Below are 58,732 nucleotides of genomic sequence, written 5' to 3'. Positions count from 1 at the left end.
CCTGACGTGGGGGGACACGGAGGGACTGGCCATCACAGCCCCGGCTCTGTGCAGTCCCTCCCCGGGAACAAGATGTTCTTCAACACTCTAGCCCAGCATGTTATGGTTCCCCCAAAGTACTAAACCCTGGGTGGGCTGTCTTCACAGCCCCGCAGCTGCAGTACAAGCAGGGCATGTGCAGCTAAGATTCCATCCGCCCCAGGCAGCCTTCTGTTGTCCATTGCTGCCTATGCGTTTGGGTGGGAGTTTCCCAACTCTTATTCCTCCCTCAAACTGAGATTGAATGCCTACCTGCTACAAGTAAAAATGCAGCTTCATAGATTTGTTGGGTGTCGGCCTGTTGTGTCGCACCAGATCCAGACAGGCTGATAACAGGCCTGTGGTGAACCTGCTTCACAGTTACAACCTTGGACTTGCGACTGGTCTCTGACATGGGGGCATTCTTGTGGGACTGAGCCCTTAAGTTGTGGGATCTGGCGCTGTCTCCAGGCAGATGGTGTCAGATGGGACTGCATTAGAGGATGCTCAGGGGGCGTGCACTGGAGAATTGGTGTGTGGGAAAAGCCCACATCTGGTGTCAGAGGTGAAGTACTAAGGTTGAGGGAGCGTGGAGAGGAATAACAGTTGGGTTTTTAAATTCGCGAGTTTTAGACTGGTCTAGGGAAGAGAAAAGAGATGGACCCTTTGCAGAAAAATGCTAGGTAGATGGAGTTTGCTGAACACTTCTGAGATGCCAGGTACTGGATCGGATTTGTATTAGAGGCTGGGGAGGACCTTGAGCCAGAAGGCATTTAATCTCAGTTTGAAAGAGGAATAAGATTTGGAAACTCCCACCCAAACAGCCCGTGTGTGATGACGACTGTAGAGGCTGAAAGAGCCTAGAGACCAGGCTTGATGCTGTCCCTGGATGTGTCAGCCAAGGCGTCCGCACCACTATCTGGGGACATTGCTGGGAGCCTGGGCCTGAGGTTGTGGTTCTGACTCTGCCCTGGAAGCAGGGTGACTATCTGACACTGCCCACAAGGGGGCACCAGAGACTCGCTGCCAAATGGGCGCCCTTCGCCAGAATGAGGACCCTGCAATTAGAAACCAGGACAAGCCCAGACAGGGATTTCAAACACTGCTGTGGGTGAGAAGGCAGTACTGCTTGGCACCTAAAGACTCAGACTCTAGATCCAGGCTGCGCAGCTTCATATTCCAGCATTGTGACCAGGGCTGGCTGGTTTCCTGGGCCTGAGGCCTGTGCAGTCACAGGGCCCTGCTGTCAGGAGGGCTGTCTGTGGCTTTAATGCTGTGCTCCTGCTGTCCTGAAATTCTTCAGAATTGTTAGAATGAGCATCCTGTGTTGTTTTTGTGTGTTTGTTTGCCCAGCAAATTCCACAGCAGGTCCTGTCTGTCACTTTCCAGCCCAGTTTTCTTGGGCCTCATGGTGACGTTCACGTGGTTGATACCAAGTGAACTGCTCGTAGGGTTTCTGTGAAGACTCTCTGAGTTATAATGGAGAGTATTTTATCATCAAACACGTAGTAACTATGCAGTGAGTTTTACTTACTGACTTTTACTTCTATTACAGCTATTATTTTTTCTTTCCTTCCTTCCTTCCTTCCTTCCTTCCTTCCTTCCTTCCTTCCTTCCTTTTCCTTTGTGATGGAGTTTTGCTCTTGTTGCCCAGGCTGGAGTGCAGTGGCGGAATCTTGGCTCACTGCCACCTCCACCTCCCCAGTTCATGTGATTCTCCTGCCTCAGCCTCCCGACTAGCTGGGATTACAGGCACCTGTCACCACACCTGGCTAACTTTTGTATTTTTAGTAGACATGGGGATTCAGCATGTTGGCCAGGTTGGTCTCGAACTCCTGACCTCAGGTGATCCGCCCACCTCAGCCTCCCAAGGTGTGGGATTACAGGTGTGAGCCACCGCTCCTGGCCTATTACTGCTATTATTATAGAGTTCAAGGGTACCATGGACTGTTCAACAAAGGCCAATGTGCACTTCCCTGGGTACAGATCCATCTGCTGGGCAGCTCTCAGTCCATCCACCAGGTCGCATTGCCCAGCACTTCTTGGGGAGCCCCAAAATGAGTTTGACCTTGGTCCTGACCCAAGGATCCCACAGTCTGACAGGTGAGGCCTCTGGGCTGCAGCTTACCGACCCCTGCTCTGTAGCATATCCCCCTCTCTCTGGACCAGAAGGAAAAAATATGCTGTTTCTTCCCCGTGCTGAGGCTCAAGGAGCTCTGGGACGCCGTCTCGGACAGGACCACCAGGTGTGGTATGAAGATTCTGCACTGGGTCTGTGGTCAGCTTTCTCATGGTAAGCTTTGAATTTTCCTCCAGTGACAAAGGAGGAAGCACCCAGGCTTTCTTATCAGCTTTCCAGGTGTCAGCAAGAAGGGACAAGGGAAAGCTGAGACATAAAAGCCACCAGGAGTCAAACACTGAAAAGTGAGTTTGGACTCACTATGACACAGCATTAGGTTGGGCTTTGTGTTTTCTTTAATCTAATCTGAAAATCATTTTTAATTGGTGTGTTTACATCATTTTTGTTTAATATAATTATTGATATGATTGGATTAAAATCTGTCATTTCAGGGGTACTTTTTCATTTGTTCCTGTGTCTTTGTTCTTCTCTCTGCTTGTTTGTGTAGCGAGTATTTATGATTTCATGTTATCTCCACTATTGTGTTATTATTCTTATCTCTTTTTAAAATTATTGATTGGTTTTTTCCTGGGTATACAATATACATATTTGGTTAATCACCTTATACCTTCAGACAAGACCAATTACACGAAGTGTAAGAATCTTACAATAGTGTACTTCAAATACCTATTTTTATCATATATTTTATTCTTACATATGATCAAAATGCACAGCTCATTGGTGCTATTTTTGTTTTAAACAGTAATTAAATAAGAGGAAAAATAGCTTACATTACCTTTATTTTTAAGTTCTATGTAGAGCTTCACTTCTTTGATGAATATCCAAGTTTTCTTGCTGTATCATATAACTTCTCCATAAAGAATTTCCTTTTATATTTTTGGTAGCACAAGTATGTAATTACACATTTTCTCCACTGTTCATCTGAAAAAATTTTTCCTTTTATTTTTTGAGCAGTGGTTTTGCTGGAGCTTGGAGCCTGCATCGGTGTGGGCAGGCGCATAGATGTTCAGGTACAGGCAGTCTTCTGACACGCCGATATTGGGGTAATGCACCTTGAGCATGTGTTGATCTAAGCGCAGCCACTCTGAGTTCTGGAGGCACCTTGGAGAAGGAGAGGAGAAAACCCTCAGAAAAAGTTATCAGCAAACTTGCCTGGGAAGGACCAGTTCTTCTGAGAGTAGGGAGGCCTGGCTGTCTCCTCTGCCTGAGCAGAAGAGGCAGCTACTGGTACAATGTCCAATCATGCCAATGGACATTTGCGTTGTTTCCGCCTTTCGGCTATTGTGCAATGAACAATTGGCTATTGGCTACAATTGGCTATTGACTATAATGCTGCAGTTAACGCAGTTGTAGAAATATCTGTTCAAGTCCCTGTTTTCAGTTATCTGGGGTATATGCCAGAGGTAGAATTGCTGGATCATATGTAATTCTAAGTTTAATTTTTTTGAAGAACTGTCATGGTGTTTTCCACTGTGTGTGAACCATTTTACATTCCTACCAGCAATGCACAAGGGTTGCAATTTCTGGACATCTTGACCAACATTTGTTATCTTCTGTTGCTGTTTTTTAAATAATGACTATTCTAATGGGTTTGAAGTAGTATCTCATTATGGTTTTCATTTGCATTTTCCCAATTATTAGAGATGTTGAGCATCTTTTCATGTGCTTATTGGATGTTTGTGTATATGTTTTTGGAGAAATGTTTGTTTAAGACCGTTGCCCACTTTTGAATTAAGTGGTTTTTTGTTGTTGAGTTTTAAGAGTTCCTTACTCGGCCGGGTGCGGTGGCTCAAGCCTGTAATCCCAGCACTTTGGGAGGCCGAGACGGGCGGATCACGAGGTCAGGAGATCGAGACCATCCTGGCTAACACGGTGAAACCCCGTCTCTACTAAAAACACAAAAAACTAGCCAGGCGAGGTGGTGGGCGCCTGTAGTCCCGGCTACTCGGGAGGCTGAGGCAGGAGAATGGCGTAAACCCGGGAGGCGGAGCTTGCAGTGAGCTGAGATCCGGCCACTGCACTCCAGCCCGGGCGACAGAGCAAGACTCCGTCTCAAAAAAAAAAAAAAAAAGAGTTCCTTACTCTTAAATATATATATGTGTGTGTGTGTGTGTATATATATATATAGTAGAAATTAATCCCTTATGAGATATATGACTTGCAAATATTTTCTCCCATTCTGTGGATTGCCTTCTTACTCTGTTGATAATGCACCAAAGTTGCACAGTAGTTTTTAATTTTGATGAAATATAATTCATCCACTTTTTTTGTTGATTGTGCTTTTGGTGTCATATCTAAGAATCCACTGCCAAATTCAAGGGTTTGGAAATTAACCTCTATATTTTCTTATAAAGGTTTACAATTTTAGTTTTAAATTTAGGTCTTTGATCCATTTTGAGTTAGGTTTTCTATATAGTATGAGGGAAGAATCTACCTTTATTCTTTTGCATGTGTTATATACTAGGGTGGCTATGATTTTTTTAAATAAAGAAAAGAATAAGAACAAGTGTGAAGGATATAGAGAAACCAAAACTCTCAACTACTGTTGGAAACATAAAACAGTGCAGCCACTGTGGAAAAATGTTGTGGCTATTCCTCAAAAAGTTAAACATAGTTTCCATATAACCTAGCAAATCCAGTCCTAGGGGTACACTCAAGATAACTGAAAACTGATATTCAAACAAATATTGTATGTGAATGTTCATAGCACCCTTGTTCATTATAGGCCAAAATGGTAACAACCCAAGTGTTCATCAACTGATGAATCAATAAACAAAATTCAGTATATACTTACAATGGATTATCAGTTTGCCATAAAAAGAAATGAAATACGAATGCATGCTACAATACAGATGAGGCTTGTAAACATTACGCTAAGTGAAAGAAATCAGGCACAAAGGGCCACATGTTGTATGATCCCACTTATACGAAATGTTCAGATTAGGCAAATCCATAGAGACTGAAAGTAGAATTGTGTTTTCCAGAGGCTGAGAAGTGGGGCCAATGGGGAGTGACTGCTAAATGGGTCTGAGGTTTCTGTTTGGGATGATGAAAATGTTCTGGACCTAAATAGTGGTGATAGTTGCACAACATCCTAAATGTACTAAAAACCGCTGAATTATATACTTTCAAATAGTTGAAGTGGCAGATTTCACTTATGTACATTTACCTTAAAAATATTGTTAAGAAGATGAGAAGGCAGACCACAGACTGGGAGAAAATATTCATAATACAATTATTTGACAAAATCATCATATCCAGAATGGAAGAACCTTTACAGTTCAGTAATGAAAAGAAAGTATTTTCCCAGAAAGGGTTAAAGACTTGAACTTTGAGAGAAAGTCCCAACGAGGTAGATCTTGGTTGAATATGGAGGACGTTTTTTGAGAAGTAGAACTTCTGCCTTCTCAGACGTGAGCTCTTCATCACCAGGGATATAAGCACTGCTGTAACAGGAAATTCCAGCCTCAGATGAGGAAGGGGGAAGTGAGGCTGGCTTAGGTAACCTCTTGTTTCTGAGCTGTCCCACCCCTCGGTCTACACATCCAAGACTAGATAGATGGGGACACAGAGCCAGCCCCCTGCTCCACGCTGCATGCATGCCTGACCTTCCCTGACCTTTGTTCAGATGCTGGTGCACCTGTCTACTTCTATGAGTTTCGGCACCGGCCCCAGTGCTTTGAAGACACGAAGCCAGCTTTTGTCAAAGCCAACCACGCTGATGAAGTCCGCTCTGTGTTCAGTGGTGCCTTCCTGAAGGGTGACATTGTTATGTTCGGTAAGGGACTGGCCACTCCCCACAGTTCACATGAAGCCCCCTGCTTACCCCACCACTATGCAAGAGCCCGGAGGACTTCGGGGTTGGCATTTAATCACCTCTGTGGTTTACAGGCAAACATAACCTTTCTCTGGAAAATGCCCTCACTTCCATTTTTAGAAGCCAAGATGAAAAAGCACCGTGACAGTTGCTTGATGAGGGCTTCTCTTTGTACTGAAACCTACAGGTGTGGCCACTTCGGAGCACTCAAGCAATCTAAATAATTTTTTAAAAAAATATATTAGAACCATTTTCTTCCTTTTCTTTGACCACGGGTCTTACCCTCCCTCCCCTTCCCAGAAACCCCATGAGGCCACAATCTGAGGCTTTAAGAGGCAAGGACCATGTTTTTCATAATTCCAGCTCCAAGTGGTCTGCACCCAGATGAGCTCATGTAAAGGCTTGTGAACTGTTACTTGTGATGTTAGCTCATTTATTCTTAAATTTATGACATATTTGGTGCCTAAAATAAACCAATCAGATGAGGTTATCAATAGAAAAAATTTGCAGGGAAAATTACACACAGGAGCTATCACTAAACTATTTAGTTAGAAACATTACACAATGCAGGCTCTTAACTTATTCACATTGACCTCCTGACAAAGAGACAGAACATTCCATATAGAGTGTGTTTGTGCACTGTGGTTTATTCATTATTTCAGTTTTTCATCCTCATCTTACAACACAGATAATAAAGAACTTCCTCTTAGGTTGTCATAAGGACTAAATAAAATAAGCCCCATAAAGTAAGAGTGAATAGCTAATAAATGTCACTGTTATTTCTCAGCAACCATTCCTGAGCCCATACTATGTAATGGCACAGGGACTCCCTAAACTGGAAAAAGTGAACAACATATGTATCAAAAGGTGAAATTCCTTGATGTCTAAGGAGCTCCTAAAATTTGTAAGAAAAGAATAACCTAATTGAAAACTGGGTAACAGATACAAACAGTTCGTGGAAAAGAAAACATAAGTGCCTTCTAGACATATGAACATCCTCCCTCATAACAAGAAAACTGCAGACCATCCTTCTTAGCAAGGAATTATTTTTCATCAATCAAGGTTGAAAAAAACAAAACACTTAAAATAATGTATTCTAGCAGGTGTGAGAAACAATTTTATACATTAATAGAGAAGTCTATCAACATTTAAAATGCATGTAAGGCCGGGCGTGGTGGCTCACGCCTGTAATCCCAGCACTTTGGGAGTCTGAAGCAGGAGGATTGCTTGAATCCAGGAGTTCCAGAACAGTTTGGGCAGCATAGTAAGACCCTCTGTCTACAAAAAAAAAATTAATAAACAAAATTAGCCAGGCATGGTGGCACACACCTGTAGTCCCAGCTACTTACGAGGCTGAGGTAGGAGGATCACTTGAGCCCAAGGGTTTGAGGTTACAGTGGGCTATGATCATGGCCCTGAACTCTAGTCTGGGCAACAGCATGAGACTCCTGTCTCAAAAATTGTTTTCATTTTTATAAAATAAAAAAGAAATGTGTGTAGTCTTAGCCAGGTGTGCTGGCTCATGCCTGTAATGCCATCACTTTGGGAGGCTGAGGCAGGAAGAATTGCTTGAGCCCAGGAGTTGGAAGCTGCAGTGAGCTATGATCGTGCCACTGCACTCCAGCCTGGGTGACAGAGTGAGACCCCATCTTTATAAAAATAAATAATGTAGATTGAAATGCATGTAGTTTTTAGCCTGGCAATTCTACTTCTAGATTTTTTGTGAAAGTATACTTCCACATGTGCAAAATTATATATGCGCACTAAAATACTGCTTTTACCAGCAAAAGATCGGAAACATGACACATATATTATATATTTATATATAATTGCATATAAACATGTATTTATATATTACATATATATAATTGTTGTTCATAGAACAACAAATGGTAGTTTGATAAGTGACAAGTCCTATATATGAGATCAATTTTAATAAAAAGAGCAATATGTAGAATATGTGTCCAGTGTCCTGCCAGATGTGTAGAAAGGTGTCCATTTACGCCCTGGTACCTGCAAAGCCTGTCTTTGGGAAGGTGCCTCTGAGGCTCGTCACTGTGTGTCTGCAGGGAAGAGATGAAAGGGAAACATTTTCATTGGATATTAGATGCTCTTTCTGCATTTTGGATTTTCTACTTTTTAAATAAAGAAATACAAAAATTAATTGTAAAAATGTGTGTGAGAGGATAGAGGCAGAGGGAGAGAGAGAAGGAAAAGATAGAGGAGAGAGAGAGAAGCAAGAGAGAGGGAAGACAGGGAGAGAAGGAACAGAGAGACAGGGAAGAAAGACAGAAGGGTGAGATAGAGGGAGAGAGAAGGAAGAGAGAGAGGGAAGAAAGAGAGGGGAGAGAGAGGGAGAGACAGAAGAAAAAGAAGGAAGAGAGATGGAAGACAGAGATGGGGAGAGAGAAGGAAGAGAGGATGGAGAGAAGGAAGAGAGAGAGGTGGGGAAAACAGAGACAGAGAGAGGGAGCAAACTGGTCTGTATCCCCAGGAATCCTGCAGCATCATGGACTGGCTGCAGGAACACAGGGTGGACAGGTAAGATGTGTGTTCAGTTTCCACCATTCGGAAGTCACAATTCCTTGGACAGGTGCCCGTTGCTCTGAGCTTTAGTATCTACATGTGTAAAATGGGTACTGTGACTTGGTAGGCTTGTAAGGTTCCAGTGGGAGGAGGGGTGTGAAAGGGATTCATCAAATACAAGGCACTCCGGGCTTCCCGAGCCTCACCCAGAGCAGCAGCATTTTGTGATTATCTCCTTCAGAAGGAGCCACGGAGGAGGAGAAGTTGCTGAGCCGGAAGATGGTGAAATACTGGGCTACCTTTGCTCGAACCAGGTCAGTGAATCTCCCGGTCTCCCCCATGCCAAGGCCTGGAGTGTGAGGAGGAAAATCTCACCCCTGTTTCTGCTCTCCCTTCCAGGAATCCCAATGGGGACGACCTGCCTCTGAGGTCAGCCTATAATCTGACCGAGCAGTACCTGCAGCTGGACTTGAACATGAACCTCGGACAGAGACTCAAAGAACCGCGGGTGGAGTTTGGGACCAGCACCATCCCCGTGATCCTGTCTGCCTCCGACACACTCCACAGTCCTCTTTCCTCCTTAATTTTCCTCTCTCTCCTCCAGCCTTTCTTTTTTTCTTGTGTTCCTTGGGAAGTTATCTTTCTGTGATTTTGGTTTCCCTTCTCCTAGATTTTTCCCCCGCAATCTTTAGCTTCTTTCTGAGTTCAGCTGCTTTCTATGGGGATCTTTGCAGAACAAGCTGCTTTCGATGATATTTTATGGACTTAGGAATGACCCTTATGGAATTCTTTTCAACATCAAAAAGTGAAAATTGTCTTGAAAGGCAACAAGATTTCTTCAATAAATTTGGAGGAGGGCTGATTTTATAACCATATGAAATAAAATCAGAATGTAAAATATAGATAAGGGGGCAGAATTTAATTATGTGATGATAACACTCCCACTGCCCCTAGCACCCACTTTCTATCAGAGAAGATGTCTGTGTATGTTACCCAAAATGTGAGTCCACCACCCCAACCCATCGGGGCTTCAGCTGCAAGCCAAGTATGGATGTCTTGTACATCATGGGTTTGAGCTGGGTCTCTTCTCTGGCTCAGAGAGATGTGTGGGTGATGGGGTATCCTCAGCTATGGAAAGCTGACGTCATCCAAAATAAAAAATTGAAATCAAATTCTAGGTATCAAGGATTAGATCAGCAGTGCCAAGAAGAAATGAAGCTTCTGTGATGGGGTCGAGATGAATCTATCATTCAATAAATCCGCACTGGCTGGGTGTGGTGGCTCACGGCTATAATCCCAGCACTTTGGGAGGCAGAGGTGGATGGATCACTTAAGGTCAGGCGTTCAAGACCAGCTTGGCCAACATGGTGAAACCCCATCTCTACTAAAAAACACAAAAATTAGCCGGGCGTGGTGGTCTGTGCCTATAGTCCCAGCTACTTGGGAGGCTAAGGTGGGAGAATCACTTGAACCTGGGAGGTGGAGGTTGCAGTGAGCCGAGGCCGTACCACTGCACTCCAGACTGGGTGACAGAGCAAGAATCCTTCTCAAAAAAAAAAAAAAAAAAAAAAAAGATAAGGTAATAATAATAAAACATAAATAAATAAATCTACACTGAGCGTCTGATATATACCAGGCATATCCCCACCGGATACAGCAGTGAACAAAACCTGGCTGCTACCCAAGAGTGAGCAAACAGACATTAAGCAAACATTCACACAAGTGGGTATCTCATACTGTAACTTTGATAGGTGTCACTCAGGAGAATAAGGTGTTTTCAAGAAAGTGTAACAGAGGCAACCTAAGTGAGATTAAAGTCCTAGGAGGCTCTCTCTGGAGAAATAGCATTTACATAAGAAAGGACAAATCAAAATTAGTCACAGGGTAGGGAGAATGTTAAATACCGTCATTCAAAGGATTCACTCTTACTTTGTATAGTCACATAATCCATATTATATCCATATAATTCACCAGGGTCATTATTTTTTCTTTGCAATTGCTTCAAGATTACATAGGATGCATAGAATAGGAGGGTTTCTGACATGCCAGTAACTCATCTGGGTGAAAGATCTCCAACTCAGAGCCTGAATCTGACCCCTTGAAGTGTTTTGTTTGGCTCACACAACGTTAAACATGTTTTGGAATTTGTTGCCAGCAAATTTTAAATTAGGGAAATTTCACATTAAATGCCATATTTCCAGCTTCTTCAGGAAACAACAATAACAAGAAATCCCAGATTATACTATTACAGAGCTGCCTTCCCACATGATAACCAGCACTTCTGGAGGTCCATATTACACCTTTTATGCAAATTACAAGGTGCTCCTTCCTCAAAACCTTCTACAGACATCTTCAGAAACTGCCATGGATAAATATCTGCATCTATGATGCAAATGACACCTTCTGTAAAGAGTTACCCTTCTGCAGTGCACTCCCTGTGCAACTGTCCTTAGCAAAAATAGAGTAATCTACAGGAACTGAGTGGTGGCTGCCCCCTTTACAGAGGCATAAGTTCTCCACTTTCCCCAGTCTGCACCATTCCACTTTGTGCTGTGCCTGGTCCATTTTACTCACTGATATTACCCAACTTCTAAAAGTGATTATGTTTGGACCCTTGACCTCTCATTTCATAGTGAACCTCAGAGAAGTGAAAGGATTCACCCAAGATCACTCAGCAAGTATGTGGTGTCAGCAAGTTAGCAGTAAGTCAAAACTAGGCCTTAAGGCTTTTGTCACTTCAGAGCAGGACTCTTACTGCCATGCAGCTACCTCTCTCACCAGATGGTCCAAGGCATTCGGTTGTCTCTGGATTAGATGGTTGTGGGAGGGGTGGATCAGAGATGCTCTGGGCCACTTAATGCCTCTAGGCCACGTGAAAGCAAGCTGGAAACAGAATTGCCTCTGCAGCTGCAGAAAACTAATTTCTATATTGATATTTGGAAAAACTGAGAGCTAGAAAACACCACTCAACTCTTTTTAAAAAATACAATCATATTAGATGACATTACATGCATCATTTATATATTGCTTGCAGTGCCAGCATCCTCAAATATGGTTCTAATTTTGGTAGATATCTTGCTAGGGGGAGCACATTACTAAGTTATCCAGATATAGGGCCCTCTTTCCTTCTCTTTCTGTCCACATGCAATCAGATGCTTTGTGGAATTAAAGTTGACATTTATTTAAGTGCCACTTGGTGTCTTTTTTTCCCCCTTTAATTTTGAGTTTTCTATCTGGGGTGTAAGTAAAAGAATCACTTGGAGGGCTTTTCCAAAATACCAATGGCCAGACCACTAGCCAGTCAATTGGAAGCAAAATCTCCTTGGATGGGACCTAGAAGTCTTTTTCAGTTTTCCGGCATTTTAATGAACACCCCTGATTAAGAACCACTGGGTCTTGGATGCTTCGTTCATTTCTTTTTACTCGTTTTTCTCCAAGAAATATGGAATTATGTGAAAAGACCAAATCTATGTCTGATTGGTGTGCCTGAAAATGACTGGGAGAATGGAACCAAGTTGGAAAACACTCTTCAGGATATCATCCAGGAGAACTTCCCCAACCTAGTAAGGCAGGCCAACATTCAAATTCAGGAAATACAGAGAACGCCACAAAGATACTCCTCGAGAAGAGCAACTCCAAGACACATAATTGTCAGATTCACCAAAGTTGAAATGAAGGAAAAAATGTTAAGCGCAGCCAGAGAGAAAGGTCGGGTTACCCACAAAGGGAAGCCCATCAGACTAACAGCAGATCTCTCTGCAGAAACTCTGCAACCCAGAAGAGAGTGGGGACCAATATTCAACATTCTTAAAGAAAAGAATTTTCAACCCAGAATTTCATATCCAGCCGAACTAAGTTTCATAAGTGAAGGAGAAATAAAATCCTTTACAGACAAGCAAATGCTTAGAGATTTTGTCACCATCAGGCCTGCCCTACAACAGATCCTACAGGAAGCACTAAACATGGAAAGGAACAACCGGTACCAGCCACTGCAAAAACATGCCAAAACATAAAGACCATCGATGATAGGAAGAAACTGCATCAACTAATGAGCAAAATAACCAGCTAATATCATAATGACAGGATCTAGTCCACACATAACAATATCAACCTTAAATGTAAATGGGTTAAATGCACCAATTAAAAGACACAGACTTGCAAATTGGATAAAGAGTCAAGACCCATCAGTTTGCTGTGTTCAGGAGACCCATCTCACGTGCAGAGACACACATGGGCTCAAAATAAAGGGATGGAGGAATATCTACCAAGCAAATGGAAAACAAAAAAAAAGCAGGGATTGCAATCCTAGTCTCTGATAAAACAGACTTTAAACCATTAAAGATCAAAAGAGACAAGGCCACTACATAATGGTAAAGGGATCAATTCATCAGGAAGAGCTAACTATCCTAAATATATATGCACCCAATACAGGATTACCCAGATTCATAAAGCAAGTTCTTAGAGACTTACTAATGGACTTAGACTCCAATACAATAATAATGGGAGAGTTTAACACACCACTGTCAACATTAGACAGATCAACGAGACAGAAAGTTAACAAGGATATCCAGGAATTGAACTCAACTCTGCACCAAGCAGAACTAATAGACAACTACAGAACTCTCCACCCCAAATCAACAGAATATACAGTCTTCTCAGCACCACACCACACTTATTCTAAAATTAACCACATAGTTGGAAGTAAAACACTCCTCAGCAAATGTAAAAGAACAGAAATCACAACAAACTGTCTCTCAGACCACAGTGCAATCAAACGAGAACTCAGGACTAAGAAACTCAATCAAAACCGCTCAACTACATGGAAACTGAACAACCTGTTCCTGAATGACTACTGGGTACATAATGAAATGAAGGCAGAGATAAACATGTTCTTTGAAACCAATGAGAACAAAGATACAACATACCAGAATCTCTGGGACACATTTAAAGCAGTGTATAGAGGGAAATTTATAGCACTAAATGCCCACAAGAGAAAGCAAGAAAGATCTAAAATTGACACCCTAACATCATGATTAAAAGAACTAGAGAAGCAAGAGCAAACACAATCAAAAGCTAGTGGAAGGCAAGAAATAACTAAGATCAGAGCAGAACTGAAGGAGTTAGAGACACAAAAAAACCTCCAAAAAAATAAATGAATCCAGGACCTGGTTTCTTTGAAAAGATCAACAAAATTGATAGACCACTAGCAAGACTAATAAAGAAGAAAAGAGAGAAGAATCAAAGAGATGCAATAAAAAATGATAAATGGGGATATCACCACTGACCCCACAGAAATACAAACTACCATCAGAGAATACTATAAACACCTCTATGCAAATAAACTAGAAAACTTAGAAGAAGTGGATAAATTCCTGGACACACACACTCTCCCAAGACTAAACCAGGAAGAACTTGAATCCCTGAATAGACCAATAGCAGGCTCTGAAATTGAGGCAATAATTAATAGCCTACCAATCAAAAAAAGTCCAGGACCAGACGGATTCACAGCTGAATTCTACCAGAGGTACAAGGAGAAGCTAGTATCATTGCTTCTGGAACTATTCCAATCAATAGAAAAAGAAGGAATCCTCCCAAACTCATTTTATGAGGCCAACATCATCCTGATACCAAAGCCTGGCAGAGACACAACAAAAAAAGAGACTTTTAGACCAATATCCCTGATGAACATCGACGCAAAAATCCTCAACAAAATACTGGCAAATCGAATCCAGCAGCACATCAAAAAGCTTATCCACCATGATGAAGTGGGTTTCATCCCTGGGTTGCAAGGTTGGTTCAACATATGCAAATCAATAAACATAATCCAGCATATAAACAGATCCAAAGACAAAAACCACATGATTATCTCAATAGATGCAGAAAAGGCCCTTGTCAAAATTCAACAGCCCTTCATGCTAAACCTCTCAATAAATTCGGTGTTGATGGAACGTATCTCAAAATAATAAGAGCTATTTATGACAAACCCACAGCCAATATCATAATGAATGGACAAAAACTGGAACCAAATCATGAATGAACTCTCATTCATAATAGCTTCAAAGAGAACGAAATACCTAGGAGTCCAACATACAAGGGATGTAAAGGACCTCTTCAAGGAGAACTACAAACCACTGCTCAGTGAAATAAAAGAGGACACAAACAAATGGAAGAACATTCCATGCTCATGGATAGGAAGAATCTATATCGTGAAAATGGCCATACTGCCCAAGGTAATTTAGAGATTCAATGCCATCCCCATCAAGCTACCAATGAGTTTCTTCACAGAATTGGAAAAAACTGCTTTAAAGTTCATATGGAACCAAAAAAGACCCCGCATTTCCAAGACAATCCTAAGCCGAAAGAACAAGGCTGGAGGCATCACGCTACCTGACTTCAAACTATACCACAAGGCTACAGTAGCCAAAACAGCATGGTACTGGTACCAAAACAGAGATATAGACCAATGGAACAGAAAAGAGCCCTCAGAAATAATACCACACATCTACAGCCATCTAATCTTTGACAAACCTGACAAAAACAAGAAATGGGGAAAGGATTCCCTATTTAATAAATGGTGCTGGGAAAATTGGCTAGCCATAAGTAGAGAGCTGAAATTGGATCCTTTCCTTCCTCCTTATACAAAAATTAATTCAAGATGGATTAGTGACTTAAATGTTAGTCCTAAAACCATAAAAACCCTAGAAGAAAACCTAGGCAATAGCATTCAGGATATAGGCATAGGCAAGGACTTCATGTCTAAAACACCCAAAGCAATGGCAACAAAAGCCAAAATTGACAAATGGGATCTAATTAAACTAAAGAGCTTCTGCACAGCAAAAGAAACTACCATCAGAGTGAACAGGCAACCTACAGAATGGGAGACAATTTTTGCAATCTACTCATCTGACAAAGGGCTAATATCCAGAACCTACAAAGAACTCAAACAAATTTACAAGGAAAAAACAACCCCATCAAAAAGTGGGCAAAGGATATGAACAGACACTTCTCAAAAGAAGACATTCATACAGCCAACAGACACATGAAAAAATGCTCATCATCACTCGCCATCAGGGAAATGCAAATCAAAACCACAATGAGATACCATCTCACCCCAGTTAGAACGGCAATCATTACAAATCGGGAAGCAACAGGTGCTGGAGAGGATGTGGAGAAATAGGAACACTTTCACGCTGTTTGTGGGACTGTAAACTAGTTCAACCATTGTGGAAAACAGTGTGGCAATTCCTCAAGGATCTAGAACTAGAAATACCATTTGACCTAGTCATCCCATTACTGGGTATATATGCAAAGGATTATAAATGATGCTGCTATAAAGACACATGCACATGTATGTTTAGTGCTGTACTATTCACAATGGCAAAGACTTGGAATCAACCCAAATGTCCATCAGGGACAGACTGGATTAAGAAAATGTGGCACATATACACCATGGAATTCTATGCAGCGATAAAACAGGATGAGTTGGTGTCCTTTGTAGGGACATGGAAGCAGCTGGAAACCATCATTCTCAGCAAACTATCACAGGAACAGAAAACCAAACACCGCATGTTCTCACTCATAGGTCGGAATTGAATAATGAGACCACTTGGACACAGGAAGGGTAACATCACACACCGGGGCCTGTTGTGGGGAGGGGGTGGGGAGAGGGACCACATTAGGAGATATACCTAAGGTAAATGACGAGTTAATGGGTGTAGCACACCAACATGGCACATGTATACATATGTAACAAACCTGCACATTGTGCACATGTACCCTATAACTTAAAGTATTAAGGAAGGAGACCACTACTACTCCTCCTCCCCCCATCTTGCCTAGTTCACAAGACAGAGAGAAACAAAAGATAAATAGCCAGACAACCTTGGCACCACCACCCAGTCCTAGGAGTTAAACAAAGTAATAATAATAACATCAACCCCTGGCCTAAACTACTTGTGTTATCTGTAAATTCCAGACACTGTATGAAAAAAGCATTGTAAAACTTTCTGTTCTGTTAGCTGATGCATGTAGCCCCCAGTCATGTTTCCCACACTTGCTTGATTTATCACAACCCTTTCATGTGGACCCCTAAAAGTTGTAAGCCTTTAAAAAGGCCAAGTATTTCTTTATTGGGGAGCTCGGCTCTTAAGACGCTAGTCTGCTGATGATCCCGGCCGAATAAAAAACCTCTTCCTTCTTTAATCTGGTGTCTGAGGAGTTTTTTCTGTGGCTCGTCCTGCTACATTTCTTGGTTCCCTGACCAGGAAGTGAGGTGATTAACAGATGGTCGAGGCAGCCCCTTAGGCAGCTTATGCCTGCCCTGTAGAGCATCCCTTTGGGGGACTCTGACCAGCTTGAGTGATGCGGATCCTGAGAGTGCTCCTGGGTAGGCATTTGCCCCAGTGGAACGCCTCATCAGAGCAGTGCATTGCAGGCCCCTGTGGAGGATCAACACAGTGGCTGAACACCGGGAAGGAACTGGCACTTTCAGTCTGGACATCTGAAACTTGGCAAGACTAGTCTTTGGAACTTGCCCACTCCATTTGAGTGGAAGCATGGCGTGATTACCCACGGCATGCCTGTACCAGCACTTTGGTTTTTGTTTTTGACTTGAATTGATTGCTTGATACTTTGGTTTTTGTTTTTGACTTGACTTGAATTGTTTGATACTTTGGTTTTGGTTTTGACCTGGCTCGGATTTCTGGGTACTCTGATTTTGGTTTTGATTCTGGTTTGGTATAAACTGAAAAGGTGTGTGTGAGCCCTTTTTACCCATTCTTTGTTTTGTAGTGTGTGTGTGGTGTGAGTGTAGTGTTTTGTCTTGAGGAAACATGGGTCAGACACAAAGTAAGCCCACTCCGCTAGGAACTATGTTGAAAAATTTTAAGAAGAGATTTAATGGAGACTATGGGGTTACTATGACATCAGGAAAACTTAGAACTTTGTGTGAAATAGATTGGCCAACATTAGAAGTGGGTTGGCCATCAGAAGGAAGCCTGGACAGGTTCCTTGTTTCTAAGGTATGGCACAAGGTAACTGGTAAGTCAGGACACTCAGATCAGTTCCCATAAATAGACACTTGGTTACAACTGGTGCTAGACCCCCCACATTGGCTAAGAGGGCAGACAGCAGCAGTGCTAGTAGCAAGGGGAGAGACAGCCAAGGAAGGATCCCACTCCACTCGCCAAGGGAAATCAACTCCTGAAGTTCTGTTCAACCCAACATCAGAAGATCCATTGCAGGAGATGGCACCAGTGATCCCAGTTGTGCCCTCCTCTTACCAGGGAGAGAGGCTCCCCACTCTTGAGCCCACAGTGCTTGCACTTCCGCAAGACAAACATATCCCTAGGCCACCCAGAGTCGACAAGAGAGGAGGTGAAGCCTCGGGAGAAACCCCTCCCTTGGCGCTGGTTTATGACCCAAAACTGGGGTGAAAATGCCCCTGAGAGTAACCAGTGTGCTTATTGTAAGGACATGGGACATTGGAAGAACAAATGCCCTCAGCTAAAAGGAAAACAAGGAAAGACATTGATTTTCTTGTAGATACCGGTGCTGAACATTCTGTAGTAACCACCCCAGTTGCCCTCTTATCCAAAAAGACTATTGACATAATTGGAGCCATGGAGGTTTCAGCAAAGCAAGCTTTCTGCTTGCCTCAGACTTGTACTGTAGGAGGACATAAAGTGATTCACCAGTTTTTGTACATGCTTGACTGTTCCTTGCCCTTGTTGGGAAGGGACTTGCTTAGCAAGCTGAGAGCTACTATCTCTTTTACAGAGCACAGCTCTTTGCTGCTAAACTGACCTGGAACGGGAGTCATTATGACCCTTAAGGTACCCCGAGAGGAAGAATGGAGACTTTTCTTAACTGAGCTGAGCCAAGAGATAAGACCAGCTCTGGCTAAGTAGTGGCCAAAAGTGTGGGGAGAAGACAACCTTCCAGGGTTGGCAGTCAACCAAGCCCCCATACTTATAGAAGTTAAGCCTGGGCATAGCCGGTTAGGCAAAAACAGTACTCAGTCCCCAGAGAAGCTCTTGAAGGTATCCAGGTCCATCTCAAGCACCTAAGAACCTTTGGAATTATAGTTTCTTGTCAGTCTCCATGGAATACTCCCCTCCTGCCGGTTCCCAAGCCAGGGACCAAGGACTACAGGCCAGTACAGGATTTGCACTTGGTTAATCAAGCTACAGTGACTTTACATCCAACAGTACCTAACCCGTACACATTGTTGGGGTTGCTGCCAGCTGAGGACACCTGGTTCACCTGCTTGGACCTGAAAGATGCTTTCTTTAGCATCAGATTAGCCCCTGAGAGGCAGAAGCTGTTTGTCGTTCAGTGGGAAGATCCGGAGTCAGGTGTCACTACTCAGTACACTTGGACCTGGCTTCCCCAAGGGTTCAAGAACTCCCCCAACATCTTCAGGGAGGCATTGGCTCGAGACCTCCAGAAGTTTCCCACCAGAGACCTAGGCTGCGTGTTGCTCCAGTACATCGATGACCTTCTGCTGGGACACCCCACGGCAGTCGGGTGCACTAAGGGAACGGATGCCCTACTTCGGCACCTGAAGGACTGTGGGTATAAAGTGTCCGAGAAAAAAAGCTCAGATCTGCCGACAACAGGTACGTCACCTGGGATTTACTATCCAACAGGGGGAGTGCAGCCTGGAATCAGAAAGAAAGCAGGTCGTTTGCAATCTACCGGAGCCTAACAGCAGAAGGCAAGTGAGAGAATTCTTAGGAGCTGTGAGGTTTTGCAGACTGTGGATCCCAAACTTTGCAATATTAGCCAAGCCTTTGTATGAGGTCACAAAGTGGGGGACCAGGAACCTTTTGAATGGGGATCCCAACAACAGCAAGCCTTTTGTAAGTTAAAGAAAAAAACTTCTGTCAGCCCCAGCCTTGGGGCTACCCGATCTGACAAAGCCTTTTACATTGTATGTGTCAGAGAGAGAAAAGATGGCAGTTGTAGTTTTAACCCAAACCGTGGGGCCCTGGCCGAGGTTGTGGCCTACCTCTCTAAACAACTAGACTGGGTTTCTAAAGGATGGCCTCCATGTTTGAGGGCGTTGGCAGCAACCGCCCTGCTAGTACAAGAAGCAGGTAAGCTGACTCTTAGGCAAAACTTGAACATAAAGGCCCCCCATGCTGTGGTGACTTTAATGAATACTAAAGGACATCATTGGTTAACGAATGCTAGACTCACCAAGTACCAAAGTTTGCTCTGTGAAAATCCCCATATAACCATTGAAGTTTGTAACACCCTGAACCCACCACCTCGCTCCCGGTATCAGAGAGCCCTGTCAAGCATGACTGTGTAAAAGTGTTGGACTCAGTTTACTCTAGCAGACCTGACCTCTGGGACCAGCTTTGGGCATCAGTAAACTGGAAAAGAGCAAAAAGAAAAAGAAAGACTAAGAGTAAGTGTAAAAAAAGAGAAATTAGTAAATGTGAAAGAAGTCAAGTTAGGCAAGGATTCAAGAGCCAGACAAGGCTAGAGAGAGATTAATGTGCGAGATGCAAAAAGAAAGGACACTAGAAAGATAAATGTTCAGAAAGGCAATAAAGGAAATGGCCAAGGTCTGCCGCACCTTGAAGGAACCAAATACTGATCTGATCAGACTGACAGGAGCTGAAGAATGTGAAGACTAGGGCAGACCCAGCATCTTCTCATTAGGCTCCCAGGAGCCCATGGTCACATTAGAAGTTAAAAGCAGCAAGATTCTGCCGTATCTGGATTCCAGTTTCTCACTGAAGGCTAAGCCACCAAATAGAGTTACAAAGTGGGGGTGGTGGGGAGAAGAACCCCTCCTCTAAGAAACTTAAAGAGTAAAAAGAGCTGTACCTTGTGAAAACTTGCTTATAGACTTTACAGAACTGCCCCATGCTGGAGACTATTGTACATGCTAGTGCTTGTTTGCTCATTTAAGATAAAATTAGGTTTTTGCCCATGGTCCTCCTCCGAGTCAGGTGCACCCCCACCAAACAAACTAGGTATTTGCCCTATAAGATTTTGTTCCGTCGACCACCCCCAAATTATAGGTCAAATTAAAGGTGACCTCCAGAAACTAAAGAAATTAACCTTAAGAAAGCAAACGCAGGCTTTAAAAAAAGCCATACAAAGTGTTCACAATTAAATAAATGAAAATGCCTATAAGCCTGACACCCCTTTAAATCTAGTGACTCTGTAAAATCTAATTTTTCTAGGACCTATATAGGATGGGCTCTATACTGTAACCTTGTCCACTCCCACTGCTGTTAAAGTTGCAGGTGTTGTGTCTTAGATCCACCACAGTCAGCTAACACCGGCAGCTCAGGACAAGTGGACCAGCCAGCAGGACGCAGATCATCCAACCCGGCTGCTCCTAAGACGAGACCAAGCTGCTGCTGAGGACACCAGCCCTGCTCTGGTCACTCTGGAGGCTGACCAGTCTACGCATGGCTGAAGTTTGAGGAGACAATAAGCCCTGTTCTAGTCACACACCGGCAGCTGACTAGTCTATGCACGGCCGAAGCTTGAGGACTCGTCAAGCAAGTAAATATAGTTAAAAATCTTAAGACTAATAGTTTTCCTGTAATGCTGTTTTCCTAATATTCTGTCGCTGTCTTCAACCTTTTCCCCAAGTAAGGACCTCTTTTGCCCTTGCTGGATATGAATATGCTGTACATTGTTTTGTTGTTACTACCCCCCATAACCACGCTAGAAGAAACACCTATATAAGGTGTCCCCACTGTACATTTACTACTCAGGAAACCCAGACCTGTCCAGCCCAGCAACAATTCCGGGTCTTACAGTCATTCTTTAAACATACAAACCAGAAGTTACCAGAACTTCCTTTAGTGAAAACAGAAAAAGCCTATTTGCTCAGTTGGCTGAAAACATTGCTGGCAGCCTAGATGTTTCTTCATGTTATGTTTATTAAAAGGCTAACATAAGAGACCAATGGCCTTGAGAAGCAAAAGAGTTAATGCCTCAAGATAACTTAACTTTAACTCTTTCCCCAAACAGATGCCCTGAGCAAGCATCTGGCTCTTAAAAACTTCTGTTATTTAAAAAAACTGTGTTACTCGCTAATCTGCTTAGGACATGATAAAGTTGATACATGTGCCTGTACAAGTTTAACACAAGTTTGATCCTAGGTCTTCATTTAGAAAACAGTTTCCAGCTATAAAAATTTAAAACCCTCATTATAAGTATATTACTAGTAATAGAAAGTTGCTTGCTGCTCCCCTGTATATTACACTTGTTCCTTCAAATGACAAAAGGTTTTGTAGCTACCATGGTTCATCAGAAAACTTCAGCACAAGTATATGACATAAAACACTATCGTTCTGTCTTGTAAAGAGACTCAGAAAGTAAAAATAAAAGTGAGAACTACCACTAATTAGTGAAAATTCTCAAAGCAGGGGATAAGGAAGGAGACCACTACTACTCCTGCTGCCATCCTCCCCCACCTGGCCTAGTTCACAAGACAGAGAGAAACAAAAGTAAGATAAATAGCCAGACAACCTTGGCACCACCACCCAGTCCTAGCAGTTAAACAAAGTAATAATAATAACATCAACCCCTGGCCTAAACTACTTGTATTATCCAGACACTGTATGAAAAAAGCATTGTAAAACTTTCTATTCTATTAGCTGATGCATGTAGCCCCCAGTCACGTTTCCCACACTTGCTCGATTTATCACGACCCTTTCATATGGACCCCTAGAAGTTGTAAGCCTTTAAAAAGGCCAAGTATTTCTTTCTCGGGGAGCTCGGCTCTTAAGACGCGAGTCTGCCGATGCTCCCGGCCAAATAAAAAACCTCTTCCTTCTTTAATCCGGTGTCTGAGGAGTTTTGTCTGCGGCTCGTCCTGCTACAGTATAATAAAAAATTTTTTTTAAAAAGCAAAGGTATGTGGTTAAAACCAAAAAAAAAAAAAGATGCTGAACCATGTCTTGAATTGGCCTTTGTATCCATTATACGTGGCCAGGTGCCAGGTATTTTGGTTAATGTTCACAGAATGGGTGCGTACATGGATGGATGGATGATTAGAGCAGGGACTATGAGCAGATGAAGTTCATTTTTTACATTATGTCCAAAAATTCCTGCTTTGAAAAGTTCTCTGACACTGATGGTGTGTGACAGGAGGCTGGGCCAGTTGGCAGGACACTGTGAAGGTAATTCGGGCCTCAGAAAGGGGACTAGATGAAATTTAAAATCATTTCCAAGCTTGATAGCCTGGAACGCTATGAAACACAAGCTCTGGGAACTGAGATATGTCCTAACTTACCCAGCTGAGCTGTGAGGTGTCAGTGGCTCTAACATTTTTCAGTTTTTTTCTGAGGACCTCAAATTAAAGCTCCCCTTTGCCTAAAAGTATCTGCCTGCTGGTGCGGGCCTTTGGGGGCCCTCACAGTGCACTGAGGTTAGAGTCCTGCAAGGGAGAAACCCTTATCTAACAAGTAGTTGGGCGAGTTTACAGCTCTCTGTAATCTGAGAGTATAGTCCAGAGTGGTTTGATGAAAGAGAGTAAACTGTGGGTGGGCGTGGCTTGAGGTCCCAATAGAAGCCCAGGGAAATCTGGGGAAAGGGAGGGCTTTTCTGCTATCTCCCAATTAGAGGATTAGGCAATTGGCAGCTCAGGGTGGTAACTCAGGGCGGGGCTGGGCTCCAGGGCTGGACAGGGCAGTCCCTCTGAGCTGCACGGAGACCTCTCAGGCCCCGGGAACTGTCGCCCTTCCACGATGTGGCTCCGTGCTCTTGTCCTGGCCACTCTCGCTGCTTTCACGGCTTGGGGTGAGTCCTTCTGAAATCAAATATGCGGGGCACTTTTTGAAATCCTTGTTCTGGGCCGAGGTTGACGCAGATGCATAGAAAGGCAAACACACAACAGGTCCGGCTCCGTGACTGCGCGTCCTCACTACTTGGACTTGGACTTGGAGCTGCTGAGCCGGGCCAGACCAGTTCGCGGGGAGATGCAGGGAGGGTGAACATCCTGAGACCGCCCTGCACTGCTCCCCCCATGCAGGCCGGCAGCTGGCCGACCTCAGGCCTCACACAGGAGAAATTTAGGCAGCTCAGTTTACTGTCCCTTAATTAGCCCTGTTTTGGCTGGATCACGGAGAGCGGCTCAGCAGAATATTCAGAGCATCCTCTCTGTACCAGAGTGCGTGGGTTTGATTTCCCGCTGGGCGCTTCATAGCTGTGTGTCCTTAGGCAAAGGACTGAGCCTTTCCGTGCTTTGGTTACCCCCTCTCTGAAATAGAACTGGCAATGCTACCTACCTCATTGGGTTGTAGTGAAGTACCTACCTCATTGCTACCTCATTCCTACCTCATTCCTACCTCAATGCTACCTCATCCCTACCTCAATGCTACCTCATTCCTACCTCAATGCTACCTCATTCCTACCTCAATGCTACCTACCTCAACGCTACCTACCTCAATTGCTACCTCATTCCTACCTCAATGCTACCTACCTCATTGTGTTGTAGTGTAATGAGTCGTTGTTTTTAAAGCACTCTTGGCAGCACCTGGTATGTAGAAAGCACGAAAAAGGGGTAGATAAATATAAAAGCCTTGTTTAAAAATGTAGTGTATGAATGGAAAATTTGAGCTGTGATCACTCCACTATATCAGGACCTCTTGCCATTAAAAAGACAGTTGCTTACTCATGTTCTCAACAGGAGGAGGACACCAGTGGGCGGGGCACAAGGGGAAGCAGCAGAGCATGGGGAGGGGACAGGGTGGATCTCAGGCCAGGGGGCTTTTACTGTGGCTTCCAAGGATAGAAGAGGAAAGACACGACAGGCAGGCTGAAGATTGGAGAGTTGGGATAATTCAAGGGGCTCTGGGGCACAGGGGCTGTTCCTGGTTATCTGTACCTAACCCTGGCGTGATTAGGACAGGTGGGTAGTGGCCAGGGCGTGGCCACCTGATCAAAGAGGCGGTTGGGATGTGGGCTCCGGGTTGGGTGGACTCTGGGAGGGACAGTTTCTCCAAGGTCAACAAGGCCTCAGATGCCAGAGCATCAGAATACAGAAAGCAAAAGACATGGTACATACAGGGGTGCAGCGAGGGGCCTCGAAATGCCCCCGTGCCATTTTGTAGACGGAGAATCAGAGACTCACACAGGGAAATGTACTTGCCCAAGGTCAACCCGAAAATCATGCCTGGGTCTGTCTGTGGGTCCTGAATCCTGACAGCCCAGGCCCCGTCTGCATCCTGTCTTCCTTCTGGCAGCCTGACAGTGTGAGAGCTCTGGAACTGTGGGGAAGGGCAGAGGAAGAGAGGAACCCTATTTGAAACTGAATGTTCCTTTACCTCTGGTTACTCCTGGCAATGCCATCCATTTCCTTCTTTAGGAAGACCATACAGGCTGCCTCCACTTCCTCAGTTTCCTCCTCTGTATAATGGGCATGTTGATGTCTACCCAGCAAGGCCTTTTTGAAGATTAATTTAAATGAACTTGAATGCATGCCTGGCCCATAGTAGGTGCCCACCATGTTCATGTTTCGTATAACATCAGTGGCAACTGCTCTTGTTCTCATACTTGTTTCTGCTTCCCCCCATTCACCCGCTTTTTCACCCTTGGCATTCTGGCTGCCATCCTCCTCATCCTGTTAAATGAATCCCTGAGCTGAGAAAGGCCAGTGGTTTCTTCTCTGCCTTGACCTTCCTCCACCTCCCTGAAGCCCTCAGCACTCTTAGCTGGTTCCTCACCCTCTTCCTTCCTGGGCTTCCAGGACACCGGAATGTTCTCTCCTCCCTACACTGATGGATCTTCTGTCTTGGCTATAGTAGTCCCTGTGTTTGATCATTGTTTTTTTCCCTTGCCTCTCACACTGGAATCTTTGATGAAGCCATACACATCCATGGTATGTACCCCTCATAGTCTAGAAGAAGATTCTGCCCTGCTCTCCCACAAGGCTTCCTTCCAGCCTTGAAGTGTGCTCGTCCAGTGGCGTCATCTTGCTAGGATATCCCACTGACATCTCCACTGAGCCTATGTAACCAGTGATCCAGCATCACAGGCCAGTTCTTTGGTTTTCTTTCTCTTCCATTTCCCCCACCTCTGTTCAGGGACCAAGTCTTTTTCTTTTCTTTTCTTTCTCTTCCTCCCTTCCTCCCTCTTGCTTTCCTTCCTTCCTTCCTTCCTTCCTTCCTTCCTTCCTTCCTTCCTTCCTTCCTTCCTTCCTTCCTTCCCTTCCTTCCTTCCTTTCCTTCCTTTCCTTCTTCTCTCTTCTTTCTTTCTCTTTCTTTCTTTCTCTCTCTCTCTCCTTCCCTCCCTCCCTTCTTTCCTTCCTTCCGTCCTTCCGTCCTTCCTCCTTTCCTCCTTTCCATCTTTCCTTCTTCTTTCTTTCTTTCTTTCTTTATTTCTTTCTTTCTTTCTTTCTTTCTTTCTTTCTTTCCTTCCTTCCTTCCTTCCTTCCTTCCTTCCTTCCTTCCTTCCTTCCTTCCTTCCTTCTTTCTTTCTTTCTTTCTTTCTTTCTTTCTTTCTTTCTTTCTTTCTTTCTTTCTTTCTTTCTTTCTTTCTTTCTTTCCCCTCCCTCCCTCCCTTCTTTCCTTCCTTCCTTCCTTCCTTCTTGCTCTTTCACCCAGACTGGAATTGCAGTTGTGCAATCTCGGCTCACTGCAACCGCTGACTCCTGGGTTCAAGTGATTCTCCTGCCTCAGCCTCCCGAGAAGCCAGGATTACAGGCACACACTACCATGCCCAGCGAATTTTTGTATTTTCAGTAGAGAGGGGTTTTCACTATGTTGGCCAGGCTGGTCTTGAACTCCTGACCTCAAGCGATCTGCCTGCCTTGGCCTCCCAAAGTGCTGAGATTACAGGTGAGCCACTGTGCCTGGTCTCCAAGTCTTTCGAAATACCTTTTAGACATCATCATATTTCTTCATATTTTTTTCTTTTTTTATTTAAAATTTTAAAATAATTAAGATGGGGTGGGAGGATTTCAGGTGAAGATCAGAAATCCCATACAGTGCAGAAAACATGGAAATCACCAAGAAAACAAGCCACCTGTAATGCCACCACCCATTGCTGTGCCAATACACATGCTTTCAAGGATGTTCATCTCAGTATTATTTGTAATTAGCAACAAAAACAAAAAAAATGAAGCTAAATATTGACATTACAGGGTTGACTATTGATAAGATGACACATGGATGCTGTTGTGTAGCTGGGCTTTGCATAAGGGGTTTCCATTGTGATTGAATATTCCCCTTTAAGACCAAATCCGAATTGTTCTGTTCTGTTCTAGCTCCACGCTTTGAGGGAGGTGTTGACGTCTTGTCTGTATCCAAAGCATAGCAGCTGGGAGGACAAGAGTCTGGAAATGATTTCCTAGGAGGGAAGCTTAGATCAACTGAGGTCACTGGAGCCAGATAGGACCTGAGGGGTGGGCAGCAAGATCAAGTGTCTGAAAGGCCACAGGCTGCAGGTCAGATCAGGCCAGTATAGTCCCATGACAGGTAGAACCAGGACTGATGCAGAGGCTGTGGAAAATGAATTTCAGCTCAGCGAGGAAGCATTGTCCATGCTGCAAGAACGGAGCAGACCTGCCCAGGGCCACCAGAAGAATCTTCCTTGACCTGATCACATCCTTTATCTGGAACGGTTCCTGCTGCTTATTTGTCCACTAAAGAAAACTCAAGCAATTAGCCTGGCATTCTAGGCCCTCCCTGACTTGTGCTCTGTCATAACAGGAATATTTTCCACTTTCCCCAGACTCCACCTGGTGCATGTGGGCCATGCCTCCTTCCCCAGGCAGGCTCTGTGCCTCAGCAAATTCCCTTCTTTCTGCTGGGTACCACTCTCTGCATCTCATCTCCCCTTATTCAATCCTCCCCTATTGCAAGTCCCAGCTCCTCCATGATGCCTGCAATGAGAAGGCCTTGCTCCCTCTTCTAATTCCTAGACTGCCTTATGGGTACCTCTCCCAGGACACGGCCACTTCCTTCCCAGCTGTAGGCCCAGGTGTGTATGTGACCCTTCCCTACAAGGGTCAGTGCATCTGAGAATTCGGGGCACCTCTTGTTCATTCTCTCATCTGGCATGCGGCTCAGTGCCAGGATTGTAATGGATAAATGTTTCCAGAGGCTTCTAAGGGGGAAGCTAAATGTCTTGTTCTTTCCTAGTAGCTCTCCTTCTTGCATTTATTTTTGGCTGGATGTTTTTATGCCTCCAATTCTAATTTGTTCCTTAAACCAGCTTGATGAGTTAGGAAGGACGTTGATCCTCATCCCTATTGTACATCAAGAGAAACTGAGGCCTAGACGGTTTAGGTGACTTTTTAAAGATCACTCACTTGGAAAGTGGCAAACCCCACCTTGAATTCGGGTCCAGCCTTTTGCCTCTGATGAATCCTGATTTCTTCTCCATGTCCAGCAGGGCACCCGTCCTCGCCACCTGTGGTGGACACCGTGCATGGCAAAGTGCTGGGGAAGTTCATCAGCTTAGAAGGATTTGCACAGCCTGTGGCTGTTTTCCTGGGAATCCCTTTTGCCAAGCCTCCTCTTGGACCCCTGAGGTTTACTCCACCGCAGCCTGCAGAGCCATGGAGCTTCGTGAAGAATGCCACCTCTTACCCTCCTATGTAAGCCAGGGGTGGCTGTGGCATGTGTCTATGGGGGATGTTCGCCTCAAAGTGATGCAGGAAGGAGTCAAGGCAGTTCCCCTGATGAGCTGATCCTTTGCTCTGGAATCCTTAAGATCATTGTAGACCCTTAAGAACATTCCAGAAGTCTCACAGCATTCTGGAGTCCATTGTTTAACACATGTTTATTGAGCTCCTACTGTGTGCCAAACATGTTTCTGGGTTCTTGGGATCCATTAGTGAACAAAGCAAAGATCCCTAGGTTCATGGAGCATGCATTCTAGCAGCGGGAGACAGAGAACAACAACATGCAAATTACTCCATGGATTATGTGATCTGTTAGAACGGGATAAGTGCCTTGGAAACAAAGAAGCAGTTAAGCAGGTGAGGGAGATCAGAAAGAAGGATCCCATGAATTCCACGGTCTTGAATTTTGACATAGTTGGGTAGAGGGGTGGGCCAGGAGGTGTGTGGGTGGCAAGTGCACTGAGGTGTCTGCTCGGCAAGTGCTTAACTCTCAAGTATGTCCAGCACCCAATTCCTGAGAATACACAATGGCAGGTGTGTCCTTTCACCCTCTCCAAGGTGGGAAGAAAAGCCCAAAGGTTCTAATTGGCCTCACTGGCACTCCCTAGGGTACCAAGGACCCTATAGGCATCAGAGCAGACCCCACTCATCTCGGCAGCCAGGCATTCGGAGGCTTTCCAACAGTCCACCTGTGGCTACCTTCTTTACTTTGCTTTTTTTTTTTTTTTTTTTTTTAATATTTTCTGCTTTTATTTTGTGACTGCAAATGTAATATATACTTATTACAGAAAATTTAGGAAATTCAAAGAAGATAATGTAAGAATATTAAAATCACATGCAATATCCCACCTCCCAGAGAGAACAACTGTCACTATTTTAGACGGTAAAGTATTATGATCTAATATGTTGTTTGCATTCCAGTTTTTTGCCTGTTGCTATACTTTCTTCCTTTAAAATGGAATGCTACATTGAGATAATTTGGATATCTGCTTTGCTCATTTATAAGTATGTCATGAGCATCATTCCATACCATGAAATAGCACAGCCTGATGTTAACAGCTGCATTACATTGAGTATTGAACCATAATTAATTTCCCCCAAGTTTGTATTTGGGTTCATTAAGTTACATATGATGTTTTTAATAACATAACACCATGAAAGTGAAACTTTTATGCACATTTATGAATATTTTTGGATAACTTCCCAGAAATGACATTTCTGAGTGAAAGAGTATATATCTCTTGTTTGATTTCTCTCCCAAAATATTCCAACTACACTCCTACTATTGATGTATGAAAATCTCCATTTGGCGCACTCTGGGCAATGCTTGGGATTATTAAAAAATGTTTTTGGCTATTGGGTAGGCAAAATAATAATAACAAAACAGCAATATTATTTTCCTGTTCAATTTGCATTTATCTGATGACCAGTGCAGTTAAGTTCTTTTTCCCTTTCTACACATTGGAATGTCTTTTGATTATTATTATTGTTATGCCACTTGTACTGGGTGTTCTGTAGGAAAATCTCCCAGGATGGAAATCAAGAAGTCATCTTTGCTGGCTCTGATTCTGTCACTTGACAGTTGTGTCATCCCAGAGCCTGAGTGCCTCAGTTTCCTCATGTACCTACTGGGGGCGGTGACGCCTGCCTTCTGGTGCTTTGAGATCTGGGACTGTGGCTTATAATATACTTGTGTATAAGAGCCACATGGCATGAATCTTCCTGGCTATATGACATTGGTCAGGTTCTCTAACCTCTCTGGGTTTCAGTTTTCTCATTTGTAAAATGAAGATAATAGAACCTATGTAATGGGACTGATCTGAGGCTTAAATGAGTTAATATACAAAAGGTCCTTAAAACAGTGCCTGGAACACTGGGAGGACTCAATAACTATTACCAATGTTCATCTATGTTGTATCCTTGATTGTTCATCAGGACAATGCAACAGCACTTTCCGGGAAGAGCCAGATGGTAGAATCTTGGCGTGTCAGGGCTGCAAGACCCATGTAGAAATCACTGCTCTCACTTAGACCTGGTAGATTTGGGACCCAGAATGTGAAAAGAATTCACTCAAAGTCACCCTGCAAATAAGTGGCAGAGAGAGGACTAGAGCACAGTTCTTCTGATGTTGTCCCACAAAGATTTTACCCCTGAGCTACTGCGGGAAATGTCACCTCCCAGGGAGGATCGGTGTATTTGCTGTCTCCCTCCTTGATGCTGGGAGTCCCAAAGGCTCCGGGAAGGAAAGAGGTGTGAAGCCCTTCTCCTTCTGCTTGGTTTTAGGAGACCTTAGTGAGTCCCAGCGCTCCCACCTGAAGCCCCTGATAGCCTCCTACCCACTACAATGTCGTGAGTCTGTAAATATCAAGTCCATTTTCAGGCTTAAACCTCTCAGTCCAAGGCCCTGCCAAAGAAGACACCTGGCTTAGATCCGGCTGAACTTCAGGGGTTCTTTTCTCCCCCTCCTCAGGTGTTCCCAAGATGCCAAGGCAGGGCAGTCTCTCTCAGACCTATTGACCAACCGAAAAGAGAACATTCCTCTCAAGGTTTCCGAAGACTGTCTTTACCTCAATATTTACACTCCTGCTGACTTGACCAAGAAAAGCAGGCTTCCGGTAAGCCATGGGATCCCCTGGTCAAGGCGTGTCAGTTCCAAGACCGCGGATCTTCTGGGGCAGACCGGAAGGGGATGAAGGCAGCTTGAGGGGGGAGCTGCACAGGCCAGGACCTCAGGGCCTCCACAGGAAACACAAGCTTTTCATACCTCAGTTTCCCCTCATGACACGGGGACTCTGGGGGAGTTTGCTGTGCATCTTTAATGAACATCTTAATTGTTCCAAGTTCCCTCATGCTAATAGAAAGATGAGAATGATTACTTTTAGTTACTAGATGAACAATCTGATACCCAGAGTGGGTAAGACATGATTTCCAATAATGTTAGTGGTGGAAGGAACTTAGAGAAAAGCCTACACCCCAACTCTTCTTTTTTAAATGGAGAAACTGAGGCCCAGACAGGGAAGGAGAGGTCACCCAGCAGGGTAGTTTTGGCTCAAGTCTTCTGATCTTCAAACCAGTGCTCTTGACATGGAGTAGGGCATTGAGCTTGTATGTGGCCTTTCTCTAGCACACCAATATTCACCTGGGGTAACTTTCACTGTCCGGGTACAGGCTTTAAGGGAAAAATGTGGGACAAACCCAGAAGCACTTCCTTTTGCCTTTGGCCAAATATCTGGATTTTTCTGTACCAATTTTCCCTCCCTAATTGTCTAGGCAAAGGCTGATGACCCTGTGAGTCAGCATTTCCCAAATAAATGAAGGGCAGGAGGTGGGGCAGGCTGACAGCTACGGGTTGCAGGGTGGGTAGGATCTTCTGGCAAAGGAGGCCACTCCAGGGTATAAAAAGAAGGGGTGTTGTGTCCAACCAGTCTCCCAGGGGCACCGTGGCATGGTGCCCAGGAGTGGGGGAGCAGGTTTGCAAATGTGGGACTAGAAATTGGCTCTACATATGCTTTGTAAGACACAGGAAGTGGGAGAAAGCTTTACTCATTCATTCATTCATTCATTCATTCATTCTTCTATTGTGTACTCAGTGCCCCATATACACAGTTAGACCTGGGGCTTCAGGAAAAAGAAGAACATGAACCCACTCCACGCAGCCCCTGCCTTCAAGGATCTTGCCATCTGGGCTGTAGACATATTCTCTCTTCAGTATGTTATTGCAGGCCAGCTTTTGGGCTCAGCCTTCACACAAAGATGAATGCACACTCAGTCCCTCCCCAGGAGGCAGGCAGGGATTAGAGGTGTGGGAGAAACAGGGTCTCTGAGAACCTGGAGGCAGGAGAACCTCCAGGAATGGCCACAGGTTCTAGAACTACATGGTCTAGGTTTAAATCCTGGTTCTGCCCTTGACTAGCTGGACATTTCTTAACTTTTTTAAGCCTCTGTTTCCTCAAAATGAGAGTTACCACATATGATCAGTCAAGGGTGATCACTAAGCTTGATCTCAGTCCCTGGCTAAATAGGCAGAGGCAGGCTCATACCCCTACCCTAACAGTGGACCCACTGCACTGTGGCCGGCGCCTGCAGTATGCGGGGCAGCTCAGCATGTGGACTCTGGAGCCAGACAGCCTGGGTTAAAGTCCTGCTGCTACCACTTTCAAGTTGTAGGACCTTGGGCAGTTTAAGTGCCTCCATTTTCCCACCTGGAGAAGCGGACAGTATTAGTATCTACCCAATGGATAGTTTATTTTACTGTGCTTAGAACCGCACTTGGGACATAGTTTATGTTATCAGTTATTTTATATTTTATTAGTATTATTATTACGATGTTATTATTTTAACCCTTTCACTTCTTCCCTGCCACATGTGGAGTTTTAAAATGCAAGAACCATGCATGAGGAATTGTTTCCACTCTCATCCTCAGGTATTAGCAGAATCCCTGGCACATAGTAAGTTCTCAGACAGTGTTAGTCCATTGATTGAAGGCATCCCGAAGTGGGTGGGTCTTCGTCTGGGCTCTTGAGGGATGGATAGGATTTGGGGATGCAGAGGCATAGAGGAGGCATTTGAGGAAGAGACACCACTACAGGCATGTGTGCTTCCCGAGACAATCATTCATGCACAGATAAGTTTAATTCACCAGGAGAGAGATGAAGCTGAGATGAAGCTGAGATACAAGGCCTCCCCAAGGGTACGCTGAGCTGCATGAACAGTCCAGGCTTGAGGGTGATGGGAGTGAGGGGGAGAACACAACATCCTTAGCCTTTGCTATACCCATGATGATGTTCTCAGCATGAAGAGCCTTGGGAGGAGGAGGCACTGGAGGCTGGGTAGAAAGGAAGGGGCAGCTGGAGTGTGTGCAGTGGGGTGGTGGCTTGGGCCCAGTTGGGAGAATTATGGAGGAGAGAGACTGCCTTTGGCAACCTTGCTGGGCACTGGTGAACTTTGGATAACATCCTCCTTCAGTTGTGACCAACAGGTAGGTCACCGAACATGACACCTTCTGAGTGCTCCCTGGCTCTGTGACCTGTAACTGGTATGTTGCTTGCCCACTGCCCAGGTGATGGTGTGGATCCACGGAGGGGGGCTGAGGATGGGTGCGGCATCAACCTATGATGGGCTGGCCCTTGCTGCCCATGAAAACGTGGTGGTGGTGACCATTCAATACCGCCTGGGCATCTGGGGATTCTTCAGGTAAGAAATGAGACTCTCACTGCACTTTGGCCCCAAACACAAGGATGCTGGGTCACAGCTCTGGTCATGCCAGACCTCAGGGGACCTTAGCTAGGTTTCACAGTAAGGCATCCAAGCCTCATCACAATTGGACACTACCTACCCTCTCACTCCCCAGCCACACTTGTCTGCTTGCCTCTGAGCTTTTGCATGTGCTACTCCCTCTGCCTGGAATGCTAACTCTACCTGAAGAACTCCTCTTCATCCTGCAAAACCCAAACCCCAGTTACCTCCACTGAAAGACTCATCTCTTCTTCACCTATGTTTCTCCAGCACATTAAATTTCTCTGTCGTGACACTTAGCAAGCAACACAACCCTTGAAGGCTGACACATCTGACTTCTCATGTAAAGGAGGGACGGGGCAGAGTCACAGATGGAGCTCAGAGCATGTTGTGGGTAAAGAAATGAGGGCAGCAGCTGATGGGGTGTGGGAGCATCTGACCCCTTCCTGTAGGACTATTATGGCCACCTCACCCCATTTTCTGCTTGAAGTCTGGTAAGTGCAGGAAGCAAGGATGGAGTCTTCCCCATCAGGTCTCCATGGGGACAAGAGTCAGATCTCCTTCAAGGTGCAATTACTATGAACCTTTACTAAGTGTTAACATCCCAGCACCCTAATCCCAAGTGAGTGATAGGAGGGCTGTGGGAGGGATTCCACTCACTGATGAGAAGGCCTAGGGAGATGGAGGCTGGGTTCTGGTCTACCCATGACCAAGGCATCCCAGGTCAGTCTTGGCTGTATCATCTTCATCCCTTTCAGCCACAGCCTGTGTCTCTGCTCCCCATTATAATAAAGCTGCTTCATGATCTCTCTCCACTTCCTCTCCTCCGTGTATCTCCTCCACCCATGCCAGTCAGGTTTCTTCCCCATCATACCACTCGGCTGGTCTCCTTGGGGTCACCAATGACCTCCCCCTGCTCTCCACCCAACGTCACTGGACCTCCTAGCAGCAGCAGATGGCCGCTCAGCCTCTGTGACACGCTTCCTTCCCAGCCCTTTCCTGGTCCCCACTTCCCCCTGTCCACAGGCCTCTCTTGTCTCCCTCTCCCTCCCTACTAATTCCCAATGATCCCAGGGAGCAGCCCAGAGGCCCTGTTTCCAGCCCACTTCACCTTTGAATCCCACAGGCGTCACTCACTGCCTTCTCCCTGCCCCTGGCTGTCTAAAGGGTGCCCCACTCTTCCCAGGGACAAGCTGAATCCTTGACTCCCACTGCCCCTCCCCAACAGAGATCCCCTCCTCCTCCCACCACGCCTCCACTCAGCTGCTGCTGTATCCTCCCAGGGGCTCAGGAGAAGGCCTCACGGGCAGCCTGGACTCTCTTTTCTCACAACCATCTTGACTCCACCTTCAGAATCCACTACTTTGCAATCTTCCCTGGCTTGCTCCTACCCCAGCCAAAGCTCTCTGTCTCTCACCTTGATTATGATCCTAACACTTACTTTCAGATTCCTGCCACTTTTATACTGAGGCTGAGTCGCACAGTACCGAGAGTGATCACTTAACATGTGCGTTGAATCATGCAATGCCCCTGCACAAAACTCTGCAGCGGCTTCCCATGTTCCTTACGATGACAACCAAAGTTCTTGCCAGGCCCCAGGGCCCTCTCTAGCTGCACCTCCTGACTCACACTTTCTTTCACTGGGCCCCAGGACCTTTGCACTTGCTTTTTCTTTTGTCTGAAATTTCTTTCTTTGGATATTTGCAAGGCTCATGTACTTGTTGTGCTTGTTTTATGAAGGTCTTTGTCTCCAAAACCTCAAATGCCACTGCCTCCAAAAAGCCTGCCCTGATTGCCATCTGAAATGGCATCCCCTGTCCTACCCCTGTTTTTTTTCCTTATTCCATTGTATTTACCTCAATACACTTTGATTACCTGACATCATTATATTCTCTCTATACATCTGTTTATCTGCTTGTGATCTGTACTGGGAGCTCTGTGTCATCACAGGTTTTGCCTGTTTTGCTCTCGGATGTGCTCTAGCTCATAGGATGGTGTCAGGCATACAGTAGATGCTCAGTAAATAGTTACCAGTTGAGTGAATGTAGAACCATACATCACCACAATGCTGTAGGAATAAAGGCAGGGTCTCAGAGATGCTGAAGCCCAGTCTTATTCTTAAAGGCTCCCTGAGAGCCCCCAGCCCCATCTCTAGTCCTGAAGGTCCTGCCATGGCATCTCTGCTCCCCACCCTCAACCTGTTCTCTTCCTCACAGCACAGGGGATGAACACAGCCGGGGGAACTGGGGCCACCTGGACCAGCTGGCTGCCCTGCACTGGGTCCAGGACAACATTGCCAGCTTTGGAGGGAACCCAGGCTCTGTGACCATCTTTGGAGAGTCAGCGGGAGGAGAAAGTGTCTCTGTTCTTGTGAGTGCTCCTGGCACCAGGCCCAACCCCACACTGGATGTGATGCTGATGAGACCTTTTGGACACCTGTCAATCCAGCTATGCACACCTCTGATTACCCTGATACCTGGTTTCAGGACTGACGTTACTCACTGCCCAACATCAGGGGGTGGAAAGCTAAAGACCAAGCTCTCCTTGGCCCCCAGGAAGCTCAGATCTCAGCTTAGTGTCCCAGGGCCATATGAATCTCTAGTTGCAGCCTACAATGGTGGAATTCTCCTCTTCTACCTTGGTGGAGCTCACTCTCTCTTTCTCTCTCTCCTTCCCACTCGTTTTCACATAAGGACTCACATCCCTTCTCTTGGGAAGTAGGGATAGGCATAAATTATGAGTGAGGGCAGGCAAAGACAAGAGGTGGACAGAGGTCATTGTTTAGTTAAAACAGAACTAGTTGTGGAGGGGACATGGACACTGAGCAGGCTGGGGATTCCTCTGGGGTGGTCTGATGGCTGGTCCATGCCCAAGAAGGAGGCAGCAGTCTCTGTGACTGTTGGGCCTGGTAGGCTAGGAGAGGCGGGCTAGAGGAAGGAGGGATGGAGCCGGGGATGGGGAGGAATGGGGCAGGGGTTGTGGGACACAGACACAATCTAGGTGTGTGAGAGGTCCTGGTGGGGTGGGGGATTGGGTGTGGGAGATACTGGGGGAGCTGGGATGAAAAACCAGATGAGTGGTGCCAGGAGCTGTAGGAAGCCTTCTGCCTGCCTCGAGGTGGGCAGAGGGTCAGCCCACTGCTGGAGTCTTCAATCCTGTGTCGGTTTTATAGTGTGGTTTGATGTAGCCTGGAAGAGCGACCAAGTCGCTGACCCTACCCCTGAGCATGAACTCTCCTCCCCTCCACTCTGCTCTCAGGTTTTGTCTCCATTGGCAAAGAACCTCTTCCACCGGGCCATTTCTGAGAGTGGCGTGGCCCTCACTGCTGTTCTGGTGAAGAAAGGTGATGTCAAGCCCTTGGCTGAGGTAGGTCTCCCGCTGGATACCCCCACCCCCTTGGCTCTGTGCTCCTGAATCCTCAGGGGTCTCTCTTGTGGTGGGTTCTAGTTAATGTTCTTCTACAATCACTGAGACATCAATGGCTGAGCAGGAAGGGCGAGGAGATATCTTGATCAGCATCCCAGTTTCATAGCCGGGAAAACCGACACAGGGCTTGGAAGGGATTTGCCAACAGCAGCAGGTGATCAGGGCAGAGCTGGGACTCCAGCTCATGGCTCAGCAGGCAGTACAGTGCCCTGTCAGTGCCCACACTCCTCCTATATGCCAGGGCCTGGTGCCATGTTGGGCAGTGATGGTGTCTTGTGTCTCTCAAGGTCTGAGTCCTGTGGACCCACTTGTGGGCTGTCAGTCTGGAGTAGTTCCACACTGAACGCGTGATAACCAGGGTTGGTTCCTGGAGAATTCACTCGTTGATTCATTTGTTCACACAACAAAACTAGGTGAATAAGTGAAGGCAAAAACAAGAGGTGTGCAGAGGTCATTGTTTGGCTCAAAGCCAGATGTCCGTGTGGAGGAAATGTGGACACTATATGGCCTTATGTGGCTCTGCATTCTAGCCAAACACCTAACACCTCCCCAAACTTCTGCTATAATGTAGGGAATAGATGAGTAGTTACAGAATCACACAATTACAAAGTGTCACCTATGACAAGAGCAGTGAAGGTGAGGTACTTGCTGCCACAGCAGAATCTAAAGAGAGCTTTGAGTCCCGGGGCAGGAAGAGGTTACCAGGGAAGGCTTGCTGGAAAAGTGACCAATGAGTCAGGAGCAAGGAATGTCCAGGGAGTGGGAGCAGCACATGTGTGTGTCCTGTGGCAGGAGGACGCATCCCAATCACAAGGGGGAGAGAGAGACAGGGTCGACGGGGCCAGCGCAGGGAGAGCAGGGGGAACATAGCAAGTACTGAGAGTGGGATCGTTGGCAGGGGCCACAATATATAGGACCCTGGCAAGGATTTTGTCATCGTCTGGAGAATGGTTGTAAGCCAAAGGGAGAGGAGAGGTGATCAATAGGAATCCAAACCTAGGCTGAGGATTGCCCACTGGAGCCAGTGACCTGGAGGATTTCGGTAGATATCAAAGTTTGTTTGAGGACAACATCCAAATTTAAAGGGCTAGTACATAGGAGGAGAGAAAATGGGGATGCCAAGAATTTTTAGAATTTTTGAGAACTTTTTAAGAATTCATTTGTTATAAGCAACAGTCGCCCATTGACCCGACTTAAGTCAAGAAGAAGCATTAGCCTGGTGCGGTGGCTCTTGCCTGTCATCCCTGCAATTTGGGAGGCCGAAGCAGAAGGATTGCTTGAGCCCAGGAGTTCGCGACCAGCCAGGGCAACAAAGTGAGACCCTGTGTCTACAAAAAAAAAAAAAAAAAAAATTAAGGTGGGCATGGTGGTGCAAGCCTGTGGGCCCATCTACATGGGCAGCTGAAGAGGGAGGATCACCCGAGCCCCGGAAGTATAGGCTGCAGTGAACTGTGTTTGCACCATGGCACTCCAGCCTGGATGACAAAGCAAGACCTTGTCTCAAAATCTTCTTTATAAAAGTAGAATTAATTTTTGAAGGAAATAGAGGTCTGGGATGAGGCTGAGCTTTGTGAAAAAACAGGAAACAGAAATTACACAATGATGGGAATCCTAGACTGTCTTACTCTTTTTCCGCTCTCTCTCTGAATGTCTTTCTCTCTCTTGCCCTCTACTTCTCCCGTTCCCTGTTTATTTACTCGAGAAACACCCTGGGCATTGATTCTGTCCCAGATCCTGTACCAGACTCTGGCGGCCTGTGCACTTGCCCTGCCTCCCCACCATGGAGCCTGCCTGCTCTCCCTCTGTGCCCTTCTTTCTGGCTGCACTTTGCTTCCAGTCTGCATCAGCACCCTATCTGCCCCTAAGCTTAAGGACTCTCCTTTGGTTCCAGAAAGTAGTCAGGCTGTCTTTTCTGTTGTGAAAAATGAGCGTTTTTACATTAGCAGCTCTCCGCCCCAATTCCAGGTCACTTAGGAGAGAGGCTCACTGTCCTGTCTTTGCTTAGATGTCCCTGGGCTCTTAGAAAAGAAGGAAACCAGAGTGTGCTGGGCAGACTGACCCCAATCCCCAGGACAGGAAGAAGGGAGCCTCTCTCTCAGGACAGCTTTATAATTTTTATATTTTTTACATTTTTTTAAAGATGGAAAGAGGTTCTTGGTGCATTAATTGGTGTTGCTCTGTGGCTTGACTTAGGACAAAGGTGAACAGACCATTGCTCATGGCCACATCTGGATGTACGCCTGCGTGGCCCTTGAGCTAAGGATGTTTATTGAAAAAAACTTTTTGTTGATTGAAAGGAATCAAAAGAAGAATAATATTTAATGAAAAGAATCAAAAGAAGAATAATATGTCATGAACCATAAAATTACATGAAATTCAAATTTCAGTGTCCATAAAGAAAGTTTTCTTTGAACACAGTGACACCCATTCATTTACCTCATGTGTATGACTGTGTTTCATGTGAACAGCAGTGTTGAAGTTGCAGCAGAGACCACGTGGCCCACAAAGCCTCAAATATTTACTATTAGGCCTTTGATGGGCACATTGCCAACCTGTGCCCTAAAGAGTCATGCTTGATTACTGCTTGCGACTCTAGTACACAAATGTGCAGCTGGAAACTTCTGGCTGTGCCACAGACGCCTCACTCAGCTGAGAAACCCCGACTGTGTCTTACAAGGGACGACATCTTATTTATCCTTAGAACTCACTTTTAAAGCACATTCGCTACCTTCTGAAGTGCCTCTGTGTGAATCATCTTATCTAGGCCTCCTGCAATTCTGCACATGTTTATTGTGTGGGAGACACGGCACTCTCCTACATGTATTAACTCATGAGGTAGGTGCAGTCATTATTCCCATCCATGGGTGGAGAAACCAAGGCCCAGAGAAATCAGGTGGACTGCCTGCGGCCTAGTGGCTGGTAAGTGGAGCAGCCAGGATTTGAAGGCAGACAAGGAAATTCAGGATTCCATGCTCTCTACCCCAGTTCCACCTCGTCTTTCTTGACACATTCAGCTTGAGATCATTATGTCCATTGCAATGGAGATAAGGTAGCAGAGATGAGAGATTACATAATTGACCCATGTTACAATTGAGATTAGTAAGAGAGGCAACACTCTGTGGGACCTGGAACCCACACCCATGGGTCTACAGTATCTTCTGCTGCCCCCTGCCACTTGTACAAGGTGGGCTTGGGGTAGAACGCCACTTTCCACATTGATGGAGGGAAGGGATGTCACTCTTGAACTCTACCACTGCCTGTGATCTTTGCAGAAATTTGCCATCGCTGCTGGGTGTCAAACCATCACCTCAGCTGTCATGGTTCACTGCCTGCGACAGAAGACGGAAGAGGAGCTCTTGGAGACGACATTGAAAACAGTAGGTGTGCCTGTTCCTGTAGCCCAAACCCTGTAAACTTGGTTCCAGACTTCTTCATTTCAACTGTCCTCTTTCCCTGGGACAGTTACCTGTGACAACTTGTCAACTCTCAGGAGTGTCAGTATCTGAATGGGGAATCTAATTTGTCCTTTTTTATTGTAAAATGGCACAAATGTAAAAAAAAGAAAAGTCCAAAAATAGCATGATAAAGAATTGACCAAATTTAATATTTGACCAAAATTTAATATTTTGCAGTTCTAGTTTTCAGATGTATTTTTGAGAAACTAAACATTACAAATATTCCCATGGGACGTCATCATCCTGACTTTGGAGGATGGAGATATTAAGCTCAAAGATTTTCAGAAAGATGTCACAATGTATCTTGGTTGACTTAGAAACTGTCTGTATTAGACCTGGTGGTGGTCCAGTTTTCTAGATTTTCTGAGACTCTGACTCAGTTGTCATTCTAGGATAGTCATCTGCCACTCAATCATTAATCCATCTACTATGATCTTCTTATCTATCTATCTGTTCACTAATTCATCCAATTCACTGTTATATTTTAATCAATCTATATCAACCTGTTCATAACTTTTTATTTATCTCTTTTCTATCCAGCCACCAATCATGGATCATCCAGTCACCTTATATCTTCACTCCATTACCCATTCCTCCAAAACCAACAATCCAGTTATCACCTATCCGCTAGTTTTCACCCATCTATTCATGCATTCATCCAATTCAATTGTACCTCATGTATTGACCAACTCCATCCCTCCCTCTAATGATCCATGCTCAGTATGTAGGGGTGGGTGTTAGAGGTAGTGAAACAGACATGAAGGGGACATATTCCCCGCTCACAGTAGTCCTCAGGGATGCTTCACAGGGAAGGTGGAGGAGCCCGGTTTGAGAACAGACAGCGGAATTTGGGAGTTCATGCCCTTAACCCTGACTCCACCTTGTCTTTCTTGAGAAACTCAGCTTTGAGATCGTTGTGCCCATTTTAATAGAGGTAACAAAAACAGATGAATTTTGTAGTTGCCCCATGTCACAGTTCAAATCAGTCACAGAGGCAACACTGTGGAACCCAGAACCCACAACTGCGCCTGTAGAGTATCTTCTGCCACCCCTGCCATCCTCACATATTAGGACTTGTGGACCTTTAGGATTGATGGACGGCCATGGCAGTCTGTCATCACAGGGAAGCCCAGCAGGAGAAACATCCAGAGGATACAGCACCCAGGGACACTGCAAACTATTGCCTTTGAGGGGGAAGAGTGTGAATTCCAAGCACAAGAGTAGCCTGATCCCTGGATTCTTCCCTTGGACCTTTGGCTACTCCTGGGTCTCAGGGCCAGCCTCTACCACTGGACTCTGCTTGTGTTTCCATGGGTTGAGTCCAATGTGTTCTTGGGGCTTAGGTCTTGGTTCAGACTCTAAGTGAACAAAGTGTTCAAGGAATTCAAACACACTTGTTTTCTAATGCCTGGAAGGAAGGAAATATCCCAGCAATTCTGCATGTGGCATCAGAGGACTCAGACTAAAAGGGAAGAGTTGAGTCTTTGGGGAACCCATCCCTAAGATCCTGGGACACCCTTTTGAGTTTTTCTGAGATCTTGTGGAAGCCCCTCCATGATTACCCCCTGCTTCCAGTACACACACATATAGACACACAGACAAACACACATAGACACACACACAAACACACACAGACATACAGACACACAGAGACACACACCACACAGACACCCACACACAGACACACACACACAAAGACGCACACACACACACACACACTCTCCTGGCTAGTGGGACAACAATCCTTAATTGAGGAACCTGCAGTGGTTACGTCCTGAGCACAGGTCAGACGTGTGGGAACAGCAGTGCAACACTACAGTCACTGTAATCTTGGTGAACACACACCAAGGAGAAGCATGGGGTAGGATGAGTCTCAGTGAGCTCGTATGAGTCAGGACTTTCTAATAGGAGATGAGGAAACTCCCCCAAGTGCCTTGAACAGAAAAAGAAATGTGTTGCGATAGCGTTCTCGTGTAAACTGAAAATCTCGGGAGTAGATGGCTTCAGGCATGGTTGGATCCAGATGATCACAGGATATTATCGAAAATCTACCATTCTCTATCCTTCAGATTTGCACATCTCTGTGTTGGCTTTACTCTTAGGCAGATATGTCTCCTGGGAAGGTTAAAGACTACGGCACTTATGTTCTAGCTACTTAGAAACTCTGTTACTAAACATTTCCTGCAGAAGTTTTGTGGTAAACTCTATTGGATTGACATGGGTGTATGCCCATCCTGGAACTAATATTCATGTTCAGGGAGATGGAGCCCCCTGGGTCACATATAGGTATCTGAATTAATGGAGTGATGAGGGAAGGAGGAGGTCTCTGAAAGAGAATTGGTGAGTACTTCCCAGGGGAAGAGGAAGGGGAGAGGGATGGGGGGCCAGTCAGCTTCAACGAGCGGGCGTCCTCTCCAGAGCTCCATCGACTCTGGCTCAGAGTCCCTGGCCCATCTTTCCCATGCTGGTGCTTACCCCTCCCTGCTATGCCTTCACCCTGTGCTCAGGCCCAGCAGAGCCAGAGTCCTGCCCACTTCCTTTCGGCCCAGCCAGCTTGGCACCAGGAGGGAGAACCTGACACCTCTGTTGTCCCAGTCACCCAGGTCAGTGTTCTCCTAGGAAGGCTCTAACCCACATCGTCTCCCTTTGTCTTCACAGATGTTCTTCTCCCTGGATTTACATGGAGACCCCAGAGAGGTAAGGACCTTTTGTTTCTCCATTACAGGTTTTGAGTCTTAGCACCTTTAAGCTCCAATTAACTGTGAGTGAAAGAATCCTCTCTTGGGTAATTATAGTAACTCCTGTGTGCTTGACACTGAGACCCAGAGAGGGGCAGTGACTCACCTGGGTAACACAGCCAGGAGGACTAGCGGCAGGCCTGGAACCCATTTTCCTGACTCCCAGTCCAGTGCTCCCAGGCTTCACCCCTGCATGCACTGGGCTCTGCCCATTCCTCTTTTTTTACATTTTCCACTCCCCATAATGGCACTATGGGAGGAGGCTGAACCAGAACCTTCCACTATCAGGAGGCAGAGATAACAAGGATGATTAGGCATGGAGAGGGGAAGCCTGAATCTCAGTCCAAGGACACTCGCCTCCTCCCAGCACACAGGAAACTCCAACATATCCTCCCGTTCTCGTCACCCCCACCCCCACCTCCCAGTGGGTTGACTGTTTCTGGTGACATCACCTCTGCAGCATCTTACAATCCTGTCCTCTATGCTGCCTCCCTGGAGGTCTCAGCACTCTCCTTAAAAGGTCTTGGGAGGAGTACATGAGATTCATTCAGCAAAGACTTAATAAACACTTCATATGTGCCAGGACTTGTTTAGGAGCTGGGGATATAGCAGTGCCCTCTTGGGACCCTCCATTACAGTGCAGGGAGAGTGCAATAGAAAAGCAAATCAAGTGTGTATTCTGTTTGATGGTATGCAGCATTAGGGGATAAAGTTTGCAGGTGGTTTCAACTGAAGTAGCAAGATCAGGGCTCAGTGAGAAGGTGGCATTTGAGCCAAGCTCTGGAGAAGGCGGGAAGCCAGTTGTCAGGAAACCTGGAGAAGCCTATTCCAGGCAGAGGGAACAGCCACTGCAAAGACCCTGAAGGAAGTGGCCAGTCTGGCTGGAGAGGACCAACTGTACTCTCCAGTACTGAATTCAAAGTAGTTGGATTTGGATTCAGAGCAAGATGGGAAGCCTTTGGAGGTTTTGCACAGAGGAGTCACATGATCTTAGATCTCACAAAGGTCTCTGCCTCTGGTGTTCAAATAGACTGTAGGAAAGGGGCAGAGTGGATGCAGTTGACCAGCTGGGCGGCCTCTGTGTTGCCATAATCCAGGCCAGGGCTCCTGGCTGCTTAGACAGGGCTGTGGCAGTGGGGATGGGAGGAGTGGTTGGAGTCTGGATATCTTGGAAGGAATAGCTGAGAGGATTTGCTGATGGACAGGATGCAGCGGGTGAGAAAGAGAGGGGAGTGGAAGATGCCCTGAGTTTTCTGACACAAGCAAGGTCCTGCCCACACAGGGCAGCCACTTGAAAACTCTGAGTGGACAGCGGCAATCACTTGTCATTGTTGCTGATGGCAGTCTTCTGCATGGCTGCTGTCCAACTGGGGTGTTCCTGTCTCTCTCTTCAACTTTTATATCTTCTACTTCACCTTCCCTCCCCATTTCCATGTCTCATGGTGCAGCCAGACTCGCCTTCCTTAACAGAGTTAGAGGATGTCACCCCCACTTCTTAAAAGCCTGACATTCCTTATGAGATAAATCCCCTTCCCTCCATGGAGTTAGTCCTTCAAAGCACACCTGCATGCTCACTGTGTGCCGGACTGTGCAGAAGGTAGGCTCTGCACCTGTCCCTCCCTCTAGACTTTGCCACATGGCATTTCTCCAAGCCCAGAACTCTTGGGTGTTTCTGGAATTGACCCTGCACAGAGACACCTGTGTCCTTTTGCTCATGCGATTCCCACTGTTTAGAAATTCTCACTCCTTTCCTCGCCTGTCAATATTCAGTGCCCAGAGCCCACTGCAGGCGGGCAGCGCCTCCTCCACGTAGCCTGACTTGCATCTCCTTCCAGAGAGGCTGCTCCTCTTGCTGCCCTCCCAGGGCAGGCCTGCCTGAACTGGACAGCCTCTTAAGGAGGCCAGACTTGCACCCCAATCCTGTTCTGTATTTTTAGCTTTATTGAATTACGATCTGTACCTTGTCCAGCTGGGTCTGGTCCCTGTCACAGAACATCTCCCCCAGGCAGCCCAAACTAGCTCATCAATCATTGGCTTTTGTAGAGCAGATCAAAGGTCCCTGAAGCCATAGGGTCTCAAAGGCTAGGAATTGTCCAGTTCCATCTGATCTCCAGGAGGGAAATACAGCCCATGGAGCGTGGAACTGGGAAGATGGCACAGAGGATTGGGGTCTAGGAGAGGAACCCGCAGCAACCCTGCTAACAAGTAATACCTAACATTCATTCAGCTCTTCCAGACACTAGATGCTGTGCTAAGTATTTCACATGTGTTCAGCCATTTAATCCTCATAATAACTCACCTCGTAGATGAGAAAACTGAGGCCCAAACAGGTGAAACTCCCAGCCAGTAAGTAGCAGAGCCAGGCTTCAGATGGTGTTAATCTGCTTTCAATGTCCATGCTCCGTTTTTAACACCACTGTGACTAAATATGAAATATAAAAATATAACTGTACCCAGAACCAGCTGCCCTGGTGGCAACACGTGAGTCAGGCTCTCTCTAATCTGTGACACTATAAAAATTATTCATCAACGGTAAAACCTAAAATTAAGACATGGATCAATATACTGTGAGTTCATCACTGATTCTTTCCTTAATGATTTTCTCTCTAATAGGGAATCAAGTCCTAGTTTAGGCTCCTTGAGTGATGACAGTTCAGTACCTCCTCAAAGCCACCCATGGATCAGTAACAGCTCTTGTTTAAATTCAGCTAGATAGCAACATCTCTCCTCATTAATCATGGATTCTGCATTTATAAATTCACCTGCTTGCTAAAATGTCCTTGTAACCCCCAAATCGATACTGGTGGCACTCTCATGGTCACACACAGGCAGGCACAGAGCAGGGGAAGGTGGATTTGCACGATGGGCACGTTCCATCTGAGATCCGGCGAGGCCACCTCTGTCTTCTCCTTTCAACTCTCATGCTAACAAGTGTCCTCTTCGCGGTCTATTTAGTGCCATATGTTCTGCATTTTTGTGCTTTTTGTGGTGATGTCACTGTTTAGAGTGGCCCCAAGAGAAGCGCGGCCTTCTGGCATTCCTGAGCTAAGCAGGCTGTGCTGTGCCTTACGGGGAAGGTGCTTGTGTGAGACAAGCTTGGGTGAGGCAGGAGCTGCCGTGTTTCTGGCCATGCATTCGGTGTTGAAAAATCCACAAAATAGCACATTCAGAAAAAGGAGAAGGAAATTGGCCGATTCAAACATGAGGCTGTGATGGAAAGGGCTAAAGTAACACCTCTTGTGTGGGATGGAGCTGTGGAAGTGTCTTTCAACAGAAACCCACACAAAAAAGAAGGTTGATGAAAATGTTGTGGCCAGAGGTTTGCAAGAGCCTAACCCGGTATTTCCCCTTTGAGTGATGACTCTGTATTCTCTAATTCAGCACTCATGGGAGCTTTATCGGAAGCAACTGCCAGGACTACCAAAAATCAACTGTGGATAGAGAGAGGAAAATGCATGCGCTTCAAATTGAAATATATAGGCATGTGATTTTATATAGATAATACATATATTTCAATCTGAGTGAAGATTTCTTCCTCGCCTCATCACCTGACCAGTGTCAGTCTCTGCCTGAAGTTCTACCCCTGAGTCACAGAGACCTACCCCCTTAAGTTAGGACCCTGAGCATGTGCAGCCATGGCCCATAGTCACGCCGGTCTGTGGTACCAGTCTCACCCTCGGACAGGTAGAGTTGGGGACATGGGTGTGACCAGGGACAGAATCACAGGCACTGCATTGCTCTCTCCCAGAGTCACCCTTTGTTTACCACCGTGATTGATGGGGTGCTGCTGCCGAAAACACCTGAAGAGCTTCAAGCTGAAAGGAAGTTTCACACTGTCCCCTACATGGTCGGAATTAACAAGCAAGAATTTGGCTGGAATCTTCCAACGGTGAGAAGGCGCAGGCCTCTTGGAGGGACTCACCCACCCCCATCAGCCCTCCTATCTCTGGTCCCAGGAGTGCTTCCTCTCTGAGCCCCACTCTGAGTCCCAGGCAGCTGTTCCCTTCAGATGGTGTTGCCATTTCCATGGAAACCTTCTCCAGGAGGGCACAGGGGTCACCTGGGTTTCAGAGCCCTGGGATTCCCTCTTCCTATATTCTCTGATTGTCTTCCTAAAGAATCCTGAAGTGTCTGTTCTGGGAGGGCCAGTAGAGAAAGTAATTTTGCAGATGGGAAAACTGAGGGGGCTTAGGAGGAGAAAGGAGTTGAGGAGTACAGAGAGGCAGTCAGTCAGGGGCTTCCTGGCTTCCCACCTCGGGCTGCCTATGCATAGTTCCTCCGAAAATCACTCATGCTCTTCATCATCTCATTGGAAATATCCAAAGAAAGTGGCTTCTTCTTGAGTTACTATTGACTTCTAGGGAATAGTAGACATCAGGTCTACTTGAGAGTGCAGGGTCAGAGGAAGATGAGGATGGAAAAGCTACCTAATCGGGTGCCATGATAAATACCTGGAGATAAAATAATCTATGCAGCAAACTCTATAGACCCAAATTACCCATGATCAAACCTGCACAGGCACCCCCAAACCTAAAATAAAAGATGGAAACAAATAAATGGAAAAAGTGATTAACTTCTAAAAGTAAAGAAGGGTTCTCCTTCCAGCTGAAGATAAACAAAGCTGACCCTGGTTAAAGTTGTAGGTTGGGTTTATTCAGTGACATGATTGCAATAGGGAAAACAGTCCAGCATGGACAGGACTCACATCCCCGAAATAGAAGCCTAGCAATGTTTCATAGGCCAGGTGTGCCAAGGGAAACACACTGTGGTCTGTGGGGAGGGGCTTGGTCCGTGTGGCTAGGCCACCTGGATGTCTTCATCCTGGCTCACCTGGGGCAGAAACAAACTTCTCTTATCTTCAGGACAGGAAGCCATGCGTTAGACTGCAGGAAGAAACCACTGAAGTCAGCCTCTACTCCTTCCACAGGGACTGGGAAGATCAGGAATGAGCTCCCTGAATGTTTGCATTGCAAAGAGAAGGCTCTCAGGTCCTCAGGGAAACAGGATTGGGTGGTAGATTCACATCCCAAAGGGCAGAGAAAGGGTTTATCATTGCAGGTTTTGTAAAGTAACTGCTCTAATTGGGTTCAGCGGCCTTTCTGCTTCTGTCCAGTTTTTGGCTGGAGCAGAGTAAATTGTCCTGGGTTGAGCCTTCCCAGGCAGGTATGTTAAGGCTACTGGGGTCATTCTAGGGACACAGCCTTAAGCTGCTATAAGCGATGCTAGAGCTTGGTCGAGTCTCTGAGTGCAGAGGTTTGGGAAGAATTGTTATGTGCATAGAGATGTGCAGTTCGCCCCTCAGAAGAATTTCAGAGGTTTTACCAAAGATCAAAGCCATGAAGGCAGGATCTAAGGCTTTCAGTGTCATATGTGATACGTGGCAGTACTTGGGAGGTCTACATCCTCTTCTCCAGAGTCCTCCATTCCACATTGGCCTGGCAGAAACCTTGGCTCTCCATGTCACTGACCACTATAGGGATCCCAGTCTCTGTCTCTCACACACACACACACTGCAAAATACTGCCACAGCTTCTCCGAAAAATTTTTTTTCGTAATCTTTGCAATGCTTGAGTTTCTGGATATAAGCCCATTTGATTAATTGATTTTGCCCATTTCAGAAAAGACGCATGTCCTTAAAAGCCCCCCAAATTAGAGGACTTTCAGTCTGCATTGGTTTGGTCGGTTGGTCAGTTTGTTTGTTCCTTCTCATTAATTCCCAACAATTCATAAATGCTTAACTTTTTTTTTTTTTAACAGTCGATGGGCTATCCACTCTCCGAAGGGAAACTGGACCAGAAGACAGCCATGTCACTCTTGTGGAAGTCCTATCCCCTTGTTGTAAGTGTCTAAGAATCATAGGAATTGGCTGAGACGCAGAGAGGGACAATGAGTTGCCACAAATCGTATAGCAATTAAAAGGCAAAAGAAGACTGGGGCCTCAGGGTTTCCCCCATCTTTCCACCTTTCCCACTTTGCTTTCCACCCTAGCAGGGAGTTGCACAAGGCTTTTGAGATTCACCATTGAGACAGGCCTTCCCAGTGGGCTAGAGAAGCAGCATCACTCACCAGGGGATTGTGGCCACTTTATTGATCTATTTCAGTACATTGCTAAGGAACTGATTCCAGAAGCCACTGAGAAATACTTAGGAGGAACAGATGACCCTGTCAAAAAGAAAGACCTGTTCCTGGACTTGATAGCAGATGTGGTGTTTTGTGTCCCGTCTGTGATTGTGGCCCGGCACCACAGAGGTGAGTCCCAGAGGTTGAACAGGGGAGGGACGTGGACCCCACCAGCTTCTGTATCTGACCCGCCTACCTCCGAGCATAGACAGACCTGGAAATAGCTGAGGGTCAGATTTCAAAGGCTGATTCCATATGGCATGGTGTGAGATGCTGTCTGATTTTGGTTTATGCCAGCAGCAGACTGTGAGGAAAAAAAAAATCCAGAAGCAAGTGGTTTTTTAAGGTGATGTTCCCAGATAACAGCAGTAGGGATGTGGGGAAGTGAGAGAGGAAAGAGATGGAATCCAATCCATGATGCATTGCCGAGGGAGTATCCACTGTGGACAACTGGAGCTGGGAAACTCAAGGAAACATGGAGAATACAGTGCTCAGGGGCATCCCAGCTGAGTGGCAAGGGAGACAGGGTATTTGTCTCCCAGCTTCTGCTTGTCATTGGTTGAAGGCTCTTGCAAGGAGTTGTTTATTGCCTGTGACTTTGACCTGCTGCACACAAGGGCAGAGTAGTCTCTTGTGACCAGACAAAGGCCTCAGGTCAGGAGCTACAGATGCTGGAGGTGGAAGTCAGGCTGGCATGACCAGGAGGAGGGGATATTGGTGAGACACTGACAGCATCTGCTGCAAGGGCTCCAAGCCTGGAGTTATCCTGAGACATTGGGCGGCTGTGGGACAAACACTGAAAGATGAGTCGTTGAAGGTATTTAAGGTCCAAGCCGGCTGCAAACAAGTTTGTTAAGTATTGGAGCTGGATAAAAAGTGGGAGCCCTGCATGGGATCCGGAGGATTGTCCAGGACCAATAAGGCCAAAAGGAGGAGCCAGGGCGGCTGTGGGGGAGGTGGTCTGAAGAATGGCAATGTCCGAGACTGGCTTTTTTCTATCTCGGTGTGTGCAGTAATGGGCAAGCACAGGTCCACGTCAGGGTCTATGCAGGACCTTCTACCACTGACCCAAGGCTGTGTGGGTGGGGCATGAAGTTAGGGATACGTAGGCTCATCTAGAGGGAATAAACAACTCATGCAAGAGCCTTCAACCAGTGTCCTTTCCTGGGTGCCAACTAGAGAGGGCTCAAAGGACTCTTTCTTCCAGCTCTCATTCGCCTAGCCTGCAAGCCAGGAGATGTCCTTTCTCTAACCATCCTGGAAGGGTTTTTAAATTTGGAACTTCATAAGCATGATAAAAACTAGCTAAAGCTGATCTAACAGGTGCCCAGACACTGGTTTGCACAGGAGGGGGCCGGTGCTCATAACTCTCACTTCTTCACAGGGTCCTGATTAAACCCTATAACCAGGACCACTGCAGCTGAATCTGTTCTTTCTTAAAGTTGGCCTTGCCCCATGCTCTGCATCTGATCTATATATAATGTTCGCATCTCCATCTTCTGATGGTTTGAGCAATACTGAACTTCTGTTTTTCATCTGATTTCCCATGACTTTGAGTTCAGCGTTTTGTTTTGTTTTTTCCCAGGACAACACAGATATTATCAACTTTCCCCTATTGTCCTGTCTCACACTTTTTGATAAAAATAACATTTCTGAATATAAAATTAATAAAAATTATAGAAAGTTTCAAAAATATGGAAACACTGAAAGAAGAAACTAGGTATCACTCGTAATTCCACTATCTGGAGGCAAGTGGTATAAATTTTTTGTGTTTTCATCCAAAGATTTTGCATGTCCTTTATACTTTAAGAATCAATTTTATATTTTACTTTTGTTCATACAATACTATGTTGTGAGGATTTTCTGAATGTTGATACAAATTCATCAAAGCATTCCTTCTTCCATGGAATGGCTGTATTAAATTGACTTTAATATTCCTATCCCATTATGCATTTAGCCTGGCTGCTCACACTCTGATGCTACAATAACATTGTGCTCAGCCTAATGTTCGTAAGTCTCTAACCACATGTCTAACAATTTTCTTTGGATTATTTTTAGAAGCGAATAACTATGCTGGACAATAGAAATGTTTTAGAACTCTGAGCAAATACTGCAAAATTGCATTCCATTGCATAAGAATGTGGATCTCTTAATTTTCCCTCTCATTTGGGATGCTAAGGTTAAATATTAACATAAGACTGCCAGTTTCATATGCCTTCCCCACCAACAAGAAGCACATCAGCCTGTTTTAATCTGCATGTCTTTCATGACTAGCCCTCTCATTGTCTCTGTTTCTCTTATTGTGCCAAATTGTCATTACCCAAATCTGTGCCCTACTTTCCTCTTAAGACTTGTGATTGTAAGAATTGTATAAATATCAATGGCTTTAGCCAAAGAGTTTTACAAAGTATGTTTTCGGCAGCATGCTACCTATAATAAGTTCTCTCATTCTCCAAAGCTCTTTCTTCTATGGTTGGCTCTGAGTTTCTTTGGAAAATCTTCAAGGGGCAAAGGTGAGGTCAAACCCTCTCTTTAGTAAGTTTTGCTTGACCTTGAAGCAGCCATTTAACAGGTGGGTTACAGAGCCACAGAAGGATGGCATCTTCCCAAGCACGCTTCCTGCTGAGCCGAGGGTGCAGTGAAGGAGACTGACAAAGATGAGTGAATAGATTCTTCTTCATTCTCGCATTGAAATGACATGTGCGGGTGGGGCATGAAGTTAGGGATACGTGAGCTCCCATTGTTAAATCCTTTTGTGGATGAATATTTAAGGATGTTAAGAAATGATGACTGCAGGTGGTGGCTCATGCCAATACTCTCATCACTTTGGGAGGCTGAAGTGGGAGGACTGTGAGGGCCTAGGATTTCAAGACCAGCCCGGGGAACATAGTGAGATCCTGTTTATACAAACACATTTAAAAAGGAAATATTTATACTACGAAATACCGTATATAATATATGACATATATATACTACAAAATATTGTATATAATATCATCCCAAGTTTATATACGTGAATAAGAGATATGCTAAAATCAAAAAGAAGCATTCTCTGAGTGGTTGAGTTACAAGTGATATTCTAAATTTGATTGTTAAAATGGATTTTTAAATGATAGGATATGGAAAAATTTTAGAAGGAATTCCAAAAAACACATAGCCCTTGCCTCAAGTAGTGGAATTATGAGTGATACCTAGTTTGGTTTTATGTGTTTCCATAGTTTTGTCTCTTCTAATTATTCCTAGTTGTTTTTGTTTTGTTTTCCAAATTTCTTACTGTACCCAAAGGGGAAGACATTGTAAATTTTCTCCACCAACCTGGCATTGCCCTGACTCTTTCCTTCTTAGTGTCACTTCTCGGTGGGTATCATGACCAATGCAAAGTGCTGAGGCACAGGGCCGGGCAGCCCAAGAGGTAGCCCTGAAGGGGCAGCAGTGTGTGGCTCCAATGAGCCAATCATTGGGAAACTGGCCACTTCTTGGGGCTGAGACAGGAGAGCTTCGTTGCTGGGATAGGAAGGCAGAGCAGAAGGAGAGAGGACAGGGGAGAGGCAAGGCCATCACCCTTGGTCAGCCCCTTCTTTTCTCTGCCAGGACTTTAATGCCTTAACGCCCTAACACTCCCAGGCCAGGCAGGCAGCAAGACACATGGGGACAGTGAGATATAAAGCAGTGAGCGCTGCAGATTCCGGAGACACAAGAGGCAGATTGTTCCCTCTCTGCCTATGTTTGTATTTAAATAGCCTCACATTCAGACACGCAACTTGGATTTGCTTCAGTCCTCTCAGGATGGGTGAGGAAAACACTGGAAATGCTCAAAATGAGGCAAAACAGAAGACACTTGTCAGGGTGGAGATGGCGTCCAAGTGAATGAATGTGAGACTGTTATCAGTGAATTGCATCCAGTGCAACCAGATGTAGAGAGATTTTCTTCTGTGAGAATTCATCAGCAGGCAAAGGGGTTTATGAGGCTGAGTCAGGGTCCCTGCACTGGCAGTTATTTTAAATGAATTGACCCCGGATTTCCACATTCATTCATTAAAGATTTGTTCATTGAACAAATATCTGGCTCAAATTCCAGTTCCACGTCAACCAGCCATGCAGCCTGGAGCACATCACTGAGCTTTCCTGTGACTCTGTTTCTCTACTGTGCTGACAGCCAGAGGTTTCCTGCAGAGCTGGAGACCTTGGTAGCCTCAGGTGTGTGTCAGACAACATGAGCTGAGTATGAATCCTTGTCTTCTCAGATGCTGGAGCGCCCACCTACATGTATGAGTTTCAGTATCATCCAAGCTTCTCATCAGACATGAAACCCAAGATGGTAATAGGAGACCATGGTGACGAGCTCTTCTCTGTCTTTGGGGCCCCATTTTTAAAAGGTAATGGGTCCTTGCTGTCCGTGAGCTTGGAGTTAGGAGACCTGGGTTCCAGTCTTGGTGTGGGGGCTTCAGTAAGTTTCTCCTCTCCTTGTCTTAGTTTCCTGATTCTCTATAACAGGGTTGAACATCACTGGGTAGTCCCTGGGCTTCCTCCCACTCTAACACATGTGAGGTGGGATGTGTATTCATGTGACCTCTGCACAGACACTCAGAATCCTGGGCTGTGTCATTAACAAGATAGGCGGTAGGACACATGCAGGGCCCTGCTCTAGGTTGAGAAGCCACCAACCAATTTCCCTCTCCAAGGAGCACTGAGAATATGAGTGAGGATGAGGTTAAAATTGGTGTTAACCCTGAGTCAGGTCTAATGTGTGTCTGTTTGTCTTTCTGTCTGTCTCTAACAAAAACTCATAAACCTTTAAATTTAATACATTTAATAATTGTTAATTTACAAATCACAGGATGTATGAATTTGGAATATGAGAGGAGACTTATTTTTAGTCTTTATTTATAGTGAACTATTATTTATAGTCAGCAAGGTGGCCATCCCACAGGCTGGGAAGGTGCCTCTGGCCAAGCCCAGACACAGGCTCATCAAATGAGGAGGGTTTGTGTAGGAGCTTTATGTGAACGGATTGACTAAACATACGTGTTCAACAAGTTACAGGGGAAGCAATGGATATTCATGAAGACAGTCCTGACACATGTGTATTAAAAATGCATGTAACATGGCCCGTGTTCACCTGGTGGTGGAGACCTAATATTTAAATATATTATAATTAGGGCCTATAAGTCCAAAGATCTTCTCAGGACATAAAGCCCAGCAAGTGAGCAGCCTCTGTACACCGGCCAGGTCCAGTGCATGGTTGGTGATGTTTTTATCTGGAGAAAGTTACTGAAATCAGTCTCTTATGCAATCAAAGCCGTAGTTAAGACTGGAGGGTCAGGGTTCTGTTTGTCTGCGTATCCCAGCTGCAGCCATTGTAATTGTTTTCATTTTGCTTAACTCCAAGCCAATGCTTGTTTAGCTGCCAGAGAAACAGAGGCACCTCGTGGCAGTGAGAACAGAGTGGATTCTTTAAGGGTGGAGATGTAGGCCTGAACCCTTGCCTGACGTGGCCTTAGGTCTGATTTTTAATTTGATGTCTTATTGCCACAAAGCGTGTGTTCTGTCAGAATGATGACCTTTATTTTACTGCTGATGCTGGTCAGTAGTGTCTAAACCACAAAAGAGAGGGAGTATTATGAGGTGTGTCTGACCTCCTGTCCGTTCCCAGGCAGGAACACAGTTGAAGGATTTTCTGGACTCCCTTTAGCCCAGAGAGGGTCTGTTCAGTCAGCTGGGGGTGTTAGGATTTTATTTTTAGACAATATTTTTACATTATACAGTGTACATTTTACATTACACACTATTTTTAAAAGTGCTTTCACAATGTCTTCTAAACCTTAACTCTCAGCAGTTACAGATCACATGGAACTCACCCCGCAGCTGCTCAGAACACACCAGCGCCTCTGGGCATCTCACTGTGCATGCTTAGGAGCCTTGCAGTTCTGTTGTTTTCCAGAATGTGAATTGTGGGTGTGTGCTGGGGAGGGAGAAAAGACCCAAGAGAGAGCAACCCTGGGAGGTGGGGTTGCCATAGAGGAAACCCTGGGGTGTGGCATTGCCTGTGACCCTGAGCAGGGAGGAGGCAGGCAAGGGTCACAGGAGACAAAGGCAGCCAGCACATGGAATGACGCATGCCCATTGCTGAGCCCTTAGTCAGATATGGTCAAAGGTAAAGTACACACAAATTCACCAGGATCTTCTAGAACTGCAGACCTCAGCTCAGTGGGTGTGGAGCATTCGCCAAGACTATGTTTCTAGCAGGCTCGCATGTGATGTTGATGCTGCAGCTCTGTGGACCACACTTTCAGTCACAAAGGCTTTTTTTCTTCTTCCCCACAGAGGGTGCCTCAGAAGAAGAGATCAGACTTAGCAAGATGGTGATGAAATTCTGGGCCAACTTTGCTCGCAATGGGTGAGGCTCTTGGCAAAGACAGAGCAGGACTTTTGAAGATGGGTGGGGGTGTGGTGGGGCGGGGCATGCCTATTGGGAAGGGGCAGCTTCTAAGGTTCTAGTGATCAAACTTCTGACCCTGTGACCATAGCACTTTGACAATGAGAGCACTCTACAAATGGAGAGGCCGCCCTGTGATAGTGAGCTCTCCATCTCGGGAGGTATACAAGCCTCTTGACAGTGATAACTTGGGCATCCTCGCACATCTCAGAAGATCGTTGGGAACACACAGCAGTTTTGGGGCAATTCTATTTGTTTCTGTTTCCAGAAACCCCAATGGGGAAGGGCTGCCCCACTGGCCAGAGTACAACCAGAAGGAAGGGTACCTGCAGATTGGTGCCAACACCCAGGCGGCCCAGAAGCTGAAGGACAAGGAAGTGGCTTTCTGGACCAAACTCTTTGCCAAGATGGCGGTGGAGAAGCCACCCCAGACAGAACACATTGAGCTATGAATAGAAGATCCAGCCAGCCTCGGGGCCCTGGAAGAGCAAAGACTGGGGTCTTTTGCGAAAGGGATTGCAGGTTCAGAAGGCATCTTACCGTGGCTGGGGAATTGTCTGGTGGTGGGGGGCAGGGGGCAGAGGCCATGAAGGAGAAAGTTTTGTATTTGTGACCTCAGCTTTGGGAATAAAGTATCTCTTGAAGCCCAAAATAATGCTTGTGTCTTATACTGGAGATTAATCCATTGTTCTCAGAGACAGAATGATGATGAAATAGGCAATGTGAGAAGGAAGGTGGCTCTACTGGGGATGACCTAGCCTAAGGATGAGCAGAGCCCAGAGGACTGGGCCATGGATGGTGCTCAGGGGAACTCTGGGCCTGTTGATCATTTCTGGGCCCCCAACAATTTCCAACGATAGGAGTTGGGATGGCCAGAGTGTAGCATCCAGACCCTCTATTTGGAGCTGTCTGTGGAAATTGACATGGCCCAGGCTGAGAATGCGCCTGGATCCGGGAAGAGGGAGACATGCTGAGGTGATCCTGTTGCATTGTTGCATGGCATTTGCTGATGCTTGCACCGGCCTACAACACCTTTCTGAGTATGTATACTAGCCTCTCAAAACCCCCCATGAGGCTGTGTCTTCCAACAACTGGTCTAAACTCCTTCTGTAGCCTGATGCTGCTGGTACGCGGATCACACTTTGAGTCCCAAAGGCTTTTTTTCTTCTTCCCCGCAGAGGGTGCCTCAGAAGAGGAGATCAGACTTAGCAAGATGGTGATGAAATTCTGGGCCAATTTTGCTCGTTATGGGTGAGGCTGTTACCTGAAGCTCTTATGACCCAGCAAAGCCACTCATAGGTATATATCCAAGAGAAATGCACTCATGTGGTCATTAAAAGATATGTCCTAGAATATTCTTCATAACAACACTATAATAATCTAAAACTAGAGACTATCTATTATGGACTGAATTATGTTCCCCCCAAAATTCCTATGTTGAAGCGCCAACCCCTCATGTAACTATATTTGGAGATAGAGCCTTTATGAAGTTAATTACAGTTAAATAGGTCGTAAGTGTGTGGCTAGCGTCCAGTGGAACTGGTGTCCTTATAAGAAGAAGAAACACCAGAGCGTGCGCTCTCTCTCTCTGTGTGTCTGTTTCTCTGTCTCTCTCTCTCTGTCTCACTGCTCATGCACAGAAGAAAGGCCACATAGGACACAGTGAGAAGGCAGCTGGCACCTTGATCTGGAACTTCTAGCCTAGAGAACTAAGCAAACGTGAATTTCAGTTGATTAAGCTGACTCATTTCCTGGTGAGGGCTGTCTTCCTTGTTTGCAGATTGCTGCCTTCTCACTGTGTCCTGGTCTGGAACTTCTAGCCTTGAGAACAGTGCAAATGCGAATTTCAGTTGATTAAGTCACCCAGCCTATGGTATTTTGTTACAGAATTCCGAGCAGACTAATACATTCTCCAAATGCCCTAAACCAGTAGAATGGATAAATTATGGCATATCCATATAATGAAAGACTGTACAGCAATGATAACAAACTGCAGTCATATACAACAATACACGTGAATCTCCTAAACATAATATTGAGGGAAAGGAGCCAGATGCAAGAGTATGTGATGCTGTTCATATAAAGCGCAAAACCTGGAAAAAGTAATATTGCTGTTAGACGTCAGGAATGTGATGACCATTTTGGGCAGATAGGCAAGGAGGGGGAAGTGGGCAGGGCCTGGAATTGAGCTCCATATGGCTTCTGGTATGCTGGTAATATTGTCTCTTGATCTGGGTCCTAATTACACAGTGTTATCAGTTAGTGAAATTACCAAGTCGTAATATATACATAGCGTGTATGTGTTTGTGTGAATGTGTATATGTGTGTGTGTATATATATATTTCTTGTATGTATGTTTTATTCAATAAAAAACTTAAATGTTTGTACCAGACTTTAAGAACCTGCTATCTAATACAGGAGACAAGATTGATACAGATAAAATTACTGGTGATCATATAAATTATAGTTACAGGATAGAATATAAATGCTCAAACGCAGCAGTGATTTTAAGCAGGATTCTATCGTATGTACTAAGAGAAATCCAAATGAAACTTACCTAAAGCATATATTGAATAAATGTGGTCTCTCACATGAAAAGTTCAGGAGGTAAACAGAGCTTGAAACACAATTACATAAATAAATGTAATTAATGAAATAAATAGATTAGATAGATAATAGATAGATGATAGATAATTGGTAGAAAGATGATAGATAGATCGATAGATAGATAGAGAGAGAGACAGATAGATAGATAGATGATTGATAGATAGATAGATAGATAGATAGACAGACAGACAGACAGACATTTTATGGCATTGTCTTCCTATAAAGAGAGAAGTCTGTTTCCTACAGGTCAAGGTAGAAAAGCTGTCCTCCAGGCACCCATGATATGCTCCAGCAACCTTGCCAACACCAGCCCTGCTGCCCGTGGGCTGGCCCCCTTGCCGCCACTGCTCAGGGTTACACTTCCACCACGCTGTGGCTGGCCATCCGCCTTCGTAGCCGTCCTGTAATTTCAGACTTGAGCTCCACCCCATTCATGGAGCACAGCAAGCTCTTAGCAATGAATTCCCTTGTATTTTGACACAATCATGGTGAGGTTTTTTTCTCCCCAGTCCTTCCCGTCCCAAGGAATAATGAGGCACATTATTGATAGAAATTTTTAGCAGAGCACATGGGACAGGAATGAGTGGAATCTGTCCCTGCTTGGGGAA

At 45.5% G+C, this 58,732-nt stretch overlaps 1 protein-coding gene across 3 annotated transcripts; it reads left to right on the top strand.

Moving 5' to 3' along the window:
* The first annotated feature begins 23,074 nt into the window (after positions 1–23,074).
* On the top strand, positions 23,075–56,169 carry LOC140711675 (liver carboxylesterase 1-like). 3 transcript variants are annotated; one of them, XM_073015384.1, is made up of 14 exons: positions 23,075–23,279; positions 27,876–28,080; positions 30,578–30,722; positions 33,167–33,300; positions 35,559–35,712; positions 36,601–36,708; positions 40,041–40,145; positions 42,882–42,920; positions 46,710–46,850; positions 48,719–48,799; positions 49,063–49,210; positions 53,326–53,457; positions 55,406–55,478; positions 55,786–56,169. In XM_073015384.1, the coding sequence occupies exons 1-14, from the start codon at positions 23,228–23,230 to the stop codon at positions 55,967–55,969; spliced, it is 1,701 nt and encodes a 566-aa protein (XP_072871485.1). In that variant the 5' UTR covers positions 23,075–23,227; the 3' UTR covers positions 55,970–56,169. The 3 variants fall into 3 exon arrangements, with proteins under 3 accessions (XP_072871485.1, XP_072871484.1, XP_072871486.1); XM_073015383.1 differs by having other exon boundaries at positions 27,873–28,080; XM_073015385.1 differs by lacking the exons at positions 23,075–23,279; positions 30,578–30,722 and having other exon boundaries at positions 27,930–28,080.
* The last annotated feature ends 2,563 nt before the right edge of the window (positions 56,170–58,732 follow it).

Source organism: Chlorocebus sabaeus, chromosome 5 (genome assembly GCF_047675955.1).
Source record: "Chlorocebus sabaeus isolate Y175 chromosome 5, mChlSab1.0.hap1, whole genome shotgun sequence".
NCBI lineage: Eukaryota > Metazoa > Chordata > Mammalia > Primates > Cercopithecidae > Chlorocebus > Chlorocebus sabaeus.
The sequence above is the reverse complement of the archived record's forward strand: the minus strand, read 5'-3'. Positions and strand labels throughout refer to the sequence as shown.

Coding starts and splice junctions, on each gene's coding strand:
- LOC140711675 (XM_073015383.1), top strand. CDS start 23,228: ATGTGGCTCCGTGCTCTTGTCCTGGCCACTCTCGCTGCTTTCACGGCT. Junction 23,280..27,872: donor CGCTGCTTTCACGGCTTGGG/GTGAGTCCTTCT, acceptor CTCCATGTCCAG/CAGGGCACCCGTCCTCGCCA. Junction 30,723..33,166: donor CCAAGAAAAGCAGGCTTCCG/GTAAGCCATGGG, acceptor CCCACTGCCCAG/GTGATGGTGTGGATCCACGG.